The sequence below is a fragment of the Oryx dammah genome, unplaced genomic scaffold, assembly GCF_014754425.2.
Source record: "Oryx dammah isolate SB20612 unplaced genomic scaffold, SCBI_Odam_1.1 HiC_scaffold_12, whole genome shotgun sequence".
In the NCBI taxonomy this organism is placed as follows: domain Eukaryota; kingdom Metazoa; phylum Chordata; class Mammalia; order Artiodactyla; family Bovidae; genus Oryx; species Oryx dammah.
This window is the reverse complement of record NW_024070196.1, coordinates 11,025,143-11,097,231: the sequence shown is the minus strand read 5'-3', so window position 1 is coordinate 11,097,231 and position 72,089 is coordinate 11,025,143.

Below are 72,089 nucleotides of genomic sequence, written 5' to 3'. Positions count from 1 at the left end.
CTGGTCCATGTATAAATGGCTTTCTTCCATCACCTGAAATTTTATATAACTTGCCCCTTTCACATAGATATATGGAATGTATCAATGAATAAATGAAAGGCTGTCTTTTTACTCTTCTCATCTCAACCAAGTATAACCAGTGAAAAGATCCTTCTTGGTCTTACTCTCCTGGAGGATGAAGATGGAGCTCTCTAACCTAACAAAGATTGAATCTAGAGACTTCTCATCTGCTTACAATTTACCGAGGTCTGGGAGTCCCTATCTACGTTGGAGTTAACAGCAGAAGAGCAAAATGAATTATTATTATTAACTTAAAAATTGTTACTAGTATGGCTAGCATTACTGAGTTCATCTGTTGATTAATCATAAATATTTTACCTGTAGGACATGCCCTAATTTCAGATTGTATTGATAGTATATATAGCTCACACACAGGCATTTGTGCATGCATATGCCATAGGGTTTATTCCACAAATATTTATTAAGTGCCTATTCTGTATCACAAACTTGTATAAACTAAAAGTACGTTGATATGTTCCAGCCCAATTAAGCTTCTGACACCTCCCAGCTTTAATTCTATCCAAGTGCAAAATTTCTAGCAATGAACAGCTTCTATTTTCAATTGGCTTTCAACATGTTACAGTGATACTCTCAAAACAATCACCAAAATCTCACTTTTAGAAAATTGGAAAGGGTATGAAAACACGTCAGCCCAAGGGCAAAATCATTCAGCAATTTAAAAGTGAAAGCAGAAATTTGCTAGGGAAAGTCTTCTTTTACCTTGTGCTCTGGTTTTCCCTCTGAAGAGAGGAGTATATGTGGTTAACTTTTATGAAAGGCCATTTCCATCCTGTTTTCCAAATAAAAGATGTGCTAATGAGGCCTGGAAGTCAAGGATTTAACCAAAAGGGATAAGATGAGGCTATTTCCAATTAGCATTTTGTTTGGTTGATATCACAGCTATAAAATGTGAGGAACACAAAATACCCAAGTGAATTTCATAACTTCCAAGGCCATTTCAGAGGTTCTTCGAGCAGAGGTGTATGCATGCTCAGACGCTAAGTCATGTCTGACTCTTGGGACCCAGTGGATTGTAACCCGCCAGGCTCCTCTGTCCATGGGATTCTCCAGACAAGAATACTGGAGTGGGTTGCCATGCCCTCCTCCAGGGGATCTTCCTGACCCAGGGATCAAACCTGAGTCCCCTCAGACTCCTGCATTGGCAGGCAGATTCATTACCACTTGAACCACCTAGGAAGCCCCTTGAGCAGTGGTAAAACTAGACAATGCCCCAAATATGTGCATTAACAAGGCAGACCTTTACAGAGTCACGATAAGTCTTTTCCAATCAAACCAAAGCCAGTAATTCACTTTCTGGAAAGATAACTGAAGCAAGCAGCTATTTGTTGCTTGGAATCGCTTTAAATTATTTTAGAAAACGTCAGAAAGTAAATTACATTCTCCTTCTTGCATGTATTTTTCCAGTTCCTTTTCAAAACAAAATGTTCATTTAGGGCCATGACAGCAAAAATAGAAATGTGTTTGGCATAAACTTAGCTTACTAGCCTGCAGGCAAAATAGAAAATTGTTGTTAAATTGGAGTGGACCAGAAAACGGATGATAAAGCTTGTTCATGAAACTTCTGCTAATAACAAACATTTGTCCTACGGCACGTACCATAAGTAATAACACGTGACAAAGGCTGGATGTGATACTGTCCTGAACAGTGGGCTTTGGTGTCTGAAAGGCAGTAAGTCAAGTTCACTTCGCCCTTCAGTTGTGACTTCCTCCAAAACTCTTAGGATTAAAAAATGCCCTTTTTTTAATTCGGAAATACTTGGGGTGATGATTCTCTGGTGTTTTGGTCTTAATTACTTTTCCTTTAAAATTTTAGGGGCAGCTTGGGAGGTTGTGTTAGTTATCATGACTGAGCACCAATCTCAGGTTCTGTTTTCTGCTTCGCCAGCATTTACTGTTTCCTGCGAGCTAAGCCATTTATTCGTTTTGCCTCCATTTCTCTTTCACTCAGTGCTCAGAAAGGGAAAGGAAGCAATTTTGAAGAAAGGTGGGTAGTTGCTAGATGAAGAGATGGTGTCGATGGCTAGCTCAATCAGTTCTTCCTGTTGCCAACTGAAAATTGTCGCCTGTCTACAAGAATGAATTCACTAGCCACTGTAGTCACTGACTTTCAACACCACCTAAAAGGAGTTCAGGGTGGAGATCAGGGATGAGACTCTCTGTGCCCTGGGAAAAGCTGGCAGAACACGTCTTCAGATAGTTAAATAACTGCATGAGATTTTATGATCTCAGTTTCTTATATTTGCACTTATCTAGAAAAGCACTGTAACCATAAAGGGTGACATCTGCTCCTCATGACTAGCAGCGACCATCTGCCAAAATGTGTGCTCAACTGCACGTATCATCCTTCAACAAAATCACATGCATACTGACCTCCCCTCTGCCTCTTTGGAGCAGTCTCTCAGAGCTGTCTGAGAGGCTGTCTCCCGGGCTGTAGTCCTCATCTGGCTCCAAACAAAACTTAACTCACAACTCTCAGGTTGTCTTTTTTTTTTTTTTTTTTTTTTGCACTCAACACTGATTTTTGGCTTTATTTACCATATTTTTCTTTTTGTTTGATTCTTTTTAATTCTTATTGGAGTATAGTTGCTTTACAACCTTGCACGAGTTTCTTGTTGTTGTTCGGTCACCAAGTCGCGTCCGACTCTTCGTGACCCCACGGACTGCAGCACGCCAGGCTTCCCCCGTGTTAGTTCTCACTGTACTGTAAAGTGAATCAGCTATGCATATACATATATCCCTTCTTTTGGGGATTTTATTCCCACTTGGGTCATCACAGAGCACCGAGTAAAGAGTTTTCTGTGCTATATAGATTCTCGCGAGTTATCTTTTTTTAATTTAAAAATCTATCTATTTTTAATTGAAGGACAATTGCTTTACAATATTGTGTTGGTTTCTGCCATATATCAACTTGTTTCAGCGACAGGCATACACATGTCCCCGATCTTGAACCTCCCTCCCACCTCTCATCCCTCTAGGTCATCACAGAGCACCACTGAATCTTTTGAGCTCCCTGAGTCATACAGAAAATTCCCACTGGCTATCTATTTTACATATGGTAGTGAATGTTTCCATGCTACTCTCTCAATTCACTAGTTATCTATTTTATGCATAGTATCAATGGTGTATATATGCCAATCCCAATCTCCCAATTTATCCCACCACCCCCCTTTCCTCCTTGGTCTCCATATGTTTGTTCTCTATGTCTTTCTAATCATCTATACTAGCTTTTTCAGACTCCACACATGTGTTAATATATGATATATGTTTTTGTCTTTCTGATTTACTTCACTCTCTGTGACAAAAAGGTGGTATTTTGCCTTTTTTTAAATAAACCACCTAGAGACGGTCATACCGTGTCCCTTTGACAGCAAGGAGATCAAACCAGTCAATCTTAAAGGAAATCAACCCTGAATACTCTTTGGAAAGACTGATGCTGAAGCTGAAGCTCCAATACTTTGGCCACCTGATGCAAACAGTCAACTCACTGGAAAAGACCCTGATGCTGGGAAAGACTGAAGGCAGAAGGAGAAGAGGGTGACAGAGGATGAGATGGTTGCACGGCATCACCAATTCAGTAGACAAGACCTTGGGCAAATTCCAGGAGATGGTGAGTCTGGTGTGTTGCAGTCCATGGGGTCACGAATAGCCGGACATGACTTGGAGACTGAACAATGACAGCAGGTGGTATTTTACCATATTTTCTTGAATTTAAGACGTCATTGATTGAGAGAGTCACCATTTTATGCAGCAATACAAAAAAAAAAAAAAGAGTATACACTCCCAATCAATCTATGACACAACAATGTTGGTTCTACTCGCAGCCTGGGTGGGCCACACAGTTTGCTTTGGCCAGATATTTCTTTCATCTCTTCCAAATTATTTGACATTTTCTCTTGCCTCCTATTGCACTGTTTGGCCTGTAACGGGAATACTTTTGCACTTATCTCAGTAACAAAATGTAACAAAGCCTCCTAGACCTGTAAGATTTTCCCCTCCTTAGTCTCCTAAAGTGTTTGGCTGCTCTTTCCAAGAAAAGAAGGAATTGCAGTCATTCCTCCCACAAAAAACACTGGCTTCAACTAGTATCAAATTTGTGGCCAGCTGCTGTCTTTCTGCATAGACGGTCACTTTTCAAGGCAAGGCTGAATAATAGGCTTCTTGTTGAAGATGTTTGAAATTGAAATAACAATTACACTCACTATGCACCTCCCCAGCATTGCACATAATGTCAATCGACACAGCAACAAAAACAGTGATGACGATATCTGCAGGCAGTGGCCACTCCACCATGACTGCTGCCTGGCTGACAGCAATTCTACAATGACTCTCGATTTCAGAGCTGGTCAAATATGAGGGAAAATGTGCTTCTTAGAATTAGCAGCACACAGTATTATCTCTTCACATACTGTACAAGGGTAGCAGACTCAGATGTCCACAAAATCATATATACTATGTACATTAGACCAATTCTATACAAACAAGTACCTTTTATGTCAACTATTTCTTGCCTTTCATTTATGTCTTCTAAAATTATTTTATTGTACTTTATTTGTACATCTCTAAGCTTTTTGTCCAAACAAACTTTTTGTAGAAAATCATTCAGAAATAAGTACTCAAAGCAACCTGGAAACATTGTTTTGAAAAGTATCCTGTCTCATTTGTAATAAAGATGTGGATACTGTCCACTGTAAAGAACCAGGCTACACACCAGGGATGATACAAACTGAAGAATACATGTCCCGTCTACAGAGGGCAGCAGCTACACAGCCCAGATCAAAAGTTATCCTGTCAGCAGTCCTTAAGGCTTTGGACACAGTGTTGCCCAATCTTTTGATTTCTTTTTGAGACACTGGGAAACTGGATTTTTATGTTAAATCTCTTAATTTTTAAGTTTTGGCAATTATTTCAAAACCCCATACAGGCCACACAGAGCAAATCTGTGTGCTATATTTGGTTCACAGTTCATTAATTTGTGGTCCCTGCAAGATAACCTAACAGGTCAGTCACATTATAAACATGGTCATTTGTCCTGTGGGTTGATTTAGTCAAAACCCTCTCAATATGAATGACAAGGTAATATTACAGTAACATCTTTGCCAGTGAAGCATCAGGGCATGTTAGGTACCAGTAGGAATACTGAACCAGAAAATCTTTCCATTTTGAATATTTTTCTTATAATTGTGTATGTGTCACAGAATCAACTTACCAGAAGAATTTCAAGTTTTGCAACTGGGAATGAGAAGGAAAGTAAAAATTATTTCTTCAGTCCTGTGTAATTCTTTGAGAATGACTGCTCTGGGACCTGGTCTTGCTCAGGGCCTTGTTGAGCCAGAGGACGTGCAGTGAGGCGCCTCCCAGCTCTCCTGGGGCTGTGGGAGGAGGAAGCACAGAGGCTGGGACCTAGAGTAACCAGAAGCAGAGGGTGTGGCTGACTACCAGGGATTACCCTTCTCAGCACCCCTGCACACTGGGTTTAGAAAAGAAAGCTCTTTTTCTTTCTCTGTCTCTTTTCTCTCAAAGAAGTGTGATAGAAGAATAAATGGAAGAGCTGTTTATACTATGGTTCAGCCCAATTCATTCATCTCTGATTTAAAGGCTCTGAGTCAGCCAAAACACTGAGTCCTGAATATATTTGCTTTCATGATGGAATTCAAGGCCAGAAATCCTTCATGGCTTCTTGATTTTCTAGGACTCAATTTTTCCATCTGTAAATAAGTAGACAGATGAAACAAGTATTTTTCAATCTGTGTTCTTTGAAGTGAAGTGTTAGTCGCTCAGTCATGTCTGACTCTTTGCGATCCCATGGACTGTAGCCCACCGGGGTCCTGTGTCCCTATATATATAATTTATTGATTTTTGGTTGCACTGGGCCTTTGTTGCTGTGTGTGGGCTTTCTCCAGCTATAACGTGAAGGCTTCTCATTGTGGTACCTTCTCTTATTGCAGAGCACAGGCTCTAGGTGTGGGGGCTCAGTAGCTGTGGTACGCAGGCTTAGTCGCTCCATGGCATGTGAGATCTTCCTGGATCAGGGTTCAAACTCGTCTCTGCTGTATTGGCATGCAGACTCTCATCTCATACCCCCAGGGAAGTCCTAATCTGTATTCTGAGAAGCTTTCAGTTCAGTTCAGTCGCTCAGTCATGTCTGACTCTTTGCGACCCCATGAATCACAGCACGCCAGGCCTCCCTGTCCATCACCAACTCCCAGAGTTCACTCAGACTCATGTCCATCAAGTCCGTGATGCCATCCAGCCACCTCATCCTCTGTCATCCCCTTCTCCTCCTGCCCCCAATCCCTCCCAGCATCAGAGTCTTTTCCAATGAGTCAACTCTTCTCATGAGGTGGCCAAAGTACGGGAGTTTCAGCTTTGGCATCATTCCTTCCAAAGAAATCCCAGGACTGATCTCCTTCAGAATGGACTGGTTGGATCTCCTTGCAGTCCAAGGGACTCTCAAGAGTCTTCTCCAACACCACACTTCGAAAGCATCAATTCTTCGGCACTCAGCCCTCTTCACAGTCCAACCCTCACATCCATACATGACCACAGGAAAGATCATAGCCTTGACTAGACAGACCTTAGTCAGCAAAGTAATGTCTCTGGTTTTGAATATACTATCTAGGTTGCTCATAACTTTTCTTCCAAGGAATAAGCGTCTTTTAATTTCATGGCTGCAATCACCATCTGTAGTGATTTTTGAGCCCCAAAAAATAAAGTCTGACACTGTTTCCACTGTTTCCCCATCTATTTCCAATGAAGTGATGGGACCGGATGCCATGATCTTTGTTTTCGGTATGTTGAGCTTTAAGTCAACTTTTTCACTCTCCTCTTTCACTTTCATCAAGAGGCTTTTTAGGGACTCATATACTGTGCTTAAGGATCTGGTTTCATATAATTTGCATTTGGTCGTAAAGGTAAGGTTTCCATTTAGTAAGAAAATATAACACCTAAAGAAATACAGTGTGTGAGAAACACTGGCTAAGTGACGTAAATGATCTGCAAGGAGGCCAGACCCTTTGATTCTATAACTTCCCCAACTCGCATGTACATTTCAATATTGTTCTCACAAAGTAAGATGCGGAGATATTTTCAGATTAAATAATCACTCCAGCTTTTACCTAAGGCATATGAACCAATATAAGCATTCTGGTAAGACTGAGTATACAAAAGTACAAACGGCTTTGATTTTTCTCTTCTAAACGAGGCTTTCGTTTTTCAGATGTTGCAGAAGATGATAGCAAACAGCATAAGTATGAGGAAAGCATGGAAAAAGGAGACCCTGGCATCTAGTCACTGTCGAACACGTGTTTGCTGATGGAATCTGCACAAACAAGTAAAGAGGAGAACCAAGGTCATTTTCAGCACAGAAAGGTTCCAGACCATTTTCCTTGGGATATGCAGGAAATTGAGGTTAAAATAAACTCCACTATGTGGAACAGGCATTAAATTTAACTCCTCCTTGGACAGAGTCAATGATTTCCCACCTTCTTCTGCCTGTGCCCAGAAGGTCCTCCAGCAGGTCCTTCCCCACTTCTCTAAATCCAAGCTGAACGGTGATTTCATTTCCAATCTGTATTTTCTCACTCCTGGAAACCCCCATAGCACCCACTATCTTTTACAAGTACTTTCTGTAAAAGGCTAGTTTTGTAAATCCCAATTAGATACACATAGGTATCAGGGAAGGGGTTTCCCTGATGGCTCAAGTGATAAGGAATCTGCCAGTGCAGGGGATGCAGGTTCGATCCTTGAGTCGGGAAGACCCCCTGGAGGAGGGTGTGGGAGCCCACTCCAGTATTCTTGCCTGGAGAAGCCCATGGACAGAAGAACCTGGTGGTTTACAGTCCATAGAGTCATAAAGAGGTGGGCATGACTGAGCACACACGTGCACGTGTATTACTTCCTTATATACTCCTGCCATGAGGGACCACTAATCACTCTTCTATATCCCCCATGGATTCTTGGCACATGGTCAGTAGGCAGTAATCAGTACCACCACTGAAGGATTAAATACACTAATGAATAACTTTTGCATCTATGGACACAACTATTATATGAAGAATGATAAAATAGATTCAAAACCACTTTGAGAAAAAAAATGGAAAAAACTTAATTGTTCATATACTAGAATGAGATTAGATTGCATCATGAAAACAATGCTTACAATACAACAGTAAGGGAAGAAAAAGATGTTAAAAGGCATAAAAAGAGAAGAAAACATTTCACAAAAATGTTTAAGATGATTGGATTCAGAGTAGTATTTTTCTCTATGTTTCAAGATTTGATAATGAGGCTAACACTACATTAATAATGAAAAACAAGAAGAAACAGCCTTTGAATTTCCAGGCCAGAGGAATATTAGTGGGATTTTGTTATAACATGGACTTGAGGTCCACATGATTGCCATTTTTTAGAAGAAATCATTTTATAGCAAATGCTCCTTTTTAGTAGTACACAGATTAAAAGTGGGTAGCCCCCTCTATGAGTTTCATCATGGGCTTTCCTTTTAATAAATTCCATTCCAGGGAGAACAGCATTGTAGCAACATGTTATGTCTCACTATCAAAGAAAATTTCATAAGCGAACTGAGCCAATTTGTTTCCCAGTGTATATTTATCTCCATTAAGATTCCAGGGAGTGAAAAAAAACATGGTAATTATCTAAAAGTTCTCTAAATGCTTTCATGGTTTAAGCCATGGGCTGAATTAGGTCCTGGAAGATTCCCATCTAGTAAAGCAACAATGTCTACTAGTAACCTGAAGAAAAGACCCAGAACATTTGGACCTTGGGTAAGTGGCTGACCTAGATTCAGATGACAAGCCACAAGACGGTGTTTCCAGGGATGGTGGGGGGGGGCATGTCTGCTCCCAACATCGCTTTAAAGTTGTAAGTCTGTGAACGTGCATGCGTCTTTTTTTAAAGACAGCATACTATTTCCAAGACAGCAAAAGAAGGTGAGCTATTTTATCACTTTGTTTCAGAAGGATCTAGATACTTCAGAAGGCTTGCCTAAAGGAATCTATCTAAAATAACACATTCTACCTCCTTATTTCTATAGATCAAAACAGAGGTACATACTCAAAAGTTCTGGCCTCATTTCTGTTAGTGTGTAAGTCACCCAACCCAAAAGTGCCCAGTTAGCAATATAAAATTCCAATTTAATCTCTCCCATAGCTCTTCTGCTCCGTGACAGAGTCCCACACAACTAACTATATTTATAACCGTGCTGTGATGTTCCTGAAAACATTTTTAACTTCCTGACTTAAAGAACAGCCTTTCCTAAACCTTTTCTCTTTCTCCTGCCTAGGATGTAGATGTGAGAGTCAGAATCACCACAGCCATATTGTAAGTATGAGGGAATAGCCAAAGAAGTGCAGAAATCTTAGCTCTAACCTCGTTAAGACCTTAATATAAAACAAGAAACGATCTAGCTTCAGTTTCTTGTTATTTATTTGAGTCATGGTGGTTGGATTTTTCTGTAGGTAACAGCATTCTTATTTCTTAGAACCCATTTATTGCCAGTTTTCAGTACTGTGGTTTATTTCAATTGTTTTTTTCTTCATCAGATTCTTTCTCCACTATTCTTAGATTCACATGTTAAAGTATGTCCATTTTGCACACATATATATGGTTTATATTCCACTAATAAAATATAAAGGTAGTGTTTACTAATGAATGTGCCTCAGAACATATGTTTGAGGATATACGCCACACAAAAAGAGAGAGAATGGGAAAGTTCCTGACCAAATATATTTGGAAAACATTGGATAGTCTATTCTAGAGCTTTGCAAAACACATAAAACTATTTCAGACTTTGAAAACAAGAATAAATAAAATAGACAAATTGGAATGACATTCAGATACATCCCTTTAATTGACCACCAAATTGATTTTTCAACCAATCCCTTGATTTACTGTCTACCTCTCAGAATTAGGATTCTAAAGACTATATGTGGGAAACATTTACTACGTTCATCCATAATGTTTCAATAATGCTCATATTAATATTTTTGATATTTTAATAATTACCATTGCATATTTTCTTATTTGGTAATGACAGATACATTCTAAAGAATTTCAGAGAAACTCCCAGGGAATCCAAATCAACACACATGTCGACACAAACCAAAGAAAGTCAAACGGTAGTGAAAGCTGGGATTTCTTCAAGCTAGCTACAGATCCTCCATTTTTCTTGGCTAGAAGACTTGACCCCTGATACTGGCAGCCACAGTAGCCTACATGTGCATTTTTGGATGTAGACAACTCTTTCCAGACTAAACACTTGAGACGTGACACCTTGCTAGTCTTTGCCACTGCTCTCTGTGAGGGCACTGCTGCAATTCTGTGAAACAAAAAATTCCTGCTAATCTATGACATCCTTGGATTGTCACGAGTTCTTCAGATCCTTCTTTACCTTGAATGCTGAACTTGCTTTCCCTTTGGGGATAACTTATTCTCTCAGCAGAGGCATCTGCTGCACTTCTAAGGCATCACAGGTTGTCATCACCAGCACTCCAGCATCCTTTTCCAAATGACTTACTCTGTGCCATGGGCCCAACTATCAGGGTGTTTGTGTGTGTGTGTGTGTGTGGTTGGGGGGGTGTTTGTGTGTGTGTGTTTTTCTTTCCTTTTGCTCTCTTCATATTGTCTCAACTTTTGAGCCAGAATAATTTAAGCACTAGGGTCTTGTCGGGTTTTGCAACCATGAACTGCTTTGCAAAGTCTAGGCGTTTTGCCAGAAATCTAAACTTTGTTGAACTATGTGAAAAGGTTAAACATTTCACAGAGTTTTGGCCCCACCCCCACTGCACTCCCAGACTCTGCCTTGTTCTTAAATGTCTGTTTTATCAAGAAATGCAATAACTAATAATGTGCTGGATAGAACATTTTCAACCATCACTCTGTAACCATAGTACTGCTAAGAACCCCAAACAAATGTTAATCACACATCTCTCCATAATCAAAAAGAGCTGGGGACAAAGAGTCAATGTAGACTGTTCTAAGATGAAATGCTAGAAGCTTTTCATACAATATATCTTTCTAAAATGAAGCTCTTATTCATTGCAATAATTTTTGTTAACAAAAACTTTCCTAAAATTTCCCTCAACAAATAAAAATAAATCACAACCTCCCTCATCTGGAGGAAAATATAAAATGCTGTTTCCTAGTGCCCTCGTTTTGAAAGCCTTCTTGGGGTTATTTCCAAGAACAGCGGATGCCTGTTTACTCTCACGAAAGATGTTTCTGAGGTTCTCAAGCCCACCCAACAAGGATATTGAAGGGAAAGGAAGCAAGTAAGCTGCGACTCATCCTTGAGTCAGCCAGTCCACAGTTCATCTGAGAGTCAGTGCTTTCTCTGTCTCTGCTAGAAGGTTTCCCAAATTTGCTGAGTCTGTCCATCTTCACTACCACCATTCCAGTTCCAGCCTCCACCCTCACCTGGACCCCCACCAAGGCCCCTTAGCTGGCCTCTCTTTTTACCCTCTGCCTCCATTCTTCCCAGAGATGCCAGGCCTTAGAATAAAAACACAATCTTCTTATCCTGCTTCATAAGGCACTTCTTAAAATCTTTCTTCATCTTGAACCATCTCCTCCTCTCCCAGCAGACTCCAGCCACTCAGGTGTCTTCTTTCTGCCCGCAAAGACCCCAAGTTTATTCCTGCTGCAGGGCTTCCTTGTGGCTCAGATGGTAAAGAATCTGCCTGCAATGCAGGACACCTGGGTTGGATCCCTGGGTTCAATCCCTGAGTTTGGAAGATCCCCTGGAGAAGGGAAAGGCTACCCACTCCAGTACTCTTGCCTGGAGAATTCCATGGGTAGAGGAGTCTGGCAGGCTACAGTCCATGGGGTTACAAAGAGACACAACTGAATGACTGACACTCTCATTTCACTTTCATGCCTGCCGTAGGGATCCACTTGGGGCAAGCCATCTCCTCATCTTCGTAGGGCGGTTTTTCCCTGTCGTTAACTCTCTGCTTAAGCCTGGCCTGCCTAGTACCCCACTACCTTTCCTTAATCTCACAGTCTAAAAACCCCTTCTACCCAAAGCCTCACTTCTCACTCAGATCCCCCTTTTAATATGCCACACTGCACTTCTGTTACCCAATATTTGCCTAGCTCTCCACTCATCAACTACCTGTCTTCTGATTCCCTCCACTGGACATGAGGGAGAATTTACTAGCATACACCTTTCTTCGGTCCACAGGATAATAATTATAATGCTTGGGACACCAGAAGGACCAAATAAATAGGTATGGAATGAATACATGAGCAGGATAAGAAGTGAAAACTGGGTGCCTCTCTCAGCTCCCATGGCCCAGGCATGGGAAAATGTGACAAGACCCGGTGAGCAGGTGCTTTGGGGTAAGAGCCTGTCAGGGGTTGGAAATCCTAATCGATGTCTTAGGATGGACTGTGAGCCTTTACAAACTAAACCAGAGAAAATAACAGTTACTGATATAAACAGAGAGAGTTATATTTGTCTTCACTCACAGGGAAATGAACCTTACCAGGAGGCTGTGTTTTGGACATGTTTGGTATACTTTAAGTTATTGCTTTGCAAGGCAATGTTCTGAGAAGAAATGTCCTTAAGCAAAGAATAAATAATTTTTCCTTAATGTATTAAGGGAAATTACTGCAGATTTTCTCCTAAACAGCAATGACTCTTTAAGAAGTTTACAAATACCATTCAGTAAAGTACCAGAGTTCTCACTTCTCAGCAAACAGCCAACTGAGATGACTCACATACATAGGTTGAAAATGATATCTGCCAACAAAGATCAGGGCCAGAGTCGGTCACTGGAAATGTGCTTAACCAAACTTTGGCTTCTAAAGCGGGTTTCATGTGGAGCCAGTATTAACAAGGGAAAGCATGGTCAGAATGGAATGTGAGGTTGAGTGCTGCGGAGAAGATGTCCCCAGAGCTGTGACCTGCTTTGGGTCAGCAGCCTTGGGAGCTGGGTTTGCTTCAATCTTATATAATTTTGCTCTCATGACCTGTCAATGGAATAGGAAGAAAAAGGCAAAGGGCCCTGGGTGAGCAAACACACTAGAATATGTTTGTAAAGATAAGAAAAAAGGTAAAGATCGTGGTAAGGTCATTCTGGGAGACTGCAGATAAAGACCAGTTTGTTGATAAGGAAAGAAGGGAAGTCAACTAGCCCCAATTTTAAAAATAACAGAGTTTCCAGGAGGCACCATTTCCCCAAGATTCATGCTTCCATGGGGCAAAGTGAAACCTGAGTGTGATAATATTAGCAATCAGCAGAGAGCTTCTCATAAAAATGTCATATTACCATTGACCACACAATAGAAACGTGTAAAAATACAAGGTGTTGATCATGATAACTTTGACCACTTGATGTGAAGAACCAACTCATTGGGAAAGACCCTGATGCTGGGAAAGATAGAAGGCAGAAGGAGAAGGGGATGACAGAGGATGAGATGGTTGGATGGCATCACCGACTCAATGGACATGAGTTTGCACAAACTCCAGGAGGCAGTGAGGGCTAGGGAAGCCTGGCATTCTGCAGTCCACGGGGTCACAAAGAGTCAGACACGACTTAGCAACTGAACAACACCAACAAAATCATGATAAGCATTTCTATATTCCCAAAAAACTCACAGGGGAAAGTATATGATAAGGAAGAGGATGGCAATTTCTTCTGAAGAGTAGACTGAAAAAGAAAATTATAGACTTGTATCAAGAAAGCCATTACTGTCTTTCATCTGTTTATTTAAAAAGTGTTTATTGGGCCATACTTTGTGCCAAGTACTACATCAGACACTGTGGAGATAAAGATAGATAAATTACACATTTTGAAAACAGATTTTAGGAAAATGTGGACTCTAGTAACCTGTGTAAAGTAGGCAGTAATAGAAGCAGTGGGGTCAGGCCAAGGGAAGGACTGGTTGACAAAACAATGGGAGAAACAGGAGGATGTTAAGGCCTTAGGTTCTTTCTGGAAAGACTGATCAAACACCTCTTTTTCTTTCCACTTACGCCTCCATCACAGTTCAGTGAATTCTGCTAAAGTAGAACTGAATTCATCCCTTTTCTGAAAAGGTGTTCTAATCCCTAAAGACAAGGCAAGAAACTTCTAGACGGGTCTCTAAAATAGTATCAATGTCTTCTCCCCAAATCCTCCTCACCAGCATCTCTACAACATCCCCCTACCAAAGTGAGATGTTTCTCTTAATTTTAATTATTATTGAATTAAATAAGAAGCTCCTAGGACTTCCCTGGTGGCCCAGGGGTTGAGAGTTTGCCTTCCAATGCAGGAGACGCAGGTTTGATCCCTGCTCAGGGAACTAAGATCCCACATACTGAGGGGCAACTAAGCCAGCATGCCACAGTTACTGAGCCCGCATGAGAAGCCCCTGAGCTACAACTAGGACAAAAATAAATAAATATTAAAAAAATAAGAAGTTCCTGATGTTTTGTGCATGTAGTTTGTAGGTGCATTTGAATCCGTTTCCTGAATTTTTTTAACTTTCAAATTTCTTTGCCACCAGTATCTGATTTTTGGATTAAAGTTGATTGGATCCATCCATTCATTCAACAGATGTTTATCACTTTGCACCTCTACTTCATGCCAGCTACGGAACTAGGTGATGGGAAGAGAAAGGCAAAGAAGTATAACTGATAGTGAACACCAGCCAACGGCGAATTCCAAGAGGACTAAGGACCAACACAGAAGATAAGTACCAGGAACCAAAAGGGCACATCACCAGACAGTCTCGGGGTGTTAGGAAAATTTTACAGGGGAAACAACATCAAACTAAAACATCAAGGATGACAAGAATTTACCCAAGTAGACAACAGAGGGAAGAATGTTCTAATCAGAACTAGACATAGTTTCAAAATTCCAGAGATGAGAGATATGTTTCAGAAATTACAAGTATGTAACAACTGGGATGGGGGGCAGTGGGAGGTGTGGCTGGTGCTCACGTTTTAAAGGAGGTGAGCAAGAGAGAAGTTGTAAAGAGTCTCATAAGTCATATTAAATAGTTTGAATTTCATCCCTAGGGCACTGGGAGCCTTTGCAAGTTTTTAGGCAGGGAAGCTGTGAAAATCAATTTCTATTTTAAACAGTAACACTGACTGCAAACTAAAGAACAGATTCCGGGATTTCCCTGGCAGTTCAGTGGTTAAGGCTCTGTGCTTCCACTACAGGGGGTGAAGAATCAAGCCCTTGGGGAACTAAGATCCCACATGTCTGATGGTGCAGTCAAAAAAAATTTTTTTTTAATATTTTTTTAAATTAAAAGATTAAAATGCTGACCTTTATGTTTAAAAAGAAAACAGATCTGAGGAAAACATGGATTATAGTAGCCCACATAAAAGCTGAAGATGGTCAGAGCAATGGTGTCATTGCCCAAGAGAGGGACTGTTTATCAGGAAGGGAGAAAATTGAGCATGTCAAATATTGATATTAACAAATCCATACGTAAGACTTAAAATATAAAGAGAGAAGACAATCAGTAAAGCAGTCCTTGAGGACATAGGATGCACTGTGATCCAGAGAGCAGACTGGAGAAGCAGCCTTGAAGGGAACACATCTCCCAGTGGGACAGGAGGACAGAGGAAAGAGCAGACGTGGATAAGGTCAAGTCTGAAATTTGGTGGCAGGAATTGAGGAAACTCTTTTGCTTCTGTTTTCTCTGAGATCCGCTGGCAAGATTTGCTGCCAAGAGTGAAAAGGGGAGGAATTAGGGTAAGAAGTGTAAGAAAAGAAAGGGATCTGAAATAGCCACACTGGAAAACAGCGCAGAGTGATGCCGCACACACCCAGTGCCTGGGTGACGCCGAGTGTTTGCTTGAGACCAAAGCCACACCCTTCCAGTGGCATGGATCTGCTCAGTCCTGCGCATGCTCTGAGAGAGCAGAGGTTTGGAATGACTTGGCTTTAAGGCGGGTATGGAGGAAGAACAAAAGAGCAGAAGGATCTGAGGACACTGACCCAAAGGGAGAAAGCATTGAAAGAAAGCTGAAAAGAAATGAAATCAGGATGAAGAAGAGAGATGGAGATAACAAAAGGGGCAAGAAACTCTATGATGTAGCAGGTCAAGTGTAATGCGGGTCATTATGAGAGACTGCAGGAAGCGAGGTTGATGTGGAAGAGTGGCGTGATGGATTTAAACATTCAGAGGGGGAGACAAGTTCCAGGAGATAGTCCAGTTGTTTTCAGGAGAGGGAGCAGTTGAAGAGGTCTGGAGGAGAAGGTCATTGGAGCTGAGACTGTTAAGGAACCAAGAGGCAAGGTGCTGCAGGAGCAGCCAAACCCAGGTTAGACAAGAAGATTCTTAAGAAGCAAGGCACGGTCACAGATAAGGTCAGTGAAGAGGGATAAAGACCACACAGTCAGAGAGCATGAGCTCCAAAGAGGCAGGAGTTTTTATGTGAGGGTGGATGAGTAGTGGTTTAAAATAAGCCCAAGAGAGGGATGCTCAGCCTGAAAAAGTCGGACAAGCCACCTGACTCTAGAGAGCTCTGGGGGAAGCCATTTCCTCAGGAGCAGCCAGATACCTGAGCCAGGAGGTGAACGGCTCCAACAGAGGCGGGCTGTGGATGGAATGGTGTCAGTTAACTACAGAGAAGGGTTCCACAAGTCACAAGTCAAATCTGAGAGGGTGGAGGCTAGTTCAAGATTGACTTGAGGAAGAATACCTGAGATAAGAAAGAACTGGAAGAGCTTCTGTCTCACATGTTGATCAAGGACATTAGAGATGTGAGGCATGGTGGGTTCAGCTGATCTCAGGGTTTCCAAAGAATGAGTCACAGGTTCCCCCTTGGAGGTGTAGACACTTTAGGCTGCTTAGAAAGACTTAGTTACAGACTGGACTCAATTTTGCTTACTAGGCAGCCCAGCTGAAGTGAGGAGGCTAGACAAAGAAAGGGTTACTTGTCCCCAAGCCTCACCTGTCAGGAAGGGCAGGGGTCACTGGACTTTTGACCAAGTGCATGAAGACTTGATGCTTCTGAACTGTGGTGTTGGAGAAGACTCCTGAGAGTCCCTTGGACTGCAAGGAGATCCACCCAGTCCATTCTGAAGGAGATCAGCCCTGGGATTTCTTTGGAAGGAATGATGCTAAAGCTGAAACTCCAGTATTTTGACCACCTCATACGAAGAGTTGACTCATTGGAAAAGACTCTGATGCTGGGAGGGATTGGGGGCAGGAGGAGAAGGGAACGACCGAGGATGAGATGGCTGGGTGGCATCACCGACTCGATGGACGTGAGTCTGAGTGAACTCCGGGAGTTGGTGATGGACAGGGAGGCCTGGCGTGCTGCGATTCATGGGGTCGCAAAGAGTCGGACACGACTGAGCGACTGAACTGAACTGAACTGATCACGCACTTGTGAAGTCTGAGCGACTGAACTGAACTGAATTGATCACGCACTTGTGAAGTGAGTCACTTCAGTCGTGTCCAACTCTTTGTGACCCCGTGGTCTGTAGCCCGCCAGGCTCCTCTGTCCATGGGATTCTCCACGCAAGAATACTGGAGTGGGTTGCCATGCCCTCCTCCAGGGGATCTTCCTGACCCAGGGATCGAACCCGTGTCTCTCACGTCTCCTGCACTGGCAGGAAGGTTCTTTACCAGGAGCGCCATCTAGGAAGCCCTTAACGGTGGTACTACCATTTTAATTCTCAGATTCTGCTCATTTTTTAAAGACATTTCCCCCACAATATCCTTTGCAACAGAAAGATTCAGTCCAGAACCACTTTTGGCTGTGCCGTCCCCAGCCTCCTTCAGGCTGATCCAGATTCTCAGTCTTTCCTTGACTGCCCTGACACTTTGGAAACTCACGGACCAGCTCCTTTGTAGTATGTCCCTCAGTTTGGCTTCACTGGGTGTTTCCTCTTGATTAGATTCAGACTGTGAATTTCTGGCAAGAATATTTCAGAAGTGAAAACATGTACTTCTCACTTAATTCTGTCAGATGGCAAATGGTTTCTATTTGTCCATTACTGACGATGTTTACTTTGATCTTTTGAGTGAAGCCATGCCTGCAAGACTTCTCTTTTGTAAAATGTTCCTCCTTTCCCCTTAGAAATTAATCATTATTTTGTAGAGAGATACTTTGCAACTATATGGATATCCTGATGCTTTCAAATGAATTTGTTTGTAACTAAGTGGATCACCAGTTTTGTTCAATGGGCTTTAACCCATTACTGTAATTATTTTTATGCTCCAATTGTCCCAAATTTGGCTAGAAGGAGCCCATTCAAGGCGAATTCTGTTTCCTTTTGACATGAACCCAACATCCTTCTAGTATTTCCTTGCTTTCTAACACAATATGTCGTAATCTTGTATTTTCCCTACCTGTCTCTGGAATTAGCTACTTCTTCAAGGATCCCTGGTTCCTTTGCATGGAAAAGAATATTTAAAAGCCACATTCTGAATGCTAGATGTGCTCACTGTTATTGAGGTGTCAGTGCTCCAAGCCTCTTTTGTTGGAAAGAACCAGGAAATACATGTAGGTAGTATCCAAATAACTTCCATATCCCTCTAGTTACACCTTTCATTATTTCTATATCTGTTTACTGATCTATCTATCTACTCATCTATCATCTATCTATCCATCTACTATTTCTCCATCAATCTATCTACCTACCTACCTACTTGTCACAGACCCTAAGTTCACATGGATACTCTCAAGTCCAGTCCAACATAACAGGGTTCATTCTAGTTTCCTTCCTTTTCATAGTCCTAACTCCCTTCTCCTAAAGTGAGAAAGTCGTCTCCACTTACTGTTAACGTATTTACTCAGTGGGTCAACCCCACTGACAGGTCTTCACCCGTGTGGCTGCCTCCTCTCTCTGCCGTGGCTCTGATTCCATATTCCAAGTTGCACCTCCACACGGACAGCTTCTCACCACACCTGGGCCCTGACACTTCCTATCTCCCCTTTGCAAAGAGACCCTACTCCTCTTCCTGGAGCTCTGATATCCCTCACTGTGTCCCCTTTCTCCCCTCTCCTTGGTTTCCAGCACTCCAGCCAAGGTCTTTCTCCACATGGACAGTCTCCTGTCCCTGCTTGAGCTCTTCCACCAGCACCAGGCAAGCACTCCTTAAAGCTGTTCTTCTTATCTTTCTTGGGCTCCCACTCTGCCCTGGGACACCTCTTACTCTGCTCAAGCTCCAACCTTTGATGCCAGTTTTTCATCCCCTCTGTGTGGATGCCCTCCTTACTCAGTTTGGGCTCTGACTCCCCAGCCAAGCCTCCCCTCCCTTTCTCAGGCATACCCTTCTTGCTCTGCTAGGGCTCTGACCATGAAGCCCTAGTGTGGACCACCATCACTCTGCCTGCACTCTCAGCCCTTGTTATCCCTTCCTGACTCACACATACCTAGGATGCCTGCTTTGCTTACCTAATGGACTGAGAACTGAGTTTTTCAGGGGAGGTGGAGAAGGGCTCTGAAATGCTATTAACATAGACAACGAAGGGCTTCAAGATGTCTTAAGACTTGTGATTTATCATTTTTAATCTTAATCATTATCCCAGCTATTACCACTGTTATGATACTAATGATAACTAGTTAGGACGGTTGTTCTATTAATTTATCAGAGATGAATAATACTTAGTGAGTTTATTTGCATCTCATAAAATATAAAACTAGCCTTTTCAATTTCAAAAATAGTCTTTCAATTTTGAGGAAAGATTTATTTTATCTGATTATATATCTCTCACAAGCAGAGGGAGTGGCCCATCCACAACATCTCTGTCATTTTGAAGAAGATTATGATTGAAAAGTTTTTGAGGATTGTAGGTTTATAGCAATTGTTTCATAAATTAATAACAAACCATGCAAAATTCTAAAAATTATTTGTAATCACCATGGTTTTAAGGAAAGTCTGGCTTCAGTCATGATAGAACCAACTCTTTGGACTACAGTTATTGCCTGGAAAATGCCTTTTTTTTCAATTCTTTTAATTTTTCATGCACATTATTGGATACTGATGTAGACTAAGAATATGGATGGTATTTTTATAATTATTAACAAGAGCAGAAAATCAATTTACAAAAGAAAGTTAATTTTAAATAAGAACTCATTCTTTTTATGTTCACTGTCAGATTTTGTGTAGAAATGTGATACTTTCTCTATATAGTTTTATTTTAGTAGATTTCAAGTGAAATCCCTTATTAATGGTTCACATTTGATGAAGTTATTTATTCTTGTCATTTTAAAACATTCACAATTTAGGCACAGATGAGCTACCAATTCTATATTTCATTTTTTCATTTCAACAGCATGGACCTGTTTAAATAATAACCAGTTAAAAAGTGAAACTGTTGATCTAATTATTTATTTTTGTGTAGCTCAAAAAAGAACAAGACAGGTATTACCGAATTTAGTTTTTTCCATTGAAGGTTTCTATTTTTTGTAAAATATATGTGTAGCCATTTCTTAAAACTAGCCATTTAACCCTATTTCTGCATTAAGCTCGATTTAAAATAAGCTGCTTTGAAATTCAATACTGGCCAAACTAGAATGTCATTTTCCTTCTGGAAGGGACAGGGTAATTCTTCTTCCCTGATGTAACTGGAAAGAAATTCATTAATTTTCTCTGATATTAACCCACACATTTTATAGGCATTTCCTTTTTCTGAGCATGCTACAACTGCAGTAATTTTAGCATTATATTTTACTTGTATTTATTTTTCAGAAATCCGTTATTTTTTAAAAAGTATGACAGTACACAAAACTTAAAGCTTTTGCAATATAATGTGACATACAGATTTCAGTAAAGGCTACAGTACTGTGTTACACAGTTTGTTACTTTTACTAATCACAAGATCACCTTTAAACAATGGGTTTGATTGTATGAGAGATGCCAACCAGTACTGATCAATCCCCAACCTTGCTGGAAACCAATCCTTTTTCTACATTGCCTTTTCTTATCTTCTTATTTTGAAACAACACATCTTTATTCTATTAATCTATGAGATTCAGGAGTAATTTTTTCTTTTCTGCTTGCATTACAAAATGACAATGAATGTGTCCCCCTCCCAGAGTGTGGTTTATGATTTAATAATGCCATAGCTCCTGGCCCTGTCAAATATTCTTCCCTCTGAAGGCATATTCTGAGGCCACAATCTCAGGCACACCTCATGTCATGTGGGGATCAGGAATAAACAGCAAATCTCATAAATGGCCTGCTTTATAGCACCATATCAGGAGACATGCAAGATTTTTGCCATATAATTTCTCACTCCACTGAAGCTTTTCCATTGGCCAGCTCATAAAAATTTATATTTTTCACTTCAAATGCTTTAATACTTTTACCAGTCTCATCGCTGAATATATGTTTGTTTTCACTGAATTATTGTGAATTCTGCCTTTCACTAAAAAGACAAAACGTACATTTTCACATTTTAAAATATAATGGCATTAAATTCTGCATATAGTTTTTATTATAAAAGGTGATGTAGTCTGTGACAGTCTAGAAAAGGAATAAATTAAGACAGATGTTATCTGATTTTTAAGTCTGGAGAAAAGTATTGTAATATTTGGTATGAAGCAGATGAACCATAGTATTGTAATCAAAATAATATCTATTAGATATGGTCCTACTTCTTCTGAAACTTTATTCCCTAAACTCAAATGAATAAATTTCCCCTGGGTAAATGTACCTCATCTACAATTAAAGTCTTAATTAGATCGACACTTGGAGTTCGGTGTGATGGATTAGACTTTCCCTCCCCTAATTTAAATTGTTTGAAACTTTTAGAGGAAGCATGCTATAGAGGAACTGGAATTAATTTGTTTAATTTCCATAATACATGTGTCCATTTGGTTGAACTCTTGACTTAAGTCCATCTTTCAAGGATAGAGTAAGGCTCTGTATAAATGTGGAAAGGTTGGGGTATGCTAATGAGAACCATTTGGTCAGCTGCTTGATATTCACTGGACATGATAATCATATTGCCATATAGGCAGTAAACACCAATGGAGGGTATGATTTTTAAATATTTAGATATGCAAGAAAATTGCTCAGCTAACTGTATCTTTAGGCTGCATTCAGCTCAGAGATATGTTAAACCAAAGATGTGTGACTCTGAGGCAGCCCTAGGGAGGAAGAAGGGAAAGGAAGGGACAGCTGTGCTCCTCAGCGGTGACCCTGCTTGTGGGACAATGAACTAGTGTGTATAAAAAAGGAGAGAATCTGTGAAGGTTTGGTTATAAGGTTGGCATGAAAGGATGAAGAGAAAAGGAGTTATTAAAAACCAGGAAGGGATTAAATTTCAACAGTGAACACAGATGAAATATCAGAGGAGAAAATGGTATTTACCAGGTGTCAACCTACCGCACAATTGCACTCATTTCATACACTAGCAACGTTATGCTCCAAAGTCTTCAAGTTAGGCTTCAACAGTACGTGAACCGAGAATTTCCAGGTGTTCAAGCTGATTTAGAAGAGGCAAAAGAACCAGAGATCAAACTGCCAACATCTATTGGATCATAGAAAAAGCAAGAGAATTCCAGAAAAAATATCTATTTCTGCTTCACTGACTACGCTAAAGCCTTTGACTGTGTGGATCACAACAAACTGGAAAATTCTTCAAGAGATGGGAATACCAGACCATCTTACCTACCTCCTGAAAAATGTATGACTTCCTGTATGCAGGTCAAGAAACAAGAGTTAAACTCGGACATGGAACAACGGACTGGTTCCAAATTGGGAAAGGAGTACATCAGGCTGTATACTGTCACCCTGCTTATTTAACTTATATGCAGAGTACATCACGCAAAATGCTGTGCTGGATGGAGCACAAGCTGGAATCAAGATTGCTGGGAGAAATATCAATAACCTCAGATATGCAGATGACACCACCCTTATGGCAGAAAGTGAAGAGGAGCTAAAAAGCCTCTTGATGAAAGTGAAAGAGGAGAGTGAAAAAGCTGGCTTAAAGCTCAACATTAAAGAAACTAAGATCATAGCATCTGGTCCCATCACTTCATTCCAAATAGATGGGGAAACAATGGAAACAGTGAGAGATTATTTTGGGGGGCTCCAAAATCACTGCAGATGGTGATTGCAGCCATGAAATTAAAAGATGCTTGCTCCTTGGAAGAAAAGCTATGACCAACCTAGACAGCATATTAAAAAGCAGAGACATAACTTTGCCAACAAAGGTCCTTCTAGTCAAAGCTATGGCTTTTCCAGTAGTCATGTGTGGATGTGAGAGTTGGATCATAAAGAAAACTGAGCACTGAAGAATTAATGCATTTGAACTGTGGTGGTGTTGGAGAAGACTCTTGAGAGTCCCTTGGACTGCAAGGAGATCCGACCAGTCCATCCTAAAGGATATTAGTCATGAATATTCATTGGAAGGATTGATACTGAAGCTGAAACTCCAATACTTTGGTCATCTGATGCGAAGAACTGATTTATTGGTAAAGACCCTGATGCTGGGAAAGATTGAGGGCAGGAGGAGAAGGGGATGACAGAGGATGAGATGGTTGGATGGCATCACCAACTTGATGGACATGAGTTTGAGCAAGCTCTAGGAGTTTTTGGTGGACAGGGAAGCCTGGCATGTGCAGTCCATGGGGTCACAAAGAGTTCGACATGACTGAGAGACTGAATTAAACTCAACTGAAAAAGCTACATCTATGGGAAATAGCAACCCACTCCAGAATTGTTGCCTGGAGAATCCCATGGACAGAGGAGCCTGGCAAGCTACAGTCCCCAAGTCTGGGGTCACAAAGATTTGGACACAACTGAAGCAACTGAGAATGCATGCATGCATGGGGATGAGGAGGAGCTGGTGGAAAACAGCGTCCAGGAGGATCTTTTTACTTTACTAAGAATAGCCACAATGACACCACTACATGAGACAACTGATTTCATTGGTCTTTGGTATTATCTTACAGTCTAAATTAAAATGGGAAAACTTGCTTAGTTGCTGCTATTTTTTCAAAGTCAGACCTCCATAAGGGTTTGTCTTCTACCAAAAAACCTACAACAAATAAGTAAACTACTAGTTCTTGCCAAACCTTCATATAAATTTCATAATTTCCAGGATTATAAAATTATAATCATCTATGGGGTCGCCCAGAGTTGGCCACTGCTGAAGTGACTTAGCAGCAGCAGCAGCAGAGGATCCCACACTCACAGACTTATTGGCTATTCCCAGGCCTGCCTAATAAACCATGCTTATTTAGAATGAACTAACCTCCGTAGACCCAGCTTGTGAACTCTCTCTCCCCCTCTCTCTCTCTCTCTCTCTCTCTCTCTGTATATATATATATATATATACACACACACATTATAAATATATATACACACACACACACACAGATACTTAGGTTAAGAATAACTCTTATGGGACTTCCCTGGTGGTCCAATGGCTAAGACTCCATGCTCCCAATGCAGGGTGCCCAGGTTCAGTCCCTAGTCAGGGAGCTAGATCCCACATGCTGCAACTAAAAGATCCCATGTGCTGTATCTAAGACCTGGTGCAGTCAAAGAAATAAATAAAAGTTTTTTTTTAAAGGATATTTCTTGTGCACTTACATTCTAATGCTATTTATATTCTAATGCTAATTATGTTCATATGTTCTTCACGTGGTACATTGTACAACTAATAATCAAAAATAAGATCTAAATGCTAAATGCTGTTATACACTCTCCCAGTGTGACCAAAAAGCATTAACAGCACAAAGAGGAGGCTGGGCGTTCTGCTAATGGCAGAAATTGTGAGACACAGAGGAAGTTGTTGTTCTAGACTGAGAGGGACATATTCAGAGGTTAGCAGGAAGCACTCAGTAAGGAGATGCATTCATAGATTCGTGCAGTGAGGAAGAGAGGCTTTCTTATCTAACAAATATTTTCGGTCTCCAGATGGTTTTGCCAGCCTTCTGCAAATGACATTTCAAGAAACAATGGTTCCAGCGATGCTCTGGTTACAAAAAAAAAGTTTCATGGTTAAATGAGTGTGAGAATGTGGCATATAAAACGTCAATCTCGGACATTCACAATATATGTGAACAAAATTAAGGTTATGTAAAGTTATACAATTTTTGAAAACCCATTTAAAATAGTTTCATTTATGTGACCCTAACAATTTCCTGTATTTAATCCTAATAATTTCCTGTAACAGCACAACTATTCTGCAATATACAATTTTTTAAAATGAATAGATTTTTCCATTCATCTGCTTATCTATTCCAGTACAGTAAAATTCTCTTATTAGGCATTATTTTTCATCTTCAAAATAGTTTAGCTCTTCCTTATCTGTTTAGTTTTCCAAATTAAAATTAGAATTTTGTCCAAGTTAAAGCAACACTGAATTTTTAATTAGAATTCATTAATACTTTAAATTAGTAGGGAAGAATCAATATCCTTATTTGAATAAGTCTACTGTTTAAGAACCAATCACATCTTCATTTGCTAGAATCACTATTTATGGGAAGGAAAATTACTCAATACATATTTAAAGTTTCCTTTATATGGGAAACCGTTGCTGTTGTTAATACTGTTGATGAGATCTTCAGCTAATAGGATATTTAGGTATTTAGAGAAAACTCTTTTTTCTCTACGTTTACTGTATACCAACCAGTTATCTGAACTATTGGAATTTTTTTTTTTTTTTGATTACTTCCTTTGGTTTTCTAGACTAATTTATATTATCTTAAAATAACACTAATTTTGTGTTTTAATTATAATTTTGATCGCTAAACCTCCTGTTTTTGCTTTATATCTTTTATTGGTTTGAAATATAAATGTTAGTGATAATGACATACTTATCCCATTTTTGATGTTAAATGACTGTAGTTTTTCACTGTTAAATAAAATGTTGGCAACAGCTTTGAGGTGGGGACTAATTATCTTGTTAAGGAATTATTCTTCAAGTCTGAGATCACAGACAATTTTATGCAGAATCAGAGGTTTCATTTTATCATGGGCTTTCAAAAGTTTTCTCAATGATCATATCATTATTAACCTTTTGAAATAATTATATTAATTATGTTAATAGATATCCTAATAAATAAACTACCCTTACATTCCTGGCTAACATGAGTTAATTACATTGGATTTCTTCTTAAATATACCAAGGAATATGATTCACTATCACTTAAGATATTTTGTATATACATTCCCAACAACTTTTCTGAGATTTTCTTTGGCTGGGGAGGGAAGGGAAGAAAAGGGAAATCTTTTCTGGGTGTTTGTAGTGAGGATATTATCTATCAGATTGTATGCTCCAGAATGATTTATTATTTTAATACACAGAATAATATTAGGTCCTTAAAGATTTCTATAAATTAACCCCATAAATATGTAACCTAGGAGCCTGTAAGCAACTTTCTGATAAGTGGAAATTTTCATTTCATAATTATTGATCTGTTAAGATTTCTTTTAAAAGTTGATATTTAAAACTTTTGGTGTATCAATTTTCATAAAATTTAGATCCCCATTAAATAGATTTGTCTATTTTCTTTCATTTGTCAAAAAGAAGAAAGCAAAGCAGGTATTGTTGATAAAAGAGTAATTGGATTCAAGTAAATTGGGGAAACATTAGACAATAAAGTTTGGTAGGGTTACTTACTACAGTTCTCAGAATTCTCTAAGACAGTCCTTTGAATCTTTGAATGAGAGAGGCGTATAGAAAGCAGATGTTGATGCCCATACTTATTCACTATGGAACCATTTTGCCCTGAGCATCTTGCAGATGGAATACAGTTTGAGGAAAACCAATTTACATCGTTGCTATCATAGAGATAGGCAGCTAGGTGGATACATACATATAGGAGATTATAGAGCAATTTTTCAGAGAAGGCAATGGCACCCCACTCCAGGACTCTTGCCTGGAAAATCCCATGGATGGAGGAGCCTGGTAGGCTGCAGTCCATGGGGTCGCAAAGAGTCGGACACGACTGAGCGACTTCACTTTCACTTTTCACTTTCACGCACTGGAGAAGGAAATGGCAAGCCACTCCAGTGTTCTTGCCTGGAGAATCCCAGGGACAGTGGAGCCTGGTGGGCTGCTGTCTACGGGGTCACACAGAGTCGGACACGACTGAAGCGACTTAGCAGCAGCAGCAGAGCAATTTTTGAAATATTTCTGTAAATTGCCTATAAGTTTTGTGGATATTTTAAAATTAATCATACTTTGTCAGGATTTAAACATTTCTTTAAGAAAGCATGATAGTTTAAGATAAGCATGATATTTCCCTAGCTGACTTTTCCTTGTCCCCCTTGGTTGTGAGTTATATAATGGTCACCTCTGGTCATTCAACCGATCTTCTCGAGGGTTCAATATAAACAGAATTACTTCCCCTTTGACCTTGTACCCTGGTCACTATTTTCCCTTGGGCATTACTTGGATGTTTTCTTTTTATAAAGGGTTAGAAGTGCTGCTGACTGTCATTTAGTAAAGAAATTTGAAAGAGGCCTAAATTAAACCAAAGCATAGCAGAGTTGAGGACTCTTAAAAAGATATGACCTAAGTGAGGGAAAACAGACACATACTTCTTATACAAACAACACTGTCTATGTGTATGAAACCACTGTTAGGTAAGGAATTTAGAATGCTTCACGAGTGACACACTAAAGGTATCAGTAATTATCACTTTTGGAAGACTGGACTGAACCCACCAGCAGACACACACACACAGACTCACATATGCATTCACACAGACACACACACACCCCTGAACTTTATGTTGGCAAAGCAAGTAAAAGACACACAAGAGGAGAAGAGACAAACTTTAACTCTTTCCAGAAATCCTGCCATTTGTAACATGGAAGGAAGGTCTTGAAGGTATTATGCTAAGTGAGATAAGTCAAAAGGAGGAAGACAACTACAGTAAGATGTTACTCATATGTGGAATCTAAACAACAACACACAAAATAAAAACAAACCCACTGATACAGAGAACAGATCATTGGTTACCAGAGGTTAAGGTGATACAGGGGTGGGTGAAATGGGTGAAGGTGTCAACTGTGTAGCAATGGATGATATCAAGACTTTTGGGGGTGATCACTCTGGTTTATCCAGATGTGGTCGCTCAGTGGTTCCTGACTCTTCCTGACCCCATGGACTATAGCCCATTAGGCTCCTCTGTTCATGGAATTTTCCCAGCAAGAGTACTGGACTGGGTTGCCATTTCCTACTCCAGGAGATCTTCCCAGCCCAGGGATAGAACCTGCATCTCTTACGTCTTCTGCACTGGTATGCGATTGTTTACCACTGCATGATCTGGAAGCACTGTCAAAATATTGGGTTGGTCAAAAATTTCAATAAGATCCAATAAGATCTTACAGGAAAACCCTAATGAACTTTTTGGTCAACCCAATACAATGCTGTATACCTAAAACTCTTAAACACACACACACGCAGTGAACCCTAAAACCAACCAAGGGCTTTAGTTAATAATGAATCAATATTGGTTTATCAGTTGTGACAAATATAGGGAAGACAGACTATAAGGAAACACTCTGTACATCCTACCTGATAGTTCTGTAAAGCTAAAACTGCTCTAAAAGTTAAATCTATTAATTAAAAAAATGACTTCCCTAGTAGCTAAGATGGTAAAAGCATCTGCCTACAATTCAGGAGACCCAGGTTCAATCCCTGGGTCAGGAAGATCCCTTCGAGAAGGAAATGGCAACCCACTCCAGCACTCTTGCCTGGAAAAATCCCATGGATGGAGGAGCCTGGTGGGCTACAGTCCATGAGGTCACAAAGAGTCAGACATGACTGAGCGACTTCACTTTCATCTTTCATTTTTATAATTTTTCCCAGAGCCAGACTATATAAATCTGATTTAAAAAAAAATCATCCTCCCTTAGTCCTGTAGTTTGGTCAGATCTACCTAAATTCTGAGTCACAAATGCAGCTCATTTAATCTGCTCACATGCCATCACGCGTCCCCGGCTAGGAAAGGTCATTCAATGTATTCTTGAAACGGAGCAGGACCATATGGCCCTTGTCCCCCATGTCCTCTGCCTACCTTGGAAAAACTTTAGCCAAAGAACAAGTTTAATCAGAGAAATGAGGAAATGCAGAAACCAATAGTCAGAGGAGGCCAAATAATAATAGTTTAGTCATTATGCTGGTCAGACCACCAATGACCAATTTCAAGATGACTGTCAGAGCTGTTGAGCAGTCCCTGCCTTTTAGATAAGAGCACACCCTCCCCCCTCTAAACTGGCATCCAAAATAAAGCAAACATTCCTCTCCACCAGGCTTGCCTCTTTATTGGCCTTTGAGGGTTGAGCAGCCAGACTCCACTTTCAGTTACATTCCGGTGGCTTTCCAGCAGCACAAGCTCTTTGGACCTCATTAGACCTAATCAGCTGGACTAAACAGGACCTCAAATGAGGAGCTTGCAACCTCTCCTCTCCTCTCTCAGAGGAGACAGTAACAACAGACATGTAAATATCCTCAGGTAGTTTTGTTACTAATGGAGAAAAATGGGTCCCAACTTTGTTTCATTCTTAGTGTGCTCACTGAGTGCACATTTCTGAAATAACAACCATAGTGTAACCACTACCACCAAACCAGGCAAAACTTCACTCACTGGAGAGTTTAGTGTAACCCAAAGATTCTGAGCAGGAACTGCTTTGGGTATCCAGTGGAAGACCCATCCAGGCCACAGGCCGAGGTCTTGGACATGCCCTTTGTAGCCCTAGATTCTCCAGCCATTCTAGAACTTGGCCACTGGGGCAGAATACAGAGGGTTCAGCCACACATCAGGTGTGGAGGGGGAAGCCCTCCTGGACCAAGAGCTCTGTCTTTTGCTACAGCAGACACACTCATCTTCATCCCTGGGCCACTTTCCAACTACCAGGAATAGCCTCTCAGTCTGGAGGAATCTACTCCCGAGGTTGCCCTAGGCAAAAACAGAATAAGAAAACATCCACGGTTCTCATCGTCATGGTTTCAGCCAAGGCAGTTTACTATGACCTTTCCGTACATACCATGAACTGTGACGGATGTATTGTCTAAGCAGCTCCTCACCCACACAGCCATGCTGGCAGGAGTAGCAATTTCAGCCTGCCCAAATTTTCGCTCTTAAAAGAGCAAGATGACCAGGAAGCAGCTGCCATGCCCTCCTGGAAGGGAAACAGCTAGGATCTGTGGGCATCTAGAGGGATCCCCTGGGCTACAGTGATCTACTTTTTAAATGACTGCAGGTGACCAGAGGGGAAAGTGAGGTGAGGGAAGGGATAAATTGGGAGATTAGGATTGACACGTACACATTACTATCTGTAAAACAGATAACTAAAAAGGACCTACTGTATAGCGCAGGGAACTGTGTAATGACCTATGTGGGAAAAGGATCTTTAAAATAAAGGGGATATACGTATAAGTGATTCACTTTGCTGTACACCTGAAACTAACAAAACATTGTCAATCAACCATACTCCAATAAAAAGATTGTTTTAAATGACTCTGCAACAGAAACACCTGTGTGATGTATTTTAAGGGACAGAATGTTTAATTTGAATAGGCAAATAGCAAAATGAAGCTGTCTCTGTGGAAATCACTCACACACCTCCACTGAGAGACTCTGGAAGCCCACATTTCCTGAAACGGAACACAGCACAGCCATCTGACTACCCAAGAGACCTTTCCTCACTGACGGGTCTCCTGGCACTTTCGACAATTGTGATGGTTCAGTTACTCAGTCATGTCCAATTATTTTGTGACCTCATGGACTGTAGGCTGCCAGGCTCCTCTGTCCATGGGATTTCCCAGGCAATAATACTGGAGTGGATTGCCATTTCCTTCTCCAGGGGATCTTCCCGACACAGGGATCCAACCCGCATCTCTTACACTGCAGGCCACGTCTGCACTGTAGGTGGATTCTGTACGACTGAGCCACAAGGAAAGCTCTTTACGATTGAGATGCTTGCTTTTAACTGCTTACCCTGACTTTCTCTTCCCTGGGTGTTCTCAATCCAACCCTTCTCCACTGGACCTCAGACCTCTCTGGCTTTTCACAGTCGGCTCCCAGCCCCTGGAGCATCCATCAGGTTCTGAAGACAGGCCCAAGCAGCCAAAGGGAGAGGCTCACGTAACACCCTGATGGAGAAGTCACTGCAGGTTGACGGGGCAGCCAGGTGGGAGGTAAGTAGATCTCAGCACAGCTCAGAAACTGGAAACAACAAGGTGATGTGATTCATCAGGTGGAACACTTGACTTCTGATCCTTTCTGACTCCTCTCTGCCCTGGCACCTTTCTCCGCTTTGACTCTTATCATCAATGAACCAAGTGTGCTTTTCACTGCTTGGATTTATTTCAGTGAACCAAGGGTGCCTATTCTATGTAACAGACCCCATGCTAACTGTGTGTTGGGTGGGGGGGTGGGGTGGTCAGGGACAAGATGAAAAAGACCAATTTCTATGAACTATCAGCTCCAGGAGAGCTTTACCTCCCTGGTAGCTGGAGCGATTACTGAACACATTATACCCCCAGCATCTGAAACAATTTCCTGAACAGCATTAAATTGCCAGTATCTGGAACCCTCTATGGCACACAGGAGGCATCAAATAAGTATTTGCTGAATCGATGAAATAACTAGTTACTGCTCACAGCCACTCAGGTGGAGCAGCTGAAGTCAGCTTGTGACTGGGAATTGCAAACGTTAGTTTGAAGAGACAGCAGGCAGCTGGACTCTGTTCGGAAGGAGGGGCGAGATTTACCACATCTGAGAGGGGACGTTGCACTACCAGTATCACCCTTTGTCATCCATCACAGGCGATCCCATAAGCTGAACCCCATTGATTGCGTCCCCGCTCTTCCTAACCGCCGCGTCCCTTGCTCCTCTGAGGACGCGAGCTGCAGCCCCGGCGCCCTGGAGCCCTGTGCTGTGGCTGGCAGGCAGGAGGCTGCTCCTGGCCGCTCCGGAGGCAGGTACTGCAGCCAGGTCAGCTGGGAGATGGGGCTCCCTGGGCTTGTCACTCAGGAAGAGTGATCCCTGCTCACTGACAGCCTGCAGACCCTGGGGGATAAAAGCGTTCTCGCCTGTGATGCTATGCCAGATCAGAAGGAGCCTCTCCTGCCCTTCCTAAATCTCCCCTTGCCTGGAATGCTCACGGGTCCCTGCGGTGGCTGCCTTCTCCTCTTGCTCGTTCCCACAGGACTGGCAGGATGGGGGTTTGGACGTGCATTCTAGGGAAAAGGCAGCAGGAAGGAGAAGAAAAGGAAACCACTTTCCAGAAGAGCAATTAAGTTTTAGCAGAAATAGAAAATGGCTGATGGTGATTTTTTTTTTTTAAGTTCAGTCAACTGAAAAGACTGGAACTAGAATAAGGTTTAAATAAAAAAGAAATTTCTTCTGTAAATCAATTCCTAGCTCTTCAAATTACCCCAGATAGACTATGGTATGAAAGAAATGATGTGGGCCATATATTGGCAAAATATGTACATGTTTCTGATTTGCTTTAAATAAGCTATATACTAGTAAAATTTACTAATAGTATAGAGTATCTTGCAATTTATCTCAACTGATTTACTTTATTTTTCTTTAAAGTCTTTATGGAATTTATTACAATATTGCTTCTGTGGTTTGTATTCTGTTTCTGTGGCCATGAGGCATGTGGGATCTTAGCCCCCTGGCTGGGGATCGAACCCACACCCCATGGATTGGAAGGCGAAGTCTTAACCACTGACCTTGAGGGAAGTCCTGGCTCAACTAATTTAAGCTGTCTCACCTGTCTGGTGTTTTAGGACACGGCCCATGGGCAGAATACTCTTCTACATGCAGATCTTATAACTTTAAATTGCATTTTGTTGTAAGAGGTGGGCTTTATAGCCAGGTGACCTGGGTTCAGCGTCACTCAACCATTTACTCTGTCATCGGGGACAACTTTCCTATAGTTTTTTTTCATCTATAAAATTGTGGATCACGATCATAATAAATGGCTCCTCCTTATCCACAGAGGATATTCGAAGACCCCAAGAGGATGCCTGAAACCGTGGAGTGTATGAAAGTGTAGGAAGGTGCTTGTGCTCAGTCGTGTCTGACTCCTGGCAACTCCGTGGACTATAGATCTCCGGGCTCCTCATTCCATGGGATTTTCTGGGCAAGAATACTGGAGTGGGCTGCCACTTGCTTCTCCAGGGGAAACTTCCCAACCCAGGGGTCAAACCTGTGCCTCTTGTATCTCCTGAATTGGCAGGCAAATTCTTTACCACTAGCCCCATCTGGGAAGCACCGTGGATAGTATAGAATCCTTTATATACTATGTTTTCTCCAAAATTGATGGGTAGGTCACGTATATAGCCTGGGTACACTGGACAAAGGGATGAGTTCCACCCCGGTGTTTGTCCCTAAATCACATGATTTCATCATGCTACTCAGAATGACACAGTTTAAAACGTATGAATTCTTTGTCTGGAATTTTCTATTCGATATTTTTGGACTTGGATTGACCACAGATAAGTGAAACTGCAGAACTGCATGAAAGAGGGGACTGCTGTACCTACCTCATTCTATTGTTGTAAGCATTATAGGATGCAATATGTGCACGCCAAGCCTGAAAAAGTGCCTGGCACAGAGTCACTTGCAGTAAATAGTAGTTGTTTATATATGCTAATTAATTGCTGGAGAAGACTCTTGAGAGTCCCTTGGACAGCAAGGAGATCAAACCATTCAATCAATCCTAAAGGAAATCAGTCCTGAATATTCACTGGAAGGACTGATGCTGAAGCTGAAGCTGAAGCTCCAAGACTTTGGTCACCTGATGTGAAGAACTGACTCACTGGAAAAGCCCCTGATGCTGGGAAAGATTGAAGGCAGGAGGAGAAGGGGACAACAGAGGATGAGCTGGTTGGATTATATCACCTACTCGATGGACATGAGTTTGAGCAAGCTCTGGGAGCTGATGATGGACAAGTAAGCCTGGCGTGCTGCAGCCCATGGGGTCGCAGAAAGTAAGACATGACTGAGCGACTGAACTGAACTGAACTGAATGATAAGAAAATCAAGGACCATCAAATCAACTCTATTATAGTAATGTCAAATTTTTCTTTTTTGGCTGTGTTGCACAGCTTATGGGATCTCAGTTCCCCAACAAGGGGACTGAACCTGGGTCACTTCAATGAAAGCACTGAATCCTAGCCACTAGATCATCAGGCAATTCTCTCTTGAAATACTTTTAAAAATGGAATATTACTGTCCTCTTGACATATTTTGGTATTTTCTGAACTTAATTAAATATATACGCTTCAGTCGTGTCTGACTCTGTGCGATCCCATGGACTGCAGCCCACCAAGCTTCCTCATCCCTGGGATTTTCCAGGCAAGAGTGCTGGAGTGGGGTGCCATTGCCTTCTCTGATAATTAGAATAAGCACATTCAAATAACAGAAATCATTAGTAAGCTTTTAGAAAATAAATTTTGGCTTTTAAAATTTGGTATTTAAAAGATTGAGAGACACACTCAAATTTAGAGCCTATGTTAGCAGGAAGGCATTAATCCTGCTTGTTCAAAGTCAAGGTCACTGGTACAAATGCTGGTGAGGGTTGATGAACCAATTTGCTAAGATCATGTCACTACTAATGGACTTCCCTGTAGCTCAGATAGTAAAGAATCTGCCTACAATGCAGGAGATCTCTGGGTCAGGACCCCTGGAAAAGGGAATGGCAAACCACTCCAGTATTCTCTCCTCGAGAATCCCATGGACACAGGAGCCTAGAGGGCTACAGTCTGTGGGATCCCAAAGAGCAGGACACGACTGAGCAACTATCACTACACTGTCATTACTAATAGTCCCTTCCTGACTGCAGACAATAAGATAGACACTGGTACCTACTTAGGGTTGGGACCAAAAAAGAATGTGTCATACATCTAGAAATCATGAACAACCTACCATTTTCAATGTCAACTGCATCAAATTCTATAATTTTGTGTTAATTAAACCAGTAGCTAAGGTCAACTAAATTCTTCATTTTCTAACTAGTTTTGATGCACAAATACAAACATACAATATCAAATTGTTAACTGTTAGTTGTGGCCTGTCAATTCAATCACCTTAAAAACTGAGATTTTTCTAAAGGCAAAATAATTAAAATGTAACATAAACATTTATTTTCAAGCATTAACAAAAAGACACTACATCCACATTATTTTTAATAAGAATTTATGGCATAAAAATATCCTAAGTGTATTTTCACAAACTCCATGTGACTTCTTAAATCTAATTTTTATTTTCTTCATTCATATTACTCTCTTTTAATTATATGATAAATAAATAACATATAAATAATTTTTGAGACTTTTAGCTTACTTAAAAAGAAACTAAATCCTGGAAGGTAAAAAGTTTGACAATATTTGATTAGGAAACAAGATAATCTTGATCTAAAGTTATTTTGAAGATTAAGAATAATAGAATTTTAATCCTCTGCAGTTCTCTTTTTATATTTAACAATTCATTTTTCCCCTTGAAATATCTATATCTATCTTTTATCTATATATATATTTCATCAGGTGGTGGTAGTGGTGATGGTGATTAGTGGTTTTAAGAAAATATATTTTGAAGACTATGATTCTTGCAACATTTATGTAAAGTCCTATATTCTAGGAACACAGTTTTAAGGTAATTCTTTTCTAATTTATTTATTTTTAATTGAAGGATAATTGCTTCAGAATCTTGTGTGGGTTTATGCCATACATCAACATGAGTCAGCCACAGGTAGACATATGTCCCCTCCCTTTTGAACCTCCCTCCCAGCAATCCCACCACTCTAGGTTGTCACAGAGTTCCGGTTTGAGTTCCCCGAGTCATACAGAAAATTCCACTGGCTATCAATGTTACATATGGTGATGTAGTTATTTCCATGCCACTCTCTCCATCCGTCCCACCCTCTCCTTCCTCTCTGTGTCCATAAGCCTGTTCTCTACGCCTGTATCTCCACTGCTGTGCTGCAAATGGGTTCATCAGTAACCATTTTCCTAGATTCTATTATCTGTGTTAATATACGACACTTGTTTTTCTCTTTCTGATTTACTTCACTCTGTAGTAGGCTCTGGTTCATCCACCTCATCAGAGCTTACTCAAATGGTTGAGTAATATTCCATTGTATGTATGCACCACAGCTGCTTTATCCATTCATCTGCCGATGGACATCTAGGTTGCTTCCATGTTCTAGCTAAATAGTGCTGCAGTGAACACTGGGTTACCTGTATTTTTTTCAGTTATGGTTTTCTCAGGGTATATGCCCAGCAGTGGGATTATTGGGTCACACGGTAGTTTTATTTCTGGTTTTTTAAAGAATCTCCATACTGTCTTCCACAGTGGCTGTATCAATTTACTTTCCCACCAATAGTGCAAGAGCGATCCCTTTTCTCCACACTCTCTCCAGCATTTATTGTTTGTAGATTTTTTTTTTTTTTGGATGATGGTTATTTTGACTGGTGTGAGGTGATACCTCATTGTAGTTTTGATTTGCATTTCTCTAATAATGAGCGATGTTGAGCATCTTTTCATGTGTTTATTAGCTATCCATATGTCTTCTTTGGTGAACTGTCTGTTTTGGTCTAAAGCTACAGTCATCAAGACAGCGTGGTACTGGCAAAAAAACAGAAATATAGACCAATGAAACAAAATAGAAAGCCCAGAGATAAACCCCTATAACTATGGGCACCTTATCTTTAACAAAAGAGGCAAGACTATAAAATGGAGAAAAGATATTCTCGTCAACAAGTGGTGCTGGGAAATCTGGACACCTATGTGTAAAAGAATGAAAACAGAAAACTCCCTAACAACATCAGTTCAGTTCAGTTCAGTTGCTCAGCCCTGTCCAACTCTTTGCGACTCCATGGACTGTAGCACACCAGGCCTCCCTGTCTATCGACAGCTCCCGGAGTTTATTCAAACTCATGGCCATTGAGTCGGTGATCCCATCCAACATCTCATCCTCTGTCATCCCCTTCTCCTCCTGCCTTCAATCTCTCCCAGCATCAGGGTCTTTTCAAATCAATCAGTTCTTCACATCAGGTGGCCAAAGTATTAGAGTTTCAGCTTTAGCATCAGTCCTTCCAATGAATATTAGGGACTGATTTCCTTTAGGATGGACTGGTTGGATTGCCTTGCAGATTTCCTTTAGGATGGACTGGATGGACTCCTTGGATCTACTAATAACATACACAAAGGTAAACTCAAAATGGGTTAAAGACCTAAATGTAAGACCAGAAACTATAAAACTCTTAGAGGAAGACATAGGCAGAACACTCTATGACATAAACCACAGCAAGATCCTCTATGACCCACCTCCTAGAGTAATGAAAATAAAAACAAAAATGAACAAGTGGGACTTAATTAAACTTAAAAGCTTTTGTACAGCAAAGGAAACAATAAAAAAGTGAAAAGACAACCCTCAGAATGGGAGAAAATAATAGTAGATGAAGCAACTGACAAAGGATTAATCTCAAAGACAATTATTTTGCAAGCCAGAAAGCAAGGTGTCTTGACTTACATAAGGAACCATTATAATTAATACAAAAGAGCTTTAAAGGCCCATCAGTTATATACCAGCTTAGCTCCTGCTGGAGGATCACATTTCAGACTCGGTCCATCTGATCCACAGCTGCAGCCCACAGCCACCAGAGGGCAGACTTTGACATCTGTCCCTAATAGACACTGAACTTGTCTGAGATCATGGTGTTTCTTTTTCTCAGCACTCCATTATCATCTTCAGATTAGTTTTATCATCAACAAATGAAGGTTATATATAAACATAATAAGTATATATATATATTTACATTCCCAGGTAGAAACAGTTTCATTTAAAAAAGAGAAGGAAAAGGAGAAAATTAAGAAAGCATTCTTTTAAGGGGGAGAGCTCTGATACTGAGGAGGAAGGGCAAAAACCAAATAGCCTACAAATCATCTTGAAAAGACAAGGAGAAAGAAAATGATAATAACATTAATAATAAAATAATAGAGAATTCCCTGGTGGTCCAGTGGTTAGGACTCTGTGCTTCCACTGAAGGGGACATGGCCAAGGAACTAAGACCCAGTATGCCACGGCGCAGCCAAAAAACAAAATAATAAGATAATATTAAACAGTTTTCTAAAAAGACAAGGAGAAAGCAAAAAATATCTATGTGAGCAATCTGACAATTAAAATTGTATTAAGATACCTGTTTTCTTTCATTAAAATAAAGCCCGTCTTCCCCTAAATGATAATAAAAGCAATATATAGCGGTAGTGATGGGGAAGGTTGGTGATGGAGCAGCGAGGGCAGCGAGAGTAGCTAGCATCTAACAAATGCACGGTGCTAAACACTTATTATCACCTCACTTTAAGGATGAGTGAACTAGGCACAGATGATTCTTCCAGTAGTTATCTGGAGGCTGGAAACATTTCTCTCTCTTTTGCAACTATCATCTTATATGTTAAAGTGTGGACAAAGAAAAGGATTCAAATAGGGGAAAAGTCAAGAGCTTTGCACTGTTGACATGAAGGTATCTTATTAATCCCAGGGTTATTTCTGACAGCAGAATTTGGAAACAATCTGACTTAAGTAATCGTAGAAGAACCAAATAAAATAGTAAATATTATGTAGTCATTATAATGAGCAAGATCAGAAGCACTAGAAGAAATTGTGTCTGTACCATGAATAGAACTGCATAAAATATGTATGTATACGGAAAAAGATAAAGAAATTTGATAGAAAAACAACGTATTTGATAAGGCATAGGTTTTAGAGGGATTATCAATTCAGTTCAGTCGTTCAGTTGTGTCCGACGCTTCACGACCCCATGAATTGCAATACGCCAGGCCTCCAAACTTTAAAAGTAAAAGTCCAGAAAATTTTTTTAAATATTGCCAAAGGATACAATGTGAAAGATTTTCCTCATGGGACTTTAGAACATAAGCAAAGCCAACTTATTTGACATAGTTGGCATTTACCCAAGGTTTATCCACCAGCCACAGCCAGACTTTTCTCCTTCCCATGTCCAAGTTGCCAACTACATCCCTCAGAGAGTCCACAAGATTCAGCAATAATAGTTAATATTTTTGTTAGCAGTAGTAATAATAATACACCAAACATGTATAGAGCTTTACAATTAAAAGATAAATGTTTTTCTTAGCTTATTTCAAGTCCAGTTCCTTCTGAACAAACATTGCCATTTAGAATCCCATGGTGCTCCCAGCAGAAAGACAACCCAGAAGAGAAAGAACAGAGAGAGGTATTTAGATGGATATGGATGCACCCTGGACAACAGAGAAGCAACTTGTACAGCAAGTAAAGAATCCACCTGCCAATGCAGGATACGCAAGAGAAGTGGATTCAGTCCCTGGGTGGGGAAGATGCCCTGGAGCCCTGGAGCAGGAAATGGCAACCCAACCTCATACTCTTGCCTGAAAAAATCCCATGGACGGAGGAGCCTGGCGAGCATGCGCACTGCTCACGTAGCAAAGGGCACAGCATCCATCTGCTGGCCTTTCAACCAACCTCCATGACCCTTCAAGTTACAAAAATAAAGCACCCTGGGTGTCTGAACCATTTCCTAGGAGCATTCTTACAGAGGACAGCAGGCTCTCACAGATATAATGGATATTCCCTTCCACTCTGAATTCACTTTCCTGCCCTGCTTCCTCTGGGTCATAATAAGTGCTATTTGTGGTTTTTAAACTTATCACTGCAATCGCCCCAGGTCAACTGAATGGCTGTAGTGTCTGAAAAACTGTATTTTCTTAAAAAGCCCCTAGCTTGTAAAAGTCAAAGCAGTATCTTTTTGAGACAGCAAAATTAAAGGGGGGTCTAAAGCTCTACCTAATCTTTAACATTTTACCCTTTAGCCCATGACTAGGTAAGTCCTTCCCTGGACATGAGCATTCCTTTTAAGAAATAACCTACCAATTAGCAAATAAAAAACCTGCTTAATCCACACAACCTCCAGCTGCTGGTCAAAACCCACAGCTGCTCTTCTTTGTATCTTCCCACACACTGTCCACACGGAACAGACACAAGTTAAGGAAAGTCTAATTTGCCTCTATGTTTTCTACATGATAACAGAGTACAAACCCAGAAATACAGCCACCATCAGAGAGGCAGAAAATTCAGCAGTAAACATTCCCGTGGGGTCACTAAAGCGGACAGCTGGTTTTGTTCAGAGATGCGGAGAAGATATCTCTAGCAAAGCAGCAGTAAAGGACCCTGAGCTTCAAAAGAAGTATGGACCAACAACCCTGATGAATATAGATGCAAAAATTCTTAACAAAATGCTAGCAAACTAAATTCAACAGCACATTAAAAGGATCACACATCACGATCAAGTGAGATTTATCTCTGGGATGCAATGAAGGTCCAACACAGCAGATAGATTCAGATCATATTTACAGAATGAAAGATAAAAATCACAAGATCATTTCAATAGATGCAGAAGAGCATGTCACAGAATTCAACATCTTTTTATGATCAAAACTCTCAACAAATGGGATATAGAAGAAACATGCCTCAACATAATAAAAGCCACATAGGACAAACATCATACTAATGGGGAAAAGTTGAAAGTTTTCTAGATCAGGAGCAAGCCAAGGGTGCCCACTCTTGCCATTTTCATGCAATGTAGTACTGGAAATCTTAGCCAGAACAATTTAGAAATAGAAAAGAAATAAAAGTTACCAAATCAGAAAGGAAGAAGTAAAATCATTTCTCTTTGCAGATGATATGATCTTACACGTACAAATTGCCATTTCCTTCTCCAGGGTATCTTCCCAACCCAGGGATCAAACCCAGGTCTCCTGCATTGCAGGCAGAATCCTTACCATCTGAGCCACCAGGCAAGCCCTCTACAAAATCCTAAAGACTCCACCAAAAAAACTGTTAGAACTGATAAATGAATTTAGTAAAGTTGTAGAATACAATCATTACGTAAAAATCAGGTGTGTTTCTACCTCCTAACAGTGAACTATCTGAAAAAGAAGTAAGATAATTGCATTCACAATAGCAATTAAAAAATGCAGAGGAATAAATAGACCACGGAGGGAAAGATCTATACATTGGAAACTATAAGACTTCGAAACAAGAAGTAACAATACACAAATAAATGGAAAAATATCCAGTGTTTATGGAAACCAATAATGAATATTGTTAAAATACCCATACTACCTAAAATATTCTATAGATTCAGTGCAATCCCAGCCGAAATTCCAATGCAACTTTTCATAGAAATTTAAAACACAGTCTGAAAATTTTTACAAGACCACAAAAGACCCCAAATAGCCAAAGCATTTCTGAGAAAGAAGAGCAAAGCCAGTGGTTTCACATTTCCTGATTTCAATCTATACTGTAAGGTGTAATAATCAAAACAGTATGGTACTAGCATACACATGGCCAACAGAGGCATGCAGCTGCTGCTGCTGCTAAGTCGCTTCAGTCATGTCCGACTCTGTGCAACCCCAGAGACGGCAGCCCACCAGGCTCCCCCATCCCTGGGATTCTCCAGGCAAGAACACTGGAGTGGGTTGCCGTTTCCTTCTCCAACAGACGCATGAAAAGATATTAAATTATTACTAATTATCAGGGAAATACAAGTCAAAACCACAATTCAGCCAGGAAACAAAAGGAAATCTTGCCATTTGCAACAACATGGATGGGTCTTGAGGACATTATGCTAAGTGAAATAAGTCAGATAGAGAAAGACTAGTACTGTATAATCTCACTTATATAGAGAGAATCTTAAAAAACTGAATTTACAGAAACATCGAGTAGAATGCTGGCTGTGAGGGACTGGCTGGGGGTTTTGGGGATACGGAGATATTAATTAAGTGTACAAACTTTCAGTTATAAGAAGAATACGTTCTGGGCATCTAATATAGAACATGGTAGCTATAGTCGACAATATTATATCATATATTTGAAAGTTACTAAAAGAGTAGATTCTACATGTTCTCACCACAAAAAAGAAACAGTGATTGTGACATGGTGTAGATGTTGGTTAAATCTATGGTGATTGTCCTTTTGTAGTATTCTATCAATCCAACACATAGTACAATTTAAACTTATACAATGTTATACCTAAATTATATTGCAATAGTGCCAGAAAGAGAGGATGAGATGGTTAGGTAGTATAACCAACTCAATGGACATGAGTGTAAGCGAGCTCCAGAAGATAGTGAAGGACAGGGAAGCCTGGCGTGCCGCAGTCCAAGCTGTCACAAAGAGTCGCACGTGATTTAGGGACTAAACAACAACAATAAACAGCACACTTCACACAGATTCAGTATGACTGGGGGACTACATACTTAAAGCACCTAATAACTCAATAAGCATTTGAAAATATTGGTTATTCTCACTGTAGTGTGTTAATATCCTCAAGAATCTGGAATAAGTAAATGTCCTTACACCTTATTTATTTATTTTAAATTTCTAACAGATTTACTTTCTTAAAAAATTGCAATATAGTTAATGTACAATATTAATGTTAGTTTCAGGTGTATAACATCGTGATATGACAACTAAATATATTATGATATGATCACCACAGTAAGTCTAATAATCATCTGTCTCCATATAATATTGTTACAGTATTATTGACTGTATCTTATGCTGTATATTACATCTTCAGGACTTCTTTATTTTCCATCTTGAAATTTGTGCTTCTGAGTCCCCATCACCTGTTTTCTCCATCCTTTCATCCTCTTCTTCTCTGGTAACTACCAGTTTGCTCTCTGTTATCTCTTACTCTGTTTCTCTTTTGTTTTTTAGATTCTACATATAAGTGAGATCCTATGGTATTTGTCTTTCTCTGTCTGACTTATTTCACCTAGCATAATACCCTCTGGGTCTACTCATGTTGTCACAAATGGCAGTATTTCATTTTTTTTTTATGGTGGAGTGATATACCCCCTCCTCTCTATCCATCATCTGTTGATGGACACTAGGTTGCTTCTACATCTTGGCTATTGTCAATAATGCTGCTATGAACATTGGGGTGCATGTATCTTTTCTGATTAGTCTTTTTCCCCCAGATACATACCTAGGAGAGGAATTGCTGCGTCATACAGTAGTTCTATTTTTACCTGTTGAAGAACTTCCATACTGTTTTCCATAATGGCTGAACCAATCTACATTCCTCCCAACAGTATACGGGGATTCTCTTTTCTCCACATCCTTGACAATATCTGTTATGCATCACTTTTTGATGAGAGCCATTCTGACAGATGTGAGGTAATACTCATGGTGGTTTTGATTTAAGTTTCCCTGATGATTAGTGATGTTGAACGTCTTTCCATCTGTTGGCCATCTGTATGTCTTCTTTGGAAAAACATCTAGTCAGATCCTCTGCCCAATCTGGGGGGCTTCCCAGGTGGCGCTAGTGGTAAAGAACCCACCGACCAAATCAGAAGACTTAACAGACATGGAGCTTGATCACTGGGTCAGGAAGTTCCCCTGCGGAGGGCAAAGAACCCACTATGGTGTTCTTGCCTAGGGAATCCCATGGACAGCAGAGCCTGCAAGCTACAGCCCACAGGGTCGCAAGGCTCGGACACAACTGAAACGACTTATCATGCATGCACACCCAATTTTTAATCAATTGTTTGGTTCGGGTTTTTTTTTGACATTCAGTTGTATTAATTCTTTATCTATTTTGTACATTTATCAGATATATTGTTTACAAATATCTTCTCCCATTCAGTAGTCTAAATTCTTGTTTTATTGATGCTTTCCTTCACTGTGCAAAAGGTTTTTAGTTTGATGTAGTCCCATTTATCTATTTTGCTTCTGTTTTCCTTATCTAAGGCTATGCCCCGCCCCCTCAGAAAAAAAATATTGCTTATTGCAAAATTCAGACTTAAATTGAAGAAAGTAGGGAAAACTGCTAGACAATTCAGGTATGAGCTAAATCAAAACCCTTACAATTATACAGTAGGAGTGACAAATAGATTCAAGGGATCAGATCTGATAGACAGAGTGCCTGAAGAATTACAGATGGAGGTTCAAGACATTGTACAGGAGGAAGTGATCAAAGTCATCCCCAAGAAAAATAAATGCAAAAAGGCAAAATGGTTGTCTGAGGAGGCCTTGCAAATAGCTGAGAAAAGAAGAGAAATTAAAGGCAAAGGAGAAAAGGTAAGATATACTCCTCTGAATAGAGAGTTCCAAAGAATAGCAAGGAGAGATAAGAAAGTCTTCCTCAGTGATCAGTGCAAAGAAATAGAGGAAAACAATAAAATGGGAAAGACTTGAGATCTCCTCAAGAAAATTAGAGATACCAAGGGAACATTTCATGCAAAGATGGGCTCGATAAAGGACAGAAATGGTATGGACCTAACAGAAGCAGAAGATATTAAGAAGAGGTGGCAAGAATACACGAAGAACTATGCAAAAAAGATCTTCATGATCCAGATAACCATGATGATTTGATCACGCACTTAGACCCAGATATCTTAGAATGCAAAATCAAGTGGGCCTTAGGAAGCAAGAATATGAACAAAGCTAGTGGAGGTGATGGAATTCCAGTTGAGCTACTTCAAACCCTAAAAGATGATGCTGTGAAAGTGCTGCACTCAATATGCCAGAAAATTGGGAAACTCAGCACTAGCCACAGGACTGGAAAAGGTCAGTTTTCATTCCAATCCCAAAGAAAGGCAACACCTAAGAATGTTCAAACTACTGCACAATTACACTCATTCCACACGCTAGCAAAGTAATGCTCAAAATTCTTCAAGCCAGGCTTCAACAGTACTTGAACCAATAACTTCCAGATGTTCAAGCTGGATTTAGAAAAGGTGGAGGAACCAGACATCAAATTGCCAATATCCGCTGCATCATTGAAAAAGCAAGAGAATTCCAGAAAAACATCTACTTCTGCTTTATTGACTATGCCAAAGCCTTTGACTGAGTGGATCACAACAAACTGTGGAAAATTCTATAAGTGATGGCATTACCAGACCACCTGACCTGCCTCCTGAGATGTCTGTATGCAGGTCAGGAAGCAACAGTTAGAACTGGACATGGAACAACAGACTGTTTCCAAATTGGGAAAGGAGTACATCAAGGCTGTATACTGTCACCCTGCTTATTTGACTTATATGCAGAGTACATCATGGAAAACACCAGACTGGATGAAGTATAAGCTGGAATCAAGATTGCTGGGAGAAATATCAATAACAGATACACAGATGACACCACCCTATGGCAGAAAGTGAAGAGGAACTAAAGAGCCGCCTGATGAAGGTGAAAGAAAAGAGTGATAAACTTGGCTTAAAACTCAGCATTCAAAAGATAGATCATGGCATCTGGTCCCATCACTTCATGGCAAACAGATGGGGAAACAATGGAAACAGTGACAGACTTTCTTTTTTTGGGCTCCAAAATCACTGCAGATGGTGACTGCAGTCACGAAATTAAGACTCTCGCTCCTTGGAAGAAAAGCTATGACCAACTGAGACAGTATATTAAAAAGCAGAGACATTATTTTGTTGACAAAGGTCTGTCTAATCAAAACGATTTTTTCCAATAGTCATGTATGGATATGAGTGTTGGACTATAAAGAAAGCTGAGTGTTAAAGAATTGATGCTTTTGAACTGTGGTGTTGGAGAAGACTCTTGAGAGTCCTTTGGGCTGCAAGGAGATTAAACCAGTCAATCCTAAATGAAATCAGTCCTAAATATTCATTGGAAGGTCTGATGCTGAAGCTGAAACTCCAATACTTTGGCTACCTGATGCGAAGAACCAACTCATTAGAAAAGGCCCTTATGCTGGGAAAGATTGAAGGCAAGAGGGGAAGGGGAAGACAGAGGATGAGATGGATGGCATCACCAACGTGATGGACATAAGTTTGAGCAAGCTCTGGAAGTTGGTGACAGGGAAGCCTGGCGTGCTGCAGTCCATGGGGTCACAAAGAGTCAGACACGACTGAGTGACTGAACTGAATTGAACTGAAAATACTGCTAAGACCAATATCAAAGAGTGTACTGCCTACTTTTTATTCTATAAGCTTTATGGTGTCAGGTTTTGCATTTAAGTCTTTAATCCATTTAGTTTATTTTTGTATATGGTGTAATAAAATGGTCCCATTTCATTCTTTTGTATGTAGCTGTTCAGTTTTCCCAGCACCATTTATTGATGAGGCTGTCTTTGCCACTGTATATTCTTGCTTTTTTTGGTCATAGATTAATTGTCATATAAGCATATGTTTATTTCTGGGCTCTCTACTCTGTTCCATTGATCCCTGATTCATTTTTAGGCCAGTGCCATACTCTTTTGATTACTCTAGTTTTTCAGTATAGTTTAAAATTATGGAGCATGATACCTCCAGATTTTTCTCCTTTTAAAGGAAGCAAATGTCTTTAAATGCTGCTTTCTAAAGCCAAATATTTGTCCAAAGATTATGGTCATGCAAAGCCACAAAAAAATACATACATCTAGATAAAGCACAAACTTCCAAGTTTCAGCTCCACAGATAATTTCTATCAGAAAATAGGGAAATGTGAGAAACCAGTATAGTTCTTCCATCAGTGTCATCACTTAACATTTTGAGAAACATTTTTAATTCATTTTTCATTTCAACTTTCCTCAAACCCTTCAGATTCGAAACTGCAACTGCCCTTACCTATATATTAATGAGTGGACTTTGTCACTTGTAGGTAAACAACACATTAAAAGCATGGTTACATGCTGGTGGTGGCTATATCACTGAGCAAGAAATCCTTCCCAAATCTACACCAGCTTTCCTTTCTTACAGCTTTAAATCTCCTTATCTATGATTCCCCCTACAGACCTCAGTTTTCTCTGGAGAGTCGAAGTTCCCACAACACTCCTTCAACCCAGTGTGCAAATTTGATAAATAATTGGGGTTGCAATAGCCAACTGATCTAAGTCCCTTGGACATGAAAACACTAATTAAAATTTTTAAAAAGTAAGATGCTAAATTTTAGCCATCTCAGGTCACCATAATTATCTCCTTTCCTCTCTGGCTCTTGCTTTTACATAATTGCAAAGTGTGTTATTAAGCACATGAAAGCATTTTAAAGTTCAGGTTGTTTAGTGTTTATGAGACTTACTTCACCTGAAAAAAATGTGAAATCAGTTAGTTCCTTTGACTTTTACTGAACTTTCTTCTTTCCTCTTTTCCTCTATCTATCTTTTTAAATGCTTAAAATAAGAAATTAAGTGCCATTCCTCAGAATCATTTTGAGGTCAAACACAATCCCTATCAAAAATGATCACAAAAATTTGAGAGGAAACTGCTATTTTCTATACTTTAAAATATGCTTCTATGCTCCCTGTGCTTAAAACATGCTCAAAAGTTTTTGATAAAAAGGCTTTGTCTCTTTTTAGCCCTTTTAACGCTTTTTATTTTAAAATAATTTATTTTTAAATGAAAAAAGGAATATTTTTAATGACAAGATACAATTCACAAATAAGATAGACATCATAAACCATTAGGCACCTAACAACAAAGAAACAAAGATACATAAAGCCAAATTCAGAAGAAATATAAAGGAAAAGAAAAATATATATAACCATAGTGAGAGCTATGTTAACATTTTCTGAGGGTATTTTATCAAGTACAGAAAAACAACAATAGGAGCATCTTGAATGATGTCATTAATAATTTAAATATAATATATTTATATTAATTTATATTAATCTTATATCCTATACAAATATATTTAAAATTTTGTATCTCACACTTTGTTATTAGATTTCCATAGGACATTTAGAAAAAGTGATAGTTTTTTTTTTTTTAGAAAAAAAGATTAAAATTACTAAATTTCAAAAACTTGTAATCACGTTTTAAAATCCAGATGCATATTAGAATTATCTTGGAATTTTTTGAAAAATACAAGGATCTTTCACTCTTATCTAGTTTGTTTTACTTTTCCTATTTCATATTCAGTGCTTCCATTTCCTTTAGTTTATGTTTTCCAATTTCTCCATCTCTTTTCTTTCTTTATGTTCTTTCTCAAACCTTTATCAAGTATAGTAGATAAGCTTTTATATACATATATACATATAATATGTATAATATATATAATATGTATAATATATATATTTTAGAAAACATGAGTTTTTGCCTACTAAAAAATTTTATGACATTTTGAGTTCACTTGTTTGACAGTATAAATAGAATGCTAGATTTCTAATTTAATAAAATAGATATGAAACAGGCAACAGAGTTTTATTTTATAGCACAGGGAACTATAGTCAACATCTTGTAATAATCTATAATGGAAAATAATTTCAAAAATAATATATGTGTATATGTATAACTGAATCACACAAGAAAGAATTCTACCTCTTTTTAATGCTTTTAATGTTATGATATGTTATGGTACCAGAAATGTTATGGTATGGTATGTGGTACCAGAAACATGAAAGTTTCCACGGCAATAATCTTTTTTAAAATTTTATTTATTTATTTTTTTGTCCTGGGTCTTAGCCACAAACTCTTAGCTGAGGCATGTGGGATCTAGTTCTCCAACCAGGGATCCAACCTAGGCCCCTTTCATTGGGAATGTGGATTCTTAACCACTGGACCACTAGAAAGTTCCCACCACCAAAAGTATCTTCTATGTACCATAATGAGTGTGGTCCTCAACCTTGTAGTCTTAAAAACCTGAAAATTAGCAACATCCCAGTGTATACTCAGAATGCCAACTTATTCACCAACAATGCTCAAGTGGAAATGTTTGAATCATCAATTAGTACTTTTCTCTCTTTAGGGAAAACACCTGGAATGTCTGGTTATAATCAGAAGTTGCTCAGTAAATAATGAACTTAAAGAATGAACTGAAGATTATCCAGTGGTCTTACATATCAATACATCAACCACAAAGTCCTAGGTGCTTATGTCCCAAAGCTGGGGAAGCTCCACCCAACCCCACTTATAACTGCTAACCTCTGATTCTGCTGTGTTATCTTCTATATTCTTAGCTATTATCCCCCTCCTGTTCACCCAGTTCTTCTCAAAATAATACAAAAGACTAGAATTTTGCTTATAAAATTACCATTGTGTCCTAAGCTCCCTGTGATTACTCCCAGAACATCTCCACTAAACTTCAGGATATTATGTTAAAAATCAGTGAAAATAACTTTGTGCTAGTTAAAGCCCTGTTCATTCATTCATTCAAAAAGTATTTATCAGCAAGCACTTACTTGTTACTTGGCACCAAACACTAGCACTGAGCTAGATGCTGTGGGAGTTACCAAAGAAATAGGAGATGTAATAGCTACCCAAAAATGAAGATCAAGAAAACTCTTAACCATATACAAACAGAGTTCACAGAAGGGAGGGAACACTGTGGGCCATTCATGGCTAGAGAGCTTCCCTGGAAAGGGTGGGATTTGAGCAAGACCTTGAATGATGCAGAGATTTCAAAAGAGGGAGAAATAACAGCATGAGAAAATCTATGTAGAAGAATATGAATACACTCAAAATAACTATAGTCAAATACGGTCAAGAAATGATGCGATCATGTTGGTAGAGGGAAAATTCTACACTTGCAACAAAAGGTTTAACCACTTCCATTAATCGTCTGTAGGTCATCCTTCATTACCTATAGTATTTTGTTTATGAGTCAGTTTAGGATAAACACATGTTTTAAATTTCCACACAATTAGTGAAAAGGAATTAACATTCCTGAGAACATTAAAAAAAAAAAAAACCAACACAGCACACCTCACCCAATGACTAGATAGTAGTGACATGGAGTGCTGAGGTATAGTACCGGGGCATTTTTTTCTGTTTTTTGAAATTTGTGAATCTATTACTACAACTTCAGATCAAGTTGCTTCCTCTGAAAAATGCGGCTTGTTTACAGTCTACATTCTACCAATTGGAAAGCCTTTGATTGTTTGAACAAAGCAAATATTTTCCTGTGCACTGGAAGTTTAACTCAAATAAACAGCTGGTGAGTTCTCTGTAAAATATTGGCTTCACAGTTTTTAAGTGCTGTTATAAATCTAAGAGAACACAAACTTTTCAGCAGGAAAAAAGGGCAATAATTATGTCCTGTGGTCACAAGGGGACCTCAGGCCACCTATGAGGCCAATGATACATGGAAATGTGGGAAGATCTCACTGTCATGGATGTAGGTCTGGACAGGGTTTCCCAGTCTCAGAACAACTGGTCACCTGAAGCTAGAAGCAAAACCATCATGTTTTACTACTTAAAACTCTTAGGTAGAAGGCAGTCAAAAGGTACAAACTTTCAGCTATAAGATGAATAAATACTAGAGATATAATGTATAGCATAATAAGGAAAACACTGCTGTATGATTGTTGTTGAGAGAGAGTAAATTCTAAGAGTTTTCATCACAAAGAAAATATTTGTTTTTCTTTTATTTTGTATGTATATGATACATATACCTTCACCAGATATATTGTAGTGATCATTTCATGATGTATGTAAGTTAAATCATTATGGTTGTACACCTCAAACGTACACAGTGCTGTATGTCAATTATATCTCAATAAAACTGGAAGAGAAAGAAAGGAAGACGGAAAGAAAAGAAAGACGAAGAGAAAAAAGAAGGAAAGAAAGAAAGCATTCGCAGGTAGAGCCTTTTCTGTAATACAGCCATATTCTCTTTTCTTCTCTCTCACTTGAGCTCACAAAGGAAATAATCATTTAGAGAAAATGGTCAGTTATTAGTAATTTAGTTATGACTAATGAAAAGTGATCCAAACATCTTTTTGTCTCACTCACTAGAAGGCCAAGGGATGCTGTTCCTCAAGATGACCATCAGTCCTTAAATATATACAGATTAAAAAAAAAAAAAAAAAGATGTCACTCTCAGAGAGTATCTGAGAGGTCTTCATGGTTGAGTCTCAGACAACCCCACTGGAGATTAATTATTGACCTGTGTTGACTCCATTTTGCTGATGGGAAAATCAAAATGCACAAAATCCTATAGGCCCTCTTCCTCCAGCCTGTGAGTGATGAGAACTGAATGCATGTCTTCTGGTCTCTCATCAGAGATCCTTTTTTCAGCCACTAGATCCCATTCCATTATAGGGATGCTCAGCACTTAGACTTGATGACTCTGATTTCATCCTAACACTGAAGTAACCACATACAGTAATGACATGTGAGTGTAAAACCACATCTCCAGAACAAAGCATATTGCAAAAAACTAATTGTAATCCTGTGGCATGAGTAAGCCTTTAAGAATAATTCTCAAACATCATTATATGTATTAAAACAAAGTGTGGATTAGACCTACCCATTGTAACAAGTGGTTCCATGCCTGTTTTTCCTAAATGAGTCTACATGTGTTTGGTTTATTTTGGAAGCTATCAAAAAATTAAACTAGTTGGCAAAAATGAATTAAAAGCATGGGATCTGATCAGAAAGGTGAGAATGACTCAGAGGGACCCCTGCTTCTCCCCTCACCAATGCTTTTCATTGCCAGAGTCCAGATCTCTCATGGGCCTCTAATCAGACAACCACAAATTTTAGACCAGTTCTTTGAGTACACACATGAAAATACTAAGATTCACAGAGTGACGAACAGACTCAAGTCAATTACAAAGCAGAGGAGAAGACAATCTGATTCCTAATTCGGGGGCTTACAGCCGTATCCCATCTTGCCTTAGTAAGAGATTACTGTTATTCAATTATGATATATGCTCCCCAGCTTCCCCTGTCCCCTTCTTCTTCTTGCTCAGTCACTAAGTCGTGTCCAACTCATAGCAGCCTGATGGACTGCAGCCCACCAGGGCTCCCTGTCCTTCACCATCTCTCAGAGCCTACTCAAACTCATGTCCATCGAGTCGGTGATGCCATCCAAGCATCTGGTACTCTGTCATGCCCTGTCGTCCACTTCTCCTCCTGCCTTCAATCTTTCCCAGCATCAGGGTCTTCTCTAATGTGTTGGCTCTTTACATCAGGTGGCCAAAGTATTGGAGCTTCAGGTCCAGCATCAGTCCTTCCAATGAATATTCAGAGTTGATGTCCTTTAGCATTGACTGGTTTGATCTTCTTGCAGTCCAAGGGACACTCAAGAGTCTTCTCCAACACCACAGTTCAAAAGCATCAATTCTTTGGTGCTCAGCTTTCTTTATAGTCCAACTCTCATGTCCATACATGACTACTGGAGAAACCATAGCTTTGACTAGAAGGATCTTTGTCAGCAAAGTAATGTCTCTGCCTTTTAATATGCTGTCTAGGTTTGTCACAGCTTTTCTTCCAAGGAGCAAGCATCTTTTAATTTCATGGCTGCAGTCACCATCTTCAGTAATCTTGGAGCCCAAGAAAATAAAGTCTGTCACTGTTTCCATTGTTTCCCCATTTATTTGCATGAAGTGATGGAACTGGATACCATAATCTTTGTTTTTTGAATCCTGATTTTTAAGCCAGTTTTTTCACTATCCTTTTTCACTTTCATCAAGAGGTTCTTTAGCTCTTCTTCACTTTCTGCCATAAGGGTTTTGTCATCTGCATATCTGAGGTTATTGATATTTCTCCCAGCAATCTTGATTCCAGCTTGTGCTTCATCCAGACTGGCATTTTGCATGATGTACTCTGCATATAAGTTAAATAAGTAGGGTGATAATATATAGCATTGACATACTCCTTTCCCAATTTGGAACCAGTTCGCTGTTCCGTGTCCAGTTCTAACTGTTGCTTCTTGACCTGCATACAGAGTTCTCAGGAGGCAGGTAAGGTGATCTGGTATTCCTATCTCTTTAAGAATTTTCCACAGTTTGTTGTGATCCACACAGTCAAAGGCTTTAGCGTAGTTAATGAAGCAGAAGTAGATGTTTTTCTGGTACTCCCTTGCTTTTTCTATGATTCAGTGGATATTGGCAATTTGATCTCTGGTTCCTCTGCTTTTTCTAAATCCAGCTTAAACATCTGGAAGTTCTTGGTTCAAGTACTGTGGAAGCCTGGCTTGGAGGATTTTGAGCATTACTTTACTAGCATGTGAGAAGAATGCAATTGTGCGGTAGCTGAACCTTCTTTGGCATTGCCTTTCTTTGGGATTGGCATGAAAAGTGACCTTTCCAGTCCTGTGGCTACTGCTGAGTTTTCCAAACTTTCTAGCCTACTGAGTGTAGCACTTTCATAGCATCATCTTTTAGGATTTGAAATAGCTCAACTGGAATTCTATCACTTCCACTAGCTTTGTTCATAGCGATGCTTCCTAAGGCCCTCTCAACTTTGCATTCCAGGATGTCTGGTTCTAGGTGAGTGATCACATCATCACAGTTATCTGGATCATTAAGATCTTTTTTGTACAGTTCTTCTGTGTATTCTTGCCACCTCTTCTTAGTATCTTCTGCTTCTGTTAGGTCCATACCATTTCTGTCCTTTATTGTGCCAATCTTTGCGTGAAATGTTCCCTTGATATCTCTAATTTTCTTGATGAGATCTCTAGTCTTTCCCATTCTATTTTTTTTTTCTTCTATTTCTTTGCATTGTTCACTTAAGAAGCCTTTCTTATCTCTCCTTGCTATTCTTTGGAACTCTGCATTCAGATGGGTTTATCTTTCCTTTTCCCCTTGTCTTTCACTTCTCTTCTTTTCTCAACTATTTGTAAGGCCTCCTCAGACAACCATTCTGCCTTTTTGCAATTCTTTTTCTTTGCGACGGTTTTGATCACCACCTTCTATACAATGGTATGAACCTCCATCCATAGTTCTTCTTCTAGATCATAAAATAAAATAAAAATAAGAGCTGAATTTCAAAAAGCCTACCTCTTGAATTTTGTATGTCCTAGAAACAAACACCAAAAGATAATATCATGACTATCATAGGGCATGGAATAATTTCATGCATATACTCATAGCTCAGTCTTATACTGGTGAGTTCAGCTTCCTGTCCATTTGTTACTTTTTATCATTTTTAGTTACTTTTATTTAGGGCAAATAAACAGGTCATGTATGGATGTGCAAGTTGGACTGTGAAGAAGGCTGAGCATCGAAGAATTGATGCTTTTGAACTGTGGTGCTGGAGAAGACTCTTGAGAGTCCCTTGGACTGCAAGGAGATCCACCCAGTCCATTCTGAAGGAGATCAACCCTGGGATTTCTTTGGAAGGAATGATGCTAAAGCTGAAACTCCAGTACTTTGGTCACCTTATGAGAAGAGTTGACTCATTGGAAGAAACTCTGATGCTGGGAGGGATTGGGGGCAGGAGGAGAAGAGGACGACCGAGGATGAGATGGCTGGATGGCATCACGGACTTGATGGACGTGAGTCTGAGTGAACTCCGGGAGATGGTGATGAACAGGGAGGCCTGGCGTGCTGTGATTCATGGGGTCGCAAAGAGTAGGACACGACTGAGCGACTGAACTGAACTGAACTGAAACGATGACTTTAGTCTCTGGTGCTATAGTTAATTGACTGGAAACACTCATCCATTCATTGAAAAATACTTAAGAAATGATATGTACCAAATACATCAAACAACCAAATTGCACAAATAAAAAAATATCCATAGTTTTTTATTCTAGATAAAATTTAACTGTGATTCACAAGACCTCTACAAGTATAGCTCAAATTTGACTCATGTAAATAAAAAGTGATAATTCTACCATATTGTTGCAGTAGCCTAATTTCAATTTTCTTACTGAAAAAATATAAAATGTAACATTTTTTAGATAGTTTCACATATAGGAAATTGTTATTTTCATGTTCATCTCCAAGATGGCCCTTTGAAATAATATGAGAATTAATTTCTACAAAAGCATATCCAACCAATATTTTCCCTGTCCATCATAATCCAAATCTGAAAATTAAGCACTCTCTGCTGCTGCTGCTAAGTCACTTCAGTCGTGTCCGACTCTGTGTGACCCCATAGATGGCAGCCCATCAGGCTACCCCGTCCCTGGGATTCTCCAGGCAAGAACACTGGAGTGGGTTTAAGCACTCTCTGTATAACTTTAAATCTTACTCAACAGATTTTAGATCTGGTGTATTCAGACATGAAATATTTGCTTTAAGCAGTTTTTTCCTTTTTCTGTTAAAGATAACATTTTCCTATTATAGTAAGAATGTATAGTCAACGTAGAATATTCAAGAAATAGAAAAAAAAGTCATTCAAAGGAATATTTTAAATTTACTTAATACTAAGACCTTCAGATAAAAACTAAAAGCATTTTGGTATTACATTTTAATAACTTTTGTATCCTACTGCCTACCCTTCTTTGCTATTAATGGGTATTTTACCATGTTATTAGATATATTCCTAGAGAATGTGATGGTCAATCACTGGCTCATAATCTATTTAATTATAAACCATGTTTTACTTCAACTCCTCTCCTTCAGAGAGTGAGAACAACCAGTAGAAGGAACAAGGCCACTGCCACACATGACGTCCCCAGTCCACCTTCTGCCAGTCGGGCACTGGTCACATCTGCCTCCTCCTCTCCCCAGCAGCTGTAGACATATGATGAGGTCTGTCTGGTCACCCCAGGTCAGACTTTGATGCAGCCCTGCTAGTTCAGTCGTCTGACGTTCTGTGCAGAAGACCATAGTTTACATGTTCATCTGGCATGCTAAGGTAGACATTTAACAATCTATTTTCAACAGTTAGTTCCTCTGAAACCCCTAGCATACGGGTCTGTAAAGGCCTTAACCACACATGACTGTCTTGGCCGCTATTCATTCCTGCTGTTTCCTGAGCAACATATATCTCAGTTAAGGCAATTATTACACGAACAATCCAACAGCCACTAGATATGATGACTGCCTACTCAGGGGCAGCAGACACCTTTTATTTTGCTCTCAAGACCATATATGTACCGATTAAAAGCAGGAATGCTTGCTCAGGCCCTGTGAAGGGAGGCGATGAATGGTATGTCTGAACAGCTCGGTCCCTGGCTTGGTGTCATTGAAATGCCACACTCCTCACTGAAGTCCGTTGATAAACTGGGCAACTTTTATCAGCAGACATTATATCAGAGGACTCGAGCTGAAAGTTAGCACATGGGGTGTTCTGTCAGCACAGAAGGCTTATACCATTAGTAGGTCTAAACAGAGTTTAGATCGTGGAGCCAAACAAAAATCTAGGTCATTAAGTGCAAAAAAGAAAAGGTTACAATGACTCCAATCTAAATAAAATTCTGTTTTGTGAGAACCAAAGAAATTAATCTTGCAGTCTAGGTAATAAAGAAACAGTGACTATTTCTTTATTACCTAGAAAAAGAAAAGTATTGCTTTATAAACATCATTTTAGTACCATTTGGGCAAATTATTCTTTAGGTTATTTGAACTAAAGCCTTCTGGGAGGAATCTAGTGTATTTCTATGAGCCAAGTAGGGATTTTTTATGTAAAAACAAAAAAGCCTCTCCAATTTCTCTGGAGAGCTCGTCCTTGGAGACTAACTAAACATCACATTGCCATATAATCTTGCAAATGTAAAACACTGAAAGAAAATAAGATGCCTGTGGGAATCCTAATTCATGAGACAAAATTCAAAAAAAAACTGATCACAGAAATTTAAACCTTTGACATTTATAAAACACAATGTAAAGTAAAATATAACATAGTTTTCACACCATAAAATGGATGCAAAATGAACTGGAAAAAAATTCAATATTTTCCTTCAGGGACCATCAAAAGCTATGATATCTTCCAAATATTCACCAAAGTTCAAGGCTAATGGGAAACATATGTGAAAAGCATTTGATAAATATATCTGAATACTCAATAAAGGAGAAATAGAACCAGTTTGCCTAGAGTACACATGATCATGAGAAGAGAAGCTTTGGACCTATTCCATAATCCATGTATTTTTAATGTGAGAATCAACACTGACTAAATTTAGTTTGTTTACTTATTATTGGTAATGCCAATAAAAAAGGGAATTCCTGGAAAATGACATTTTAGAAGAGAAAGGCATGAAGCAAGGGAAATAGACAAAACATAACTTGAATAAGACAAATTTAATTATCATATATAACCGTGATCATGGGAAAATCTCTAAGGAAGTCATATGATTTCTATCTGCACTTTCAGGGAAAATACCTGTAGATAAAAAAAGTATCTGTAGGTGACTCTCCCATGGAACACAAGATCAAGAAAAACAGTTACAAGTGATTAAAAAGCAGGGAAGAGTAAGAAGATCATGACAGTAATGTTGAGGAAGCGTTACTAGAAATGTGCAAAAAGCCCAGTGGAAGAAGAGGCTGTGGTAGGTAGAGTGATGGTCCCCTCGATGATGTCACATACTAGTCCCCGGGACCTGTAGATGTGTTCAGTTCAGTTCAGTTCAGTTCAGTCGCTCAGTCGTGTCCGACTCTTTGCGACCCCATGAATCGCAGCACGCCAGGCCTCCCTGTCCATTACCAACTCCCAGAGTTTACTCAGACTCACGTCCATCGAGTCAGTGATGCCATCTAGCCATCTCATCCTCTGTCGTCCCCTTACATTACATAAAAAAATGGGAAGCAAATTCACAGGTGGAATTAAGGTTGCCAAACAGCTGATCTTTAATGAGACTCTCCAGATGACCCTAATGTACTCACAAGGGTCCTTCAAAGTAGCAGAGAGAGCAGAAGAGGAGGTCAGAGTGATGAAGGTCACTTACATGATCCAGCAATCCCACTTCTGGGAATATATCTGGAGAAAACCATAATTCAAAAAGGTACATGCACCCCTGGCTCACAGCAGCACTATACACAATAGCCACGACATGGAAACAACCTAACTGTCCATAAACAGGTGAACGGGCAAGCGAGATGCGGTGCATACATACATACTGGACGACTACCCAGCCATAAGAGGGAATGAAACGATGCCATTTGCAGCAACATGGACGGGCCTCGAGAGTATCATCCTAAGTGCAGTAAGTCATAAACAGAAATACAAATAAATACTACAAGGTATCACAGGTGGAATCCAAAGTATGGCACAAATGAGCTTATCTGTGAAACAGACTCACAGACAGAGAGCAGCCTTTGTTTGCTAAGAAGGGAGGGGTGGGTGAGGGAAGGATTGGGAGTGTGGGATTAGCAGATGTAAACAGGATGGACAAACCACAAGGTCCTATGGTATAGCACACAGAACTGTATTAAGTATCATGTGATAAGTCATAATGGACACGAATATGAGAATAAATGTACCTATATTAGTATGTATAACAATCACTTTGTTGTATAGCAGAAATTAATATGATATCATAAAGCAACTATACTCCAATTTTTAAAATTATTTTTTAAAAAGAGTAAGAAGGGCTTGACTCATCTTTACTGGCTTTGAAGATGAAGACGGGGACCACAAACTGAGGAAGGCAGGCCTGTAGAACCTGAAAAAGGTGAGGAATCATGACCTGTATAGAGCCTACAGAAAGGGATGCACCCCTGCCAATGCCCAATGTTAGCCCAGGAAGAGGTATGTCAGATTTCTGACCTCCAGAACTAATGTATTTGTGTGGTATGATTCACTAAGTTTGTGGTAACTTGTTTGGAGTAGCAATAGGAAACTAATAGAAAGACCTCTTAAGAAAGTAGCACAGAAACAGATAGAGGAGAGCCCGAAAAAAATAAAATGATCTTTTCAGGAGCTCCTGATTGGAGGACAAAGCTCTGAAAACGAGAAGCTCTCAGAAAAGCAGCAGCATCCAGCTGAGAAAGTCCCTTTGCCCCTGGAATCATCAGCATTCAAAACAAGTGTGATGAAAGGGTCAACACCTTATAGATTGAGAACATCAGAGAAAGCCAACAGTGGAGTGAGAGCTCTCCAAGACTTGCAGGGGAGGGTGGTATTTCTACCTGGGTGTGGATGGCCACATTACAAATACAGAAACACAGACAAGCCACATAGCTGATGTGGAATGACCCAGCAAAAGATGGATACAGAAAACTGCTCCTCCAAAACAGAATGCTCACCTACTGGGAAGGCCTGAGAGCTTCAGCTTGCCACCCCCACCCCTCCTCTGGCAGCCCCTCTACTGAACAAGTCAGGCCAACTTACATCAACCAGATGCTGGATGTATGAACGGAGACAGCCAAAGACTGCAAGACACAGCTTCCCTTGCTGTTTGTGGGTCTGAATAGCATATATCATGCAAGACACAGAGGTATTACAGAAAGAGAGAAATATTAGTCAGAAAGATACCCTATGCTTTCAAAATGCAGAATGTGAAACAAAATACAAGATGAAGAAACAGCAGACTGACATGAAAAATGAACTGTTAAAGGATAGTACATAAAATCTTCCTCCAAGGAAACAAAATCTGTTGGTGACATTAAAATACTCATCAGAAGAGAATGAAATAGAAAATGAGACCAAATAAATGGCACAGAGGATGGAAAACAGAGATTCAACATACAAATGGTGATTAATTTTTAAAGAAGAGTCTAAAACAAACAAAAAAGAAGTTCTATAATTAAGATGTAATCACCAGATATGTTACTGAACTGAAAAAGATATTAATGTGCAAAACAAATGTATTTACCATAGAAGAAGTAATGATACTAAGGAAAGATGAACCTTTAGATATATTCTAGAGGGATAGGATTAAATTCCAAGAATAGAGAACATAACCAGAGTCCAGGCAGAGGGAGAGTTTACCTAAGATTTCTTTTCCTCAACCTTATAAACCATTAACAACAGGGCAATATCTACAGAGATTTTTAAGAAAAACCTTAGATCTTGTGATTTTTATCATTAGCCAACTAGTATTATCAGTCATTTATATACCAAAGCATTGAAAGATACATACATAGGTATCTGACTTTCAAAAGAAAGCAAGATACATACAACTAGATTAGTCTTGCTCACAGAAGTCCCCTGACCTCACACCCTCTTCCTCCATAACACCCCAGCCACCCTGGTTTCCCTAAGTTTTTAGAAATAGCAGTCTCTCTCCCCACTTTCTTATTTAACACCTACAGTTGGTATTAAGGGAATGAGTCTGCTGACAGCTTGATCTCAGACTTCTACTCCACAATTGTGAGAAAATTAATTTTGGTAGTTTAGATCACTGAATTTGTGGTATTTAATTATGGCAACCCTGGCAAATTAAAACAAAAGACAATGACAAATGGGAATACCCACTGAGCCTAAGTGCACAGCTGGTGAGAGTTTAAACTGGTACCACTATTCTCAAGGGCAGTCTGCAACCTCGAGCCAGTACATCCGAGAGCTGATGTTCTTTTCCCCAGAAACGCCACTCAGGACATTCAGCCTCAGGAAACTACAGGGACTATATACATACACACATATCATATTTACATATATGATGGGTATATAATATATTCAAATACATAATATAAAACATATAAATATACTATATACAAATATAATGAAGTAAAGTGTTAGTCACTCAGTCATGTCCAACTCTTTGTGACCCCATGGACTGTAGCCCACCAGGCTCCTCTGGCCATGGAATTCTCCAGGCAAAAAGACTGGAGTGGGTTCCATTCCCTTTGCCAGGATATCTTCTCAACCCAGGGTTTGAACCCAGGTATCCTGCAATGCAAGCAGATTCTTTACTATCTGAGTCACCAGGGAAGCCCTAAAAATATAATATATATTTCTATATTGTTCATTATATTCTATATTATTATATTATGTAAAGAGCAATAATAATGAAGATACCTTTTAAAAGTGTGATCATTTGATAAATATTGTGTGTCATTTGAATAGTCCACTTCAGAATATATTGTGTGTTTTCTCATATTAACTATTCTTCTATATTTTTTAAATGGATGCCATGATATGGTACAATTATTTACATATACCCATTGGATATATGTATATAAGTAAAATATATTGTTTATATTATACACAGATATTTCAACATATAAGTATTTATAAATATATCAAATGGGTATATTTACAAAGACAGAAAAAGAAAGGAAAACTCGTAGTATCTTATATCAGAATCTGAGGTGATTTTCTACTAACTAGGAGGCCAATAAAACTGTATTAGAAATACCATCAGTGTCCCACCTATGCTTTGCCCACCTGAAGGTCAATAAGAATGTCCCCGCACCCCTTGCATCCAATTTCAGAACTCAAGGTTTATGCCAAACAAAAACCAGAAAAACTGTTTTCCTATTACCCCGGAAAATTTTTATAGCAGGCCTTCTCCCTGCCTTGTACTCCAATCACCTTCTCATTTATATCATAGGAGGAGCTGTTACCTTACATTAGTGAGACAGTAAGCCTTGTGTATTGTCAGTGACATACTGCAATAAAGGAAATGTAGTACCCACAGTGTTAGAATTGAACACAGGGCCAGGAAGACCCTAGTACTTGCGTTTATAGTTATATTGTTATTGATGCTGTTGTTTAAGCATTTTTGTTCCAAGATCAAGAAGCCTGGAAATGGGAGATCTAATTCAGTAGAGAATTACATTAAGAGTTATGAACATTTTTCTGCAATTGAAAACTGCAAACAGGAACAAGATGGCGGAGGAGGAGGTGGATTTGGAGTACCTCTCTCTCCATGGATACATCAGGAACACACCTTCAGACACAGACGGGCATGCAGAACACCAGCTGAGAGCGGACAGGAGTACCCGACCAGAGGAAAAGAATATATAGAAGCAGGAAAAACTCTGTAGGATGAAGGAACTAGGGGGAAAACAGCAGTGTTAGAAGGACTGGACCTGCCCTCGGCGGGTTGGGGGTCCTCTTCAATAAGTGGTGCCGGGAAAACTGGACAGCTACGTGTGAAAGAATGAAATTAGAACGCTTGATAACACCATACACAAAGATAAACTCAAAATGGATTAAAGACCTAAATGTAAGACCAGAAACTATAAAACTCTTAGAGGAAAACATAGGCAGAACACTCAACGACATAAATCAAAGCAAAATCCTCTATGACCCACCTCCTAGAGTAATGGAAATAAATACAAAAATAAACAAGTGGGACCTGATTAAACATTAAAGCTTTTGCACAGCAAAGGAAACTATAAGCAAGGTGAAAAGACAACCCTCAGAATGGGAGAAAATACTAGCAAATGAAGCAACTGACAAAGGATTAATTTCCAAAATATACAAGCAGCTCATACAACTCAATGCCAGAAAAACAAACAACCCAATCAAAAAGTGGGGGAAAGACATAAACAGATCTTTCTCCAAAGAAGACAGATAGATGGCTAACACATGAAAAGATGCTCAACATTGCTCATTATTAGAGAAATGCAAATGAAACCTACAATGAGATATCACCTTACACCAGTCAGAATGGCCCTCATCAAAAAGTCTACAAACAATAAATGCTGGAGAGAAAAGGGAACACTGTTGCACTGTTGGTGGAATATAAATTGATACAACTACTATGGAAGACGGTATGGAGATTCCTTTAAAAACTAGGAATAAAATCACCATATGACCCAGCAATCCCACTCCTAGGCATATACCCTGAGGAAACCAAAACTGAAAAAGACACATGTATCCCATTGTTCATTGTAGCACTATTTACAATAGCTAGAACATGGAAGCAACCTCGATGTCCATTGGCAGATGAATGGATAAAGAAGTTGCGGTACATATACACAATGGAATATTACTCAGCCATAAAAAGGAATGCATTTGATTCAGTTCTGATGAGGTGGATGAACTTAGAATCTATTATACAGAGTGAAGTGAGCCAGAAAGAGAAAGATAAATATCGTATTCTAACACATATATACGGAATCTAGAAAAATGGTACTGAAGAATTTATTTACAGGGCAGCAATGGAGAAACAGACATAGAGAATAGACTTATGGACATGGGGAGAGGGGAGGAGAGGGTGAGATGTATGGAAAGAGTAAGATGGAAACTTACACCACCATATGTAAAATAGATAGCCAGGGGGAATTTGCTGTATGGCTCAGGAAACTCAAACAGGGGCTGTGTATCAACCTAGAGGGGTGGGATGGGGAGGGAGATGGGAGGGAGGTTCCAAAGGGAGAGGATGTATGTATACCTATGGCTGATTCATGTTGAGGTTTGACAGAAAACAACACAATTCTGTACAGCAATTATCCATCAGTAAAAAAAAAATAATAAATTTAAAAAAAAAACAAAGAAAACTGAAAAGGGTAGAACTGTTGAATATCACAAGGTAAGTTTTACTTTTAAATAATGTCCATTTTTAGAAAAACACAGGTGTAATATCTTAGGTATGCAAATACAGTGTTATGCAAATAGTGTTATGCAAAACTTTATGGTAAATAGATGAGAAATGTATATAAAATTGATTCCTTGGGAAATACAAATTAAAGAAAAAGTCAAATGAAATGAATAGTAGTACATGGCTATCAATCTAGACACTATAGAAATTGAGATTAGTATTTAGAACATTAGGGAAGAACTCCTCAATCTTTCTCATCTTCCTTTTCCAGTCAATCACTATATTTTGCCGACTCTACTCTCTCAATCTCTGTTACATGCCCCTCCCTCCACCCTACGTCAACACCATCACTTTATCTCAGGTGCTCATCACCCGCTTAAGGACAAGGAGTTCCGTACTCTCATTTCTCTAAACCCAGCACCTAGCAAGGGACCTGGAATTGGACAGGGAATCAGCCAATGTACGTTGAAAGTCTGAAAGACCACGGTGAAGCAGTCATGAGCCAATCATAAAACGTAGGTTGATTACAGGAGTCTTCTGGTTTAGTAAATTTGGTGGGGAAGTGCACACGAGGTGTAGAATTCTCGGTTTAACAGAAATGATGGAGGAGGACAGTGGTGTGTTCATCTGGCTGTAATTTTAAGGATTTTAAATCTTAAAATTTCTGAGTCTTTATGATGCATGAAAGAAAGATGATCAGGTGGGGCAAAGCTCCATCAGGTCCAAAACGTCTTTGTTTCCCTGCTGAGATTCTAAGTACTTTGAGGTTGTTTTCTTTCTTTCACATCCTCCCTGGTACCTTACACTGTAGATGGCATAGGTCAAGATTTCCATACTGCTCTAAAAGTGCCTTAGATTGGATCCTTCTACCCCATTTAAAGTTATCCCCTAGGCAATGTCTCCTCTTTCCAATGGTATCAACTTTTTTACTCTCTCGCTCTCTCTGAATTATTCCCAACAGCGTATTATCAGGATGAAAGTGAAAGTGAAGTCGCTCAGTCGTGTCCGACTTTTTGCAACCCTGTGAACTGCAGCCCACCAGGCTCCTCTGCCCATGGAATTCTCTAGGCAAGAATACTGGAGTGGGTTGCCATTTCCTTCTCCAGGGGATCTTCCCAACCCAGGGATCGAACCCAGGTCTCCCGCATTGCAGGCAGACGCTTTAACCTCTGAGCCACCAGGGAAGCATATTACTTCTCAAATCTTAACACATACACCCCAACTTTCTTGCCCCTCATTTCACTTTGCCATAGCAACTACCTTATGCCTTTGCTGTAAAAGTTTGTGAAAGAGTCATCTCTACTGCTGTTCCAGTTGTTCTCCTTCTATTTCCTCCCAGGCACTTGCAGCACACACTATTCTCTCCTGAGAATACCCATGACCACCACAGTGCTAAATCCAATGGTGGATTCTCCGCAGTTCCCATCTGATTCAGTGACTGGTTAGTAGTCTTGGATCTGTTGCTTCTCTTCATCTCTTGGCTTCCAGAACAACCTTCCTTTTTGTTGTTGTTGTTCTGTCTCACTGGATCCTCCTCAGTTTCCTTTCTGCTTTCTCGTTTAATTGATTTATTAATGATCCATGACACGCACACCTCTCCTTTATTTACATTGATTCTGGTGATTTAATCCAATCTCATGATTTTAAAGATATTTTGGAATCCTTTGATTTATATTTTCAACAGCCTTCAACTCCAAATTCATATACAAAACTGCCTACTTCACATGTCCTCTTGAATTTTGAATAGATGTACCAAATTCAAAAAGTACAGAACTCACCTCCTGATATTTCCCCTCAAATACATTTCATCTGGTAGCCTTCTTCCTCTCAATTAAAAACATCCCAATCCTTATAGTTACTCAAACCAAAAAAACTTGGAATTATTTCTTGATTATCTTAAATCACACACATACCCACATCCATTCCATCTTTAAATCCCATTGGCTCTCTATTCAACATTTATCTGGAATCTGACAACTTGTATCATCTCCACAGTTCACTATTCTGGTCTCAGCCACCATCATCTTTCACTTAAACTACTGCAACAATTCCCTACCACTCTTTATCCTTCCCTTCCTCTATCCTTGCCCTTTTACAGTCTGTTCTCAACACAGCCTCCAAGGTAATCATCTCTCTCTCAAGATTCCTCCTGTCTTCCATTTCCCACAAAGTAAAACCCAAAGTCTCAACACAGCCCCAAAGCCCTTCAGGATCTACCTACCCCCATCAGTCCTCTGACACCAAGACCTGCTACTCTCCCCCGTGTTCACTCCTCATCAGTCACTTGGCCACAGCTCACTTCAAGGGAGCCTGAGAAAACAAGTGTTTTAGGTGGGCACATTGCCACCCAACAAAATCAGGAGAGGAGAAGTGAATATTAGGGAGGTACCCAGCAATACCAGGCCCAAATGATTATCTTATTTTTCAAATAATGAAACAAAGTCTCAGAGAAGTTAAATAACTTTTCACTTCCATGCATTGGAGAAGGAAATGGCAACCCACTCCAGCATTCTTGCCTGGAGAATCCCAGGGACGGTGGAGCCTGGTGGGCTGCCGTCTACGAGGTCACAGAGTCAGACATGACTGAAGCGACTTAGCAGCAGCAGCAGCAGCAGACATTCAGTAACTTTCATAGGAAATAATTTAGCTGGAAAATGGTAAAAGGAATTCAATCATAGTCTGAGTCCACATTCCCTTAGCCTTCTATTACATTGGACGATCTCTCTCATTATAAGCCTTCGGATGGTTTTCAGGTGAAAATTTGTTCCTCAAACTGTCTTGCCTGAAATAGGCATCTTATATATACATATATATACATATATTAGTAATAGAACTCTATTTTTTTAGTCTTTACAATGTTGAGTTGGTTTCTGCCATACAACAACGCAAATCAGCCATAATTACACATTAAAGAGACGGGATGCCAGACCACCTGCCCTGCCTCCTGGGAAATCTGCATGCAGGTCAAGAAGCCACAGTTAGAACCAGACATGGAACAACAGACTGGTTCCAAATTGGGAAAGGAGTACATCAGGGCTGTATATTGTCACCCTGCTTATTTAACTTCTATGCAGAATACATCATGCGAAATGCCAGGCTGGATGAAGCACAAGCTGGAATCAAACCTCAGACATGCAGATGACATCAGTCTTATGGCAGAAAGTGAAGAGGAACTAAAGAGCCTTTTGATGAAAGTGAAAGCAGAGAGTGAAGAAGCTGGCTTAAAACTAAACATTCAAAAAATAGATCATGGCATCCAGTCCCATCACTTCATAGCAAATAGATGGGGAAACAATGGAAATAGTGACAGACTTTATTTTCTTGGGCTCCAAAATCACTGCAGATGGTGGCTGCAGCCACGAAATGAAAAGATACTTGCTCCTTGGCAGAAAAGTTATAACCAACCGAGACAGTACATTAAAGAGCAGAGACATTACTTTGCCGACAAAGGTCCATCTAGTCAAAGCTATGGTTTTTCCAGTAGTCGTGTATGGATGTGAGAGTTGGATTATAAAGAAAGCTGAGCACTGAAGAACTGATGCTTTTGAACTGTGGTGTTGGAGAAGACTCTTGAGAGTCCCTTGGGCTGCAAGGAGCTCAAACCAGTCAATTCTAAAGGAAATCAGTCCTGAATATACCAATACTTTGGCCACCTGATGCAAAGCACTGACTCATTTGAAAAGACCCAGATGCTGGGAAAGATTGAAGGCAAGAGGACAAGAGGACAACACAGGATGAGATGGTTGGATGCATCACCAACTTGATGGACATGAGTTTGAGCAAGCTCTGGGAGTTGGTGATGGGCAGGGAAGCCTGTCGTGCTGCGGTCCATGGGGTCACAAAGAGTTGAGCACGACTGAGCGACTGGACTGAGTGACCCTCCTCTGTTCCCTCATCCCATCCCTCCAGGTCATCACAGAGCACCAGACTGGGCTCCCTTTGCTGCACAGCAGCTTCACACCAGCCAGCCATCCCACACCTGATAGAGTGTATATGTTGACGCTACCTTCTCCATTCCTCCTACCGTCTCTCTCCCTCACTGTGTCCACAAATGTCTCATGCCTTCCCTGCAAATGGGTTCATCAATACCATTTTATAGATTCCATATACATGTGTTAATATACTATATTTGCTTTTCTCATTCTGACTTACTTCAATCTGTATAACAGGCTCTAGGTTCTTGATTAATTAAAATCATTAATAAATTTTCGGACAATATCAATCTTTGTGTTACCTGTTCTACAACGAGATGTTTTTAAACTCATTTTCAGCATTTATGTGTTTCATCTCTCCATAGCTACTGGAGTCTATAAAATATTTGCTTGCACTCTAACAATAACTTTATTTCAGGTATTTTCAATCTAGGTGATATATCCTATTCCTCTATGCAACTTTTAAAATTATAGATTTCTTCTGATATTGATCTAAGAGAGTTAGGGTGGCCTGGGACTAAGCATTAAGAAAAAACTTCCCTTATCATTTTAATGTGAAGCCAAATTTCAAATTCCCAGGTTTAATTACATAGTCTTAACGGACAGGACTTCACTTTCACTTTTCACTTTTGTGCATTGGAGAAGGAAAATGGCAAGCCACTCCAGTGTTCTTGCCTGGAGAATCCCAGGGACAGGGGAGCCTGGTGGGCTGCCGTCTATGGGGTTGTGCAGAGTCAGACATGACTGAAGTGGCTTAGCAGCAGTAGCAGCGGCAATGGACAGGGAGGCCTGGCATGCTGCAGTTCACAGGGTCGCAAAGAATCAGACACAACTGAGCAACTGCACGGAACTGAACTGAATAGCTCAGAGCTCCTACACAGAGATGCAGTCTCCTTGTGAGAGGATAACTGCAAACGTCTCCTTCTGCATCCATCGCTCTAGCCTTACTCTGTATGCCCCAGCTTTAACACAGGAATGGTCTTTCCTGCCACTGCTATGAGGTTTCATATTTCCATCCTTATAGACATGTAGCTGCTTTGAATCCTTTATTCTCCCTACATCCCCTCAATCTGTTAGTCAAACGACTTTTTCCATCAAGACATCATACACATCGTTGTCTCTGTACAGAGATCTCCATTTTGGCCCTTACTGCACTGTTGCAGAGACTGCTAGAGCCCACCAAAGACTGCTTCTCCACTTCACTGTGAAGACTGATACTCTCAGAAGCAGCTGCCAATATTCCAGTGCCTTGCATCAAGGTGGAGCCATGTAACTGGTTCTTGCCAATGGAATGTGGATGTAAGTGACACACATTGTTTCCAGGGAGAAATCTGATTATCCCCCATGAATTGCTCCCTCCACCCGCCCGCTGGGTAACCCCAGGGTGACTTCTATAGTACAAGATGGTGGAGATACAAGGTAGCAGCAGCCCCAGCCTCTGACTCATTGCTTGGAGGGAAGCCAGCCAGGAAGCCAGCTGCCCATTCTGGGTCGTCAGCACTGGATTTTACATAAACAAGAAATATATTTTCTCTGTATTAAGCCAGGATATGGAGTTCTTTTTGACAGTAGTTTCTCATATCTTAAAACACGAACTTTGTCCTCTACTCTATTTAATACCTTCCTTACAGAATGACATTTATTTCTTTACTTGTTTGTCTCCCTTACTTGCTTGCTTGTGGATTACTCGTACCCTGAGTCTTGAGCCCAGCATAGGGTAGGCTCTTCCTGAAGATTGGTGAGTTGAATTCAATAAAGAGCACTAAAGAATGATGTAGTAGGATTCCGTAATACTGTCTCCTACCCTGCACCTATGGTGCCTAAGAGTTGTCTTTGCTTTAATTGACACATCTGTCCTAATCCCACGCTCAGGATACCCTGATATGTTAAACTCTCCCTCCAATGAAAATGCCTTATGACCCAGCAATCCCACTGTTGGGCATACACACAGAGGAAACCAGAATTGAAAGAGACACATGTACCCCAATGTTCATCGCAGCATTGTTTATAATAGCCAGGACATGGAAACAACCTAGATGTCCATCAGTAGATGAATGGATAAGAAAGCTGTGGTACATATACACAATGGAGTATTACTCAGCCATTAAAAAGAATACATTTGAATCAGTTCTGATGAGATGGATGAAACTGGAGCCTATTATACAGAGTGAAGTGAGCCAGAAAGAAAAACACCAATACAGTATACTAACACATATATATGGAATTTAGGAAGATGGCAATGATGACCCTGTATGCAAGACAGCAAAAAAGACACAGATGTGTATAGTGGACTTTTGGACTCAGAGGGAGAGGGAGAGGGTGTGATGATTTGGGAGAATGGCATTGAAACATGTATAATATCATGTAAGAATCGAAATGCCAGTCTATGTCTGATGCAGGATATGACACGCTTGGGGCTGACGCGTGGGGATGACCCAGAGAGATGTTGTGGGGAGGGGGGTGGGAGGGGGGTTCATGTTTGGGAACGCATGTACACCTGTGGTGGATTCATGTCAATCTATGTCAAAACCAATACAGAATTGTAAAGTAAAAATTAAAAATAAAAAAATAAAAAATAAATAAAATAAAAAATAAAAACAGAAAAAAAAAAAAGCATCAAGTTGATATTTTTTATCACTTCTACCCTGTTCATCGTATCTGTAGCTATCTATATTTGCCTGGATACTATACTTTCATCTACTGGATCAATAAATCCATCTACTGAAACTTTACTCATTCTTTAGTGAATTCCCAGGAAAATGAGTCCTAGTACCCATGAACATTGCATGAATGTGGCATTTTATTAATGTTGCAAATAGATAACTTACTTTTAGCTCTTGGTGTGTCCGTTTTCCTCGTTAGATTCAGTACCCATTAAAGGCAAAAGCCTCTTGTATCTTTGTATCCTTAGCAGCTACCCCATACTTTGCCTGGGACAGGTTTCATAAATGTTTTTAGTTGAACAGCATGGAACTAATTGAGGAGTAGAATTAAATACAAGATTTTAATTACTCTCTAATAAAGTGGCTCTTCTATTGGAAATACTTATAACCCTCTCTAATCAAATCGAATAGCCATTAAAGCACAATTGTATATTTATTTATATATACAACTGTATTCATCCAGTAAAGAGCTAGAGATTATTTTTGATCAGTAAGAGACCTTTGATTTCCCAGGCTAATAAAATGTGTGTGTATGTGTGTGTTATACAGATATCTCACTCTGTATCTAAGAGATGAAGCTGTTTGTAGCTTCCTTTATCTTTAAAGGTATGAGTCTCAATTGACCTTGTGGCCTATTCCAAAGCAATGTTCCCCTTGTAAATTACCCACCAAAGGAGAAAGAGAGAGAGTAACTGAAAAGTGGAAAAAATGTCCTAAGCACATTAAAAGATTAACACCTTTTCCCTCCATTATGTGCTGGGCAAATGTGAAGATAATGAGTACATTATAATAAATAGAGTACATTTTAATAAAATCACTTGTTTTTCAACCTATGTGGAAACCACATGAGAATTTCAGAACCTATAGGTTGCTTTCAAAACTGCATGTCTCATATAATATTTATTCTTACTGGGATTATTTAGCTTAGGAAACATTACTGTATCGCTCCAAAATTCTTTGCATTCTAAAAAGGCTGGGAGGTCTTAGGAACTATGCTTTCCTCTGTGTCTCTCACAAGGTAGAAGCTAATTATGTACTCAGTTTAATCACACTAGCTTTTCATTATTAAAAATAAACTCTTAGTTGTGCAAATCCAACATCATCATATATAACACTGCATTCCTTCCTACCTTTCAAACCTCATCAGCATTGCTCAGCTTTATAACCAAATTAAGAACACATGTGTCAGACTTGGCTCTTGGAAACCAGAACTGCTCTTAACTTTCATCTACACAACACCCGGGATTTCTTAAAGTCACTCCTTAAATCTGCACTTGGCCCTCTTCACTCCTTGATCTCCAAGTTTCAAATAGATTACCTGTGCATTCAGAGTCCACATTTAGAATATCTAAAAGGAAAAAAAAAAAGCGCTACATATATTTGCCAAGTTTTCCTGACTTTGTTCTGCTGGATCAACCTCCCTCTGTTACAAACCAAGCTTAGGAAGAGTCCAGCTCATATTTCTAGGGAGAATCTGGCTTAAGTTTAGGCTGTCAGAGCATTGGAAGATTGCCAGGTGGTTGTAAAGAAAAATTTGTTGACAGATATGTTCATGGCATTTTTGCGCCTGTGTGTGTGCCTCCAAGTCAGAGTTATGAGGAAACTTCCTTATTAGGAACAAACCAAAATCCCAGGATTCCCAGAGACATAGGGGAATATGCAACAAGGCATATTGCCTTAGCAGATATTTAAGACAACATGAAGGAAACAAAAGATACTGTTTATACATGACATGGAATCCTACACACAACCAGCAGGGCAGCCAAATCAACACCAGGAGCTGTGGAGTTTGGTCCTGGATCTGGGCCTCAGATTCAGAGAGACAAATGTGGGGGGTGCGGCAGAGAGGGATCGCAGGCTGCACCTCAGTTCCTGCCTCTGGAGTTGGCATCTATGTATCTTCTAGTGCCTCGGTCCTCACCTTGACCAACCCTAGCTAACCATGTGGCAGGGTGTGGCCATATAAACAACACACAGTCCTTGGACAAATCACAAAGCTAGTGGATCAGAATCATTAAGAATGAGTCACTTAACAATCATTCAAAGTTGATTTTTGTAAATACTCCAAGTGATTCCCAATCCTAACTTTAGGCAGGAATTGAAATTGAGGAGACAGAGTTAAAGATTCTGGAACTCAGCACCAAGTCACCCTTCTTGATCTTCTCACACTGACTTAGCGTCCCAAGTCTGAGCAGTGAATGTCACCTTTCTGTTAAGACACAGTCTCCATCTTGTATCTTAGTTCACATAATTGGGATGTTGTCTTAGTCCTTGACTCCCTGCCTACAAGCTACCTAAAACTCTGGTCCCCTTCAGAAGATCAGTTCTGTGGCCCTCTAGTTGGAAGTCTATTCCTGAAATGTTCTGTGGCTGAAATCTCCCTTTCTGATGAGCTGGCCTGCCTGCCCCACATGAAATTGAGAATCATCGCCCCTGAGTTATCTTTTACCATCTGACACTCACC